Below are 71,370 nucleotides of genomic sequence, written 5' to 3' on the forward strand. Positions count from 1 at the left end.
AAACGGATTAGTCTATACATCAATAAAATGGAAAACTCTGCACTGGCCATTTTTATTTGGTTTCGAATTCCCATATAGAGCAGCGAAATAAGGCACCCCCCCATAATTTCTGGAATTTTCTTTGATGGTGGCAGTGTTTGCCTGCAGAAATACTGTGGCAACAGTGACAGTAAGGTTCACTATGAGTGAGGTTTATATTCAGCAGGGCTGACAGCAATCAAGCCTGGCTGCATTCAATCAGCTGAATCTAATCATCAATTATATTTGGTTCATTTGTAGACTAAGTAACTAAGAGGGCAATTACATTTGTTACGTGTGGTGTGTGATATGGGTGTTTGATTACTTTTTCTCAGTACATAAATGAAAACCATTTAAATGTGTTCTCATGTTTCCCTTTGGCCAATTACATTTGGTCTAAAGATCTGAAACCATTCAGAGTGAATAACATGCAATCAGAAAGGGGGCAAATGCTTTTTCCTGGACTGCAACTTCATAGCTGAATCTTACCTTGGTGGAGTATTCTTTTGGACAGCCCATGTTCACGTCAATGGCAGCTACGTCATTCTCGCTGATCACAAAACGGCAAAATAAGAGAATTAGTCACAGAAAACGAAGCGCCCTCAGGGACAGAGAATAAACCAATGGCCTTAGTGGCTCCAGGGCCACCTTGGTTCAACAGAGTTGACTGCTCTTTACAGAGTTGACTGCTCTTTACAGAGTTGACTGCTCTTTACAGAGTTTACTGCTCGAGGTACAAACCCCATTCTGTGATGGTGATGCAGAGTAACCGGGTCTCTTCAGAGAAACTGCCATTGAAGGAGCACTGTCACTGTCAGCTGAGCTTATTTGGATCAAATGCTTTAATTATGTGTCGGCATTTTTTTAAATCACCGTCAGTGTAGCCGTTTACTAAATATGGGGCAAAACGTCTCAAAACAAACTGGACGTGTTTGGCTGGAGATTCAAGCCAAACACGTCCAGTGATGTCATCGGACGTGTTTGTTTGGAGAAGTTTTGGCCCATATTTAGGAGAGAGAAACTGTGTTGGTGTACGTTACTCGACCTGCGCAGGGCACGAGGTGGAACAGATCCAGTTTAGACTGCCTCGGGTAGTCATCCCGAATTCATAAAACCATCGTCCGTAACTCCCGTTTTACTGAGTGTTCACCATGGGAAAGCAGAGAAGAGGTCAACACGTACTTACCGAAGGTGAAGTAAACGGAGCGTAAGGCAGAAAGTAAGGGGGAAAGTAAGGGGTAAGGTAAGGTAAAGATGAGGGCAGGGGAAAGGGATGGAGAGAGGCGGTGAGAGCAGGAGGGGTCTGAGGGAGGAATGAGAGAGAGCAATGCAGACTCACACGAGCTGGGCGACGGTCAGCGCTCGCTGAGGGTCAGCGGTGCCCTGTACAAAACACATAAACATTTATTTATTTATTTTTTAAACACCCAGATGAATTGAAACCAAGACAGGCAGTAACACAAAAAAGGCAACTACCATGCTAAAGCGAACACAGGCAACTTCACAGCACGCCGTGCATACACGCAGTATGTTAGCAGGAGCAGGAGCGAATGTGACCACAATGTCTTCTGAGACTATGAGGAGCCAGCACGGCTTCTGATTGAGAGGTCTGACAGCCCTCTGCTGAAACACAGCCAAATTCACCAGCTGTGGCCAGAAGCCTCGAGCGGGGCATAACTGATCATTATCATCACGCAGGGACGGCGGTTTGCAGGTGGCAGGACAGCCCTGCCTCATAACAAGGCAGTAAACCCCTCCACCAGCTGTGGTCAGATATGTGTCTGCACTGCGCAAGAATTATTGTGAATGCACATCATACATTCTATTATTATTATTATTATTATTATTATTATTATTCACAGAAAACAGATGGCACCAGCAGTTACAATGATTAAGTTGGTGAATCACTGCACTCAAACACGTTTTCAACAAGCATTGTAAATCAATGACCGTAGACCATTAAGCAACTAAACATACCAATTGTAATCAAAGCTTAGAACCTTTAATTTTGACTGTGGACAACATTCACCACTCACCTCTTCCGCAAACTAGCTTTCGTTAACGCTGACCTAACTATTTCGGTGCAAGCAATGTTGCAGAAATGCTCGCATTTTGAATGAAAGCCTCACTGCTTGAAACCGAAATAAACATCCCCAGCATGACATTTCAAAACGCTCCGTGGCCCTAAATAATTGGAATGGACGTAATGCGCAAATGCCACTTCACAACGACATTACTGCAAAACTTAATCTGCGCTTCATTAGTGGTAACTGCAACATCGATGCGGATAACTGGAGTGTTGTACTCCTTATGGGCAAGACAAGAAGGCTATGGCTCTCTGGTTGGTGGAGGGTGAATTCAGGTACAGGTACAGAAGACTGGGACAAACTGCCGGCCCTCGCAACCAACACGGTCATCCCAGGCAGCTGAAACCCTCCATCCATCGAACGTGAAAACAAATTATTCTTCACCCATTCAGGCTACCTGCCACAGAACGATTACTGCTCCTGATTACCATGGGATCGCATACTGGAACACTATCTAAATGTGATGAGCCAGCCAGCAGACAATGGCGTTTTCATTATCATTACCATTTTAAATCGTAGTCTAACCGATAACAACTGCCCCAGGAAACTGATAAGAAAATGAGCGAAAACCACACAGATATTCGCAGTGGAAGACAGTTGATTCACAGTTGATTCGGGGTTCAAAATAGACAGTTGATGGCCCGACACTCTGTACTAAAACACTGTGTAGCTGTACAATAATTCAAGTTAATTGGTTGAAAATTGGTTCTAGTTGCCCCAGCCAATGGTTTCAATGTCAGCGGGTTCACAGAGAAGGGGGAGGGATAAACAGTGTTGTGGTTTTAAGGTGTTTGTTGCTGCTATTCCTCTCTTGGCCATTAGAAGTCCAAAATGACCTATTGTACCTTTGTTTGAAAATGCTGCTAAATTTAAAAGTACCACAGTTTTTATTTTTTATTTTTATGAATAAGACACAGCCCCTAGTGGTCATAAGCAGTATCGGTTACACGGTTAACTGTTTTAAAAATGGAATGGTAAACGTTTACAAAAACTGACGATTTGTCACATCCCTACATACAACAACATCAGACAACAGCTTCAACAACTCCGGTCAGTGTAAATCATTAAAATAAAGGGCTCTAATCAGACAGCCTCTTCTGGAGAGAAGCTGTTAAGAGACCCGTTATTTTCCCTATCTGCAAAGCTGGGTCACGTCCATGGTCCATGGCACATCCATTTCCCATCATAGCTGCAGATATGCTTCAATGGGTCAGAGTAGCCAAGACAACCAGGAAGTCATAAGATAGCATTTAGACACACATCACATCACATCACCACCTTCTCAGTCAGTCATGCTTCAGAAACCCAAAGCCAAGTTTAGTTTTTATGACATCCCCATCTCTCCATGTCAACAACAGCAATGACGATGACTAATTCTCACCATTGCAAACACCATAGCTGAAGAGAAATTGTTAATAATACACCCACATCTTCACATTAAATCCATGCTCCCCTACAGAAATAACTTATGTTTACTTTAAAGCGCCAGCCTAGCAATGCAAGTGCACTGTTCAAGGAGGAGGAGGAATTGAACAAAATGTCCAAGGGGGGGGGGGGGTAAGCATCAAGAAAGGGAAGGTGTGTTTGGCTTCGTCAATGATAACATGCTTCTACGACTTGGGTCTTGTTGGATTGGCTCGTATCGCTGCATTCTGTCAGCCAGTAGACACCAATTCCCTCGCCCGGGGCCGAAGAGGGGGACGGCCCGTTGCGGCCAGGGGCCGTAGAGGCCGGGGCCCAGGGGCTAGCCTCACCATCTGAAAGACGACACGATCCTTCTCCCTCTGGCAGGTACGGAACATCACTCTGTCATCCGGAGCCACAAAGTCCACTGTCTCCAGAACGTCTGGACAGATGGAAAAAATAAAACATCAAGGCATGTATTAAGCGCAAGATTCATCGATTCGGTAAGCATTTAACTTTCAGGCCTTCCGCGTCGGTTTAAGCAAAGGAAGAGCCTCAACGGCACTTCAATTTCAATGCGATTATCGGAAGAAAGACAAGACGTGGGAAATATTAACAGACCTTTGTATACGTCGACTACGTGGACAGAGACTTAATCCAAATCATTCAGCCTCTAATTAAACCATTTTAAAGATAGACTTAGTGAACATCTGTAAGGATGGGATGTTGCCAAGTGCTACATGTAGAGGGCAAATGTGACGCTTCTTTCATTTTCCCACAATTTACTGGCTTTTCAGAGGGCGATCATCCTGTTATTAGAGTTAATGAATGGCAACTATTTTTAGAAATTACACTTCCTCTATAAATTGACCCTCTGTGAGCACAGGTCTGTGGTTTTCCAGTTTCCTCCAATGAATTGCTTCCCTACACAGTTGCAACAGTTGGCCCATCCCACCCTCCATCAGGTCAGAGTGGTAGAAAGGCTGCCTTACCCAGCCTTAGACGAGACATTTGATTTCATTTTCATTTCGGTGCGTTCACTGGCTCAGTTTCCATGTTAGCATAACGTGTTAGCTTAGCATAAAGACTTGAACCCTGTAGGAGTCAGTAGGCTACCTCCTCCACAGTGAAGAAAGACACCTTACAGCAAATCCACAGCTGTGTAATTTACACAAGATATCATGTGTACTTTTTTAATTGTGTGTGCTATAGCTGGGAACAAGGCACTCTGTCTAGGGCATACAGAACTGGAAGGATATGCTAAATTATGCTAACATGGCAACTGAGCCAGTGAATGGACAACAATGAAAATTAAATCAAACATCTCGTCTAAATCTGGGCAAGTCGGGGAAAAAAAGGTATATTTCCCAAAACGCTGGTGTATTCCTTTAAATGAATTCAGCGATGCCACGGGCAGAGCACAGACACCTGTGAGTGGGGAGGCCTGGTTACCAAGCTCCCAGACTGTGGACACCCAGTGGACCAATGTCATCATAACCTGACTGGCTGAGCACAAGCGATGACATTCACTCCGGAGGCGAGAACGGTCGTCTGGCGGTTGGGAGAGTTGCCGGATTCGATCCCCGCCCCGCTTTGTGTAGCCCTACTCGCTGGGAAAAGCGCTAAATAAACGCAGTCCGTTCACCAGTCCAACACTGACTGGACTGGCCAGCAAGTAGAGCGTATACATATTAATTTAATGCAGTGAGAGGATATGCAAATAATATGTAAATGAGAACACTAGCGATGCAGACCTGGAGAATGAGAAGAAAAATCCACACTTGCTTGTATGCTAAAATCTGAAAGTTATATATGACAAAGAACCCTTATGTATGAGGTATGGTTTATAATTAGTCCTTATTTACCATTCAGGACCCTTATATATGAGGTACAGTGTATAATTAGTTCTTATTTACCATTCAGGACCCTTGTGCACTGTGCCATTTTGATGTCAATCAGCTCCTGGAGAGGAGGGGGGGAGGGGGGGGATAAGGAAAAATAAATAAATAAAAACTCCATCAGGACTTTGACAAGATATTTGTTTTTGGAACCGAAATTACAGTTCTCTCGGATTGTAAATCTGGGAGACAAGGGCCAAATTTGCACTAATTCACGTGACATATGACTTTAACCCCATCTCCATTACTAGCATAGAGAAATGGTTCTTATAACACTTTATAAATCTATCTTTTACAGATATTTTAAAATGGATGACATTTTCACCAAAATTAGGTTATAATGTCAACACCACCTCAAATCAAAGACCAGCCCTGGTAATTACAGCTACTGATTGGCAAGTAAAGGGATAGTGGGAAATCACTGTAACGTAACATTGGCGAAAATTAAATCAATTTTAATTTCTTTTCTTTTTTTTTTTTTAAGATTAAGATTCTCACTCATAACTTTCATTTTGGGGTGAACATAATATTCCTGTAAAATATAGAGCAGTACAGTATTGGATGTAGGGCATTAGTCAAACCTTGTTAGCCCGTATCTACCAGATTAGCAATCCGAGAGGGCAATTTTGATTCCAGGGGTTTCTTAAGAGCGTGCCAAATGTCATTAAAAATCAGCGTGTCAAATGTCATTAAAATCTGTGACGATGCAGTCCAAAAGTGTGTTATACTGACGTGGAATCACCCGGTCCTCCATTTCAATGCCTTCCCAAGTGCCATTGTGCAGGAGGCCTATCCATACACACAGCAGTTCACTGCTTACTTTGAGAGTCAATAACACATCTAAATTCTTCGTGCAGACTGAACCATGTGAGTAATTGTTGTTTAGATCTGGATTGGTTTAAAAGGAGAGCTCTTAGCATTCACCGTGGGACCACAGACTGAACGGCCAGGCGGAGGGCAGTCGGTTTAAGAGAAAACCTTTCAATTTTTCAGAGGGCTTTGGGCTTTCAGAGACACAGCTGAACCCACACAGGCGACGGGAATCACAGCTTAATAAGCACAAGCTTCTTAGAAATCCGTTACCAAGGCCGTACACCTTCCACGTGGAGACAAAGGCAGGCGCAAAATGTCACTTAGTCAGACGGAGCCTTAAGGAGCTTTCATTCACAGACGGACGGAAAGACTTTGCCTGCGTACAGAGAAGCACTTGAAAGAAAGCTGTATTCTCTGTCAGCATACATCCTTCCAACCATGGCCCCATATACGTTTTGATGAATTATGTATCCATAATTCCCCCAAAAAATAAACAGCAATTCATCCACAGGTGTACTGCTGCTATAAATGACTGGCATAACAATGAACATGCACTCATAATGATTTCAAATTGCCCCATTCATCGCTGTGGGCTATATTTCTGTTGAGATGCAGCCATTTCAGACAGAAAATAACACCACAAATTGCCATCTCTCTGTGCAGAGAGAGACAATTAGGTTAGTTTTCCTCAGACATGAATCAGCCATTACAGTCACTTCTCTGGGGAGTTAATCACAAGAAATAATCAAGATTCACACAAAGCACACATTAATGTGCCATTCTGACTCTCATAATAATGTTGCAGACACTTGGGTCATTACGTTCTTCATTAATTCAACCACGGAAATAAACACTGCTTTATTCCTCTTTCTTTCAGGCTTCACATAATAAACAACATGGAAAAATGATCTTTATGTTATGTTCAAACATATGGATACTTTGAACATATGGAACTATATACTTTTATTTCAATACATTTGATCTCATGTTTGAATGTTTTTTTTATTTAGCTATCATCTTTTCCTAAAACCAACATTGTGCCAACATCATTGGCGCCCCAAACAAATCAAATCAAATTGGCAATAGTGTTTTACTTCATTTAATCATTTTCAGTCTAAAAGACCTATATTCTGTCATTCCACCACTTCCTATTTCACTGGAGTATAAAAACGAGGTAACAAGCATGTAAAATCACTTTGTCAACCATCGGCATGGGAAGAGCCAAAGGACTGTCAATTCAGAAGACACAGATGGTAATTGACCATCATAAGTTTGGTAATGGGTACAAAAAAATTTGGAATAGTGGAAAACTTGCCAGGAAGAGGATGCAAGTGCATATTAGCCAAAGCATTCATCAGTGGGGAAAAAGTGGACCCAATCCACTCAAACCCAATCGAGCTCACTTGCTGAAGGGGGAGACTATAAACAGAAACCCCCCAAAAAAACAGCTCAACTGAAGGGGCTGCAGTGAAGGCCTGGAAAGGCATTTTGAAAGAAGATGTCAAATGAACAATATGCTACCAAATATTCAACTTTTGTTCCTTTGATTTGGTTCCTCCTTACTCTTTCACAGCTTAGGACTTAAAGTCTAAAATGTGTTTCTCTAAAATGTTAAAACACATACATGTAAATACCATGAAATAAAATGTATTTTATTTCATGGTATTATCTGAAGTTTATCTGTAGTTTCCTCTGACATTCATCTGATCTCAAAACCAAATGCCTTAAGTAAATAGCAAAAACAATTCACTTTGTTTCAATACTTTTACAGGACACTTTATTTAATCTATTATACCACCATTGTATAGCACTGTATATGGTAGTCAGGTACTGTATGGCAAAAGAGCAAGAAGGGGCATTACTGATTTAAACTCATTTGAAATGTCCAGTGTTAACAATAACTACAGTAATGTTTCACAATAAATTAGGAACAATGGTCACCTTTGCACTTTACCCACCTCCTTGTTGACCGTTTGCTTACAACAGACTGGGAAAATAACTGTGTCCAATTTGCAGCCCAAAACCACAACACTTAAGAGCAATTTAAGCTTGATGAAAAATGTCACTGATCAATGATTCTGGATTGGTGCACTGGTTGATACTCCACCCAAATGGCATAACCCACGCTGCAAATCGAATGCACACACTAGCCTCCTGTAGGCCAAAAGCCGAGGAGCACACGCCCAGGAACTCACGCCTGGAACCGAAGTGCTTGCGCTATAGTTTTTGTTGCATTTCCACTGAGGTTCAGCCGGGTGCACCCCAGCTGTATCCATGGCAACAAAGCAGAACATCGGTTTCACTCAAAGCCAAAACAATAACAATGGAGCTGAGAGGATTTGGATTTTACTTTGCTTCTTCTAACCCTGTGGGAGATTCTAGAAGCCAAGAAGAGGCTAGAGGATGAGGCCACTACTACGTGGGGGGCGGCATCGGCTCAGGCGGTAAGAGCAGTCGTCTGGCAGTCGGAGGGTTGCTGGTTCGATTCCATTCTGGGTGTGTCAAAGTGTCCCTGACCAAGACACCTAAGCCCCAAATGCTCCTGGCAAGCTGGCTGGTGCCTTGCATGGCAGCCAATCACCATTGCAGTGTGAGTGTATGAATGGGTGAATGAGAAGCATCAATTGTACAGCGCTTAGGATAAAGGCGCTATATAAATTCCAACCATTTACATTTACCTGCACAGGTGCTTCATAGTTGACACAGTTGTAAGCATTGATGAGCTTGACAGTTAATTGCCACTGACGAAAGGTTCTTATTTAGGAATACCGTCTGCCCAGTAATTACAGAGAGCGATGTCTGTAATCTAACAGGGAAGTAGCAGATAAACTCTTCTTTAAAGTTTGGGAATGTGCATTTACATCAAAGCCAAGTGTAGAAATGTATTTTGGATCGCTCACAAGTATTAGGAACGTATGTATTTAACAGACCGTCATATTCACAAGACCGAGTGCATTTCCCCACAATGACCCCATGGTTTCCGCCTTTCATTATTGAAAATGAGCTCTTAAAGTTCAGCACTGGGGAATATGCTCACCTCACAGTACACAAGGTCAGCCCCATAGTCCAAGGCCAGAAGCCTCATGGGTAACGTGCCGACCCGGACCATCGGCGCCAGCGCCGTTTTGTTGCAGAAACACAGCCTGCCCACTGCCTGGGTCATCCTAGCTTCTTCTGTGGTTTGCCGAGAGAAAGGAGGAGCCTTCAGCACAGGCTCAGAGGCTTCCTGAGTCTCCGCCAGTCGTTCTTCATCCTGAGTGACACACAGGCCGAATTTGACCAGTGAGAATCAGTGACACTGCATGCTCACTCATTTCCATACTGACACTAAATGGGCGGGCAATGGAAAAAAGACATAACTTGTGATTGTGAATATCCCTGACTCTTAAAGTGCCTGGCTGGAAATAGTTGAAATAACCATAAATGATCAGAGGGATTTATCCACTTTTACATGTCTACCAAATATCTATTCAAAGTAAATGTAATGTAAATAATTATAATAACACACATTTCAATTCAGACATCTGAAAACAACGTCAGGATTGTATTTCACTTCCTCGCGACCCTTCTCAACTCCTACCAAAATCTAGTTTTCAGTATCAAACCTATCCTAATCTCCACTGTTTGAAATACCGAAAAACAACATTTGATCTAGAATTGGATTACAAAATCCTTATGCCATCCAGATCACAGCTTCTAGTTTTGAAATACCCAATTTTGAGATTTAATCCTATTCGAAATTTTGAAATACTGGGCCCAGCTGCGAAGGTAGTCGGATTCAGATCCATCTCACGTTAGCTACATGGGACAAGTCCGATTTCGCGTGTTTTGCACACGCCCTGTAACGTCACGTTGCTGCGGTTGCTCTTATTAGCCAACGTGTCAACTTACAATTTCCCTCCAACAAATTCCTGGCTATTTCACCAGTTCTGCAAATTTGTTAATTCAGCAAACGTACTCTATAGAAAGCCAGTGTTGCACAATGTTGGAATGTTGCTAGCATCAGAGGCAACGCAGCAATGTAACAGAATAAATGTTTTTAAGTATAAAGATCACAAGATGATACGAACTCACTAGCTAGTTATGTGGCTATGTCCACTTAACAGGAAACACTTAACTGCAGTTCAGCCATCTCACCAAGGATCAAAGAGAGTATCTTCGTTTTCTTCACCGGTGTGTTGTGCGACAGAAACATGTGTGGAGTTCAACTTTCCTATGCGACGAAATTCTACGTCATCAAACATCGCCGGGTTGTCACATGTCAAGGACCGCACGTGAACGCTACCCTTGACTTTTGTTACTGGTGTCTAGTAGTGTCTACTAGTACACGGATCGTATTTTAAACGACTGGTTTAATTGCCAGTTAGCTAGCGATTTAGGTAACATTATTTCTTGTCTCGAAACAGCTTGGCTATACCATGGTTACTGACCAAGAGCTAATTACCAATCGAAGACGGACGCAGCACGGTTTTCTTTAAAGACGTAACCAAGCCAACCAAACTAACGGATCGGATTAGGAAACGAACGACTCTTAAAAATGCAGTTTTTGAGGATTGTGTATAATTCCGTGAGCAACTCCAGAAAAAGTCATTCGCCCCGTTATGTTAGAGACTCCGTGTGTTCTCTTTTTACTTTTCAGTTTGCTACCTTAAGCCACATGTCAAGCTCTACAGAGCCAGTGGTTATCAGGATACCCCGAAGAATCCAAGAACGCATTGAAAATGTTAAACAGATGAAAGGCAAAGCGGGTGAAAAAGTCAATACAGTCAAACCCGGGAAACTTCTAATAAAGAGCAAGAACCCTCAGCTCAACCAGTCTGCTGGCTACACACTTGGCAATTTTGAACAACCGACCCTTGCCTCAAAAGGATGGAACCACAGTAAGTCATTTGGGGATTACTTCACGATTAATAAAATACGAGATGTTCCACCTTGTCTTAGAGAAGACCAACAGGAAGAGGGTGAGAAGACCACAGACAAAACGATAACATTTAAATCTTTACACATCTGTCCAGATATCGTGGAAATCCTGAGCCGTGATAATATAATTTACCCGACGTCTGTGCAGTTGCAAACCATCCCCAAACTTGTCCGTGGTTACAATGTCCTTTGTGCAGCTGAGACCGGGAGTGGAAAAACACTAACTTACCTGCTTCCCATTATTAATAAACTGAAGGGGGAAATTGGGCAGGAGGACTCCATAGTGGATGCACCACACGCAAGCTGTGTGGTCCTGGTGCCATCCAGGGAGTTAGCAGAGCAGGTGACATCTGTAGCAAAGGCCTTGTGTAATCCGTTTGGCATGAAGGTGAGAGTGGTGGGGGGCGGTAAGGGTGTGGGTAATATAAAGCTTGCGTTTGCCAGCGGTCCACCAGACATCTTAGTCGCCACTCCCGGCGCACTGGTCAAAGCTCTCCGCCGACGCTGGCTGAGTATGACCGAGCTTAGCTTCTTTGTAATCGACGAGGCCGACACCTTGTTTGACCCGAGCTTCGCAGACATGGTGCAGGACATTTTATCCCACACCCAAATAGCGTCCAGCCCTGCAGAGACGCAAGGCCCGATCCGCAAAGCCCAGCTGGTGGTGGTGGGGGCGACGTTCCCGGGGGGTGTGGGCGACGTGCTGAGCCAGGTGACCGACGTGGGTAGCATCGTCACTGTCAAGAGCCGGATGCTCCACTTCCTGATGCCCCACGTGAAGCAGACGTTTCTGAAAATCAAGGGCGAGGACAAAGTTCTGGAGCTCCACCATGCCTTAAAGGCTGCAGAGCAGGACCGGTCGCCGGTGCTGGTGTTCTGCAACAGCGCGTCGACGGTGAACTGGCTCGGGTACATGCTGGACGACTACGGAGTCAGTCACGCGCGCATTCAGGGCGAGCTGCCGGCGAAGGTGAGGGCTGGGATCTTCCGTTCCTTCCAGAAGGGCCTGGTGGACGTCCTGATCTGCACGGACATCGCCTCTCGAGGCCTGGACACGCAGAGGGTGAAGCTGGTCATCAACTACGACTTCCCCGAGTCCCACACGGACTACATCCACCGGGCCGGTCGGGTGGGTCGGGCGGGCCCGTTGGGGGGCGCCGGTGAGGCGGCCGTCCTCAGTTTCGTCACTCACCCGTGGAACGTAGAGCTGGTGCAGACGATCGAGACCGCGGCCAGGAGAAGGAGCGTCCTGCCCGGGATGGAGTCGGCCATCCGCCAGTCGGCCCCGAAAGCAGACACTGGCGGCAGCCCTTAAAGCTGAGCTGATTTCTATATGAATGAACTGTCCCCCTTGCCAGGTTTTGTAATTCAATAGCATTGCCAATTTGCCATGCACAAGCGTACAGTAAAGAAAAAAAAAAGAAAAGCTTCCTTGGTGTTTTGTTGATCGCTGTGATGCCAAGTTAGAGGTCACTGATTACTTTACTCTGATCAGGGTTGTGGTCCATCCAGATTAAGTGCAGTCAATTCATTACACCAATAATGTCCAGAAACCATCAGTTCAACTGACAACTCTTTCCAGACCTGACTGAAGGACCTGGCCCAGATACAGCAATGTTTTTCGACAAGTGATGCGCATGTTATAACTGGACAAGGCGTAACTGAATTAGATGTTAAAATGTCTTGTTTGTCTGTTGATGTTACACCTGATTAAACTGAATCCATTTTCAAAGGCCAGGTTTCAAGTGCTGCATCCTACCCATTCTCCTGCTGTGTGGAGGCCTTCCAGTTTCAGATAAAAGATAAAATTAACTGCTTAAGTTCAGTTCCACAGTCGCAGAACCTTTAAGTGAAGCGCAAAGCGAGGACCCAAATTAAACTCTACTCTAAAGGACATGCACTGTCCATCACATTACATTACATTACATTAATGGCATTTGGCAGACGCTCTTATCCAGAGCGACGTACAGTTGATTAGACTAAGCAGGAGATAATCCTCCCCTGGAGCAATGCAGGGTTAAGGGCCTTGCTCAACGGCTGTGCGGATGTTATTGTGGCCACACCAGGGATTGAACCGCCAACCTTGCGGGTCCCAGTCATGTACCTGATAATTTCAAGCGATCTGTCACATGAAATTAAATCAAAACAATAAAGCCCAATAAAAGGCTTTGAGGTTATCTGAAAAACCTAACATCAATATATAGACACAGTAGAGTACGCTCAGCACAGCACGGGTGTAATACATATTTTAAGTGCATTTTGTGTATTGTTTTCACTGGTTCGTTCTGGCTTTTAGTCGCATGGTGTGCCTTGAAAAAAAACAAATCCACCTCTTAAGACCTTGGCAATTGTTGACATGTAAACTCATTGGCTGATGTGTCAGTGTACAGCAATGCTAGAATAACTAAAATAAAGGATACCGTATATCTAGTGCAACAGATGACACAACACGAAATATCAAGTTTACACTTAAATTACTCTGCTTCATTTTTGTACAAAAGTTGACTTTTTTTTTACATTGTTACAACATTTTACATTACATACAATTAACCTATTGAATTCACAAAATAGCATGTGGTATTAGCATGACAATGAATATTGTACACTAATTATTTTATGCAATTTCTGTAATGGGAAAATCTGTACAATGCTATTGGTAATAATAGGTGTTTTGATTCAGATGGGTCAAAATGTATATTATACGCTCACTGAGCACTTTATTAATCAGCCAATCGTGTGGCAGCAGTGCAATGCATACACGGATATGGATCAGGAGCTAAATGTGATCTAAGACACTTTGACCATGGGATGAATGTTGGTGGCAAACAGGGTGTTTTGAGTATCTCAGAAACTGCTGATCTCCTGGGATTGTCACACACTAGTCTCTAGAGTTTGCAAAGAACGCCTTGTTAATGAGAAATGCCTTGTTAATGAGAGATGTCAGAGGAGAAGGGCCAGACTGGTCAAAGCTGACAGGAAGGTGTCAGTAACACAAATAACCACACATTACAACAGTAGTATGCAGAAGAGCATCTCTGAACACACAATGCATCATAACTCTTAAGTGGATAGGCTACAGCAGGAGAAGTCTAAAAAATAATAATAAATACCTAATAAAGTGCTCACTGACTGTATAATATAATTTAAGCCTGTTATTAATACCACCGTGTGATGTAAAGAGCAGAATATGACATACCCACCATGTGATGTGAAGAGTAGAATGGAATGGTCTGAGAAAAAAGTGTGAGATGGTTGAAACGGTCAGTCTCTGAAACTCTACCTGAGTCAACTCTAAAACAATACTGCATAACAAACACAGGATTCATAGCAACACTGACAAGGTCTTCATTTGGCAAAGTGCACAAGCCGTGTAATACTTGTGTAGCATGAAGAGAAGTGCAGTGATTTAGCCAAAGCTTGAACAGTGCAGTGTGCCTTTAATTCTAATACAGAAATAATTAGCCTTGCATGCATTTGTGTTGCAAACGTTTTATTTTAAATCTCACAAAGACGAAATGAATTGTGCTATATTCAGTGACTCTGGCAGGTTATTAGATCCATTGGCCATTTAAATTATATTTAAAGTAATTCTAAACAGGTTTTCATATGCAGCTTTAATGGAAACATTTTTGTTAAGACATTGTAATGTGTGTGAGACAGTGTATAATCTGGAGTGTGTTCAGAATTTTGTGCTTTATTTTCAGGTTTAATAAGTTGACATGTTCTGTGCTTTTCCACTTGTGTAACAATGGGTATATTATGGCATGGATGAGAAGCAGATTCAATTCAATGCAAGCATGAAAGGGTTAAAACAGCTTTGAAGCGATAGCTGAACACCAGTTGCTGTTCACTGGTTTCCTTCATTTATTTCCCCGTCATCTTCCTAGACATTGGACTGATGTGAGAACAAAAGTTTGGCAAGTGGCAGCTCATTATAAAATATATTACTCATGTTTTTCAGAAAATCTTATACATATGACCACATGCAGGCAGAGTATTTCTACCCATGGAAACACGCAGAGTAGTGTGACTTAAGTTCATAATAATACATTGAATTTATTATGTGCCTTTCATGTAAAATAAAATCTCAACGTGCTCGGTATCTTCAAAATGCTCAGGGTAGGGGGTTTGAGCTCCTAAAAGACACGACACTCATCTATTAAAGCCTGTCTTTTATACTTCTGTTTGACTCGACACATAATAAGGTAGTATGTAGCCTTTATAAGACATCTGTGATTTCCAGCCAAGACAAAACAAATAGTAATTTTCAGAGCGCAAGAACAAATACTTTTTAATTTAGATAGACAATTAGTACTGCTCAGTTAGTGTTTGCGTGTGTTAGCCTATAATATCAGGGAACTATCTCTTAAGTACTGCAGACCTGTACTTTTTCTATCGTGCAGATTTAGCTGTCCGTAGGACGTCTTTATTCATAAACACAGCTTGAAAGCTCATGGCTAGCTATGCAGGTTAGATCTGTGATGAAATCACAATTAAAATATAGTCTATCAACGAAGCAAGCGCTACTGGAGCTGCACAGGCGAGCATCTTTTGACAGCGATGTTCATCATACAGCTTTAACCCAGTCGTCTCTAAACTTGAGGTCTTTCAGAAAACTCTGAAAGCTACCACTCGGATCTGTATCGTTCTTGGCGTGCCCGAGGCGGCTACAAGCTGCACAATGAGGCATCTGTACAGCTGTAAGCCCCTTAGTGCTGTACGTGCACTGGCCAATCAACGCTGTCACACATTCCACATCGACTCCTGGATCACCGGGTGCATCACTGCCCAACCGGCCAGCGCTTCACCTGGGAACATTAAAGAGAAATTTGGAGTACAGCAAAAATTCGGCAGATTCATTAGGCTGGAACACTTCAGCCTGTAATGGCAGGTTTATACCCGTTGGCATGGCAATGCTGAAACCCTTCAGCACAAAACTAAAAGCTCAGGCAACACATTCTTTTGTAATCTCTCAAGTAAACGAAATGAAAACATCATCTGGAAGAGGAGTCCACACAATAGTGTGACTTGACTTCTGTTCTGGGCCGATCTGTTTCATTAAGAGCAACTTCTACTCTTAATTATTTAATTAGCACAATTGTTTCTAAGTCTGATATGTGCATAAATGCCAGCAACAGTCACAGACTGCAGGTGTATCCTAAAGATTTTACTGGTCCAGTACAGCAGTGAACCAGTGTAGTTTAAAGAAAACTAAAATTAAGGTAACTGGTTGGACCAAAAACTGCTGACTAAATGTATGGTTGTACTCTGTACTGGCAGACACTGCCATGGAGCTCATGAAGTCAGATAAAAGAACATCACCAATGTTTAGATGCTGATGACGGGTGCAAAGAAATGAAAAATGTGCTTTTGCAAAAAGTGAGCAAAAGACGGAATCTAGGGGCCTGTGAATCTTGGACTGAGAGACGTTCAGGTGAAAACGTATTCGGCATTAGGTTCAATAACGAAAAGGTTTCTAGCTGACTAGGACGGACCCAGGCTACATCCAGGTGAAATCTGAGCGATATCGGGGCTAAATCTGTTCGTGTCAAAACATCTCTCAGTCCCAGATTTACAGCCCTCTCCACGTCTAGATTCGATGGGGGGGACGAAGTCTTCCCGCTCGCTTGGTCCACGGCTGCGCTACACGTTGGTGGTGGAGTGGGTGGTGGAGAAGTTCTCCAGGCGGATGCGGACGACCTTCTCCACGGGCGGGGGAGGGAAGAGGAGGCCGCAGGCGAAGGCCTGTCGGCAGGCCTTGCGGAAGTTCTCGGACAGGAAGGCGTAGAGGATGGGGTTCACGCAGGAGTTTCCGTAGGCCAGGCAGTGCGAGACGATGCGGAAGGCGAAGGAGGCGTCGTTCAGGGGGAAGGCGCCAAACTCCACCCACATGGCGATGACGTGATGGGGCATCCAGCAGATGAGGAAGGCAGCCACCACCAGCAACACAGTCTGAGCCGTCTGAGGAGCACAGAGGGGAGAGACAGTAATCAGCACAGTCTGAGGGGCACAGAGGGGAGAGACAGTAATCAGCACAGTCTGAGGGGCACAGAGGGGAGAGACAGTAATCAGCACAGTCTGAGGGGCACAGAGGCGAGAGACAGTAATCAGCACAGTCTGAGGGGCACACAGGGAGAGACAGTAATCAGCACAGTCTGAGCCATCTGAGGGGCATAGAGGGAGAGACAGTAATCAGCACAGTCTGAGGGGCACAGAGGGAGAGACAGTAATCAGCACAGTCTGAGCCGTCTGAGGGGCACAGAGGGGAGAGACAGTAATCAGCACAGTCTGAGGGGCACAGAGGGAGAGACAGTAATCAGCACAGTCTGAGGGGCACAGAGGGAGAGACAGTAATCAGCACAGTCTAAGGGGGGCACAGGGAGAGACAGTAATCAGCACAGTCTGAGGGGCACAGGGAGAGACAGTAATCAGCACAGTCTGAGGGGCACACAAGGAGAGACAGTAATCAGCACAGTCTGAGGGCCACACAGGGAGAGACAGTAATCAGCACTGTCTGAGCATCACAGGGAGAGAGTATTCAGCACAGTCTGAGGGTTACATAGGGAGAGACAGTAATCAGCACAGTCTGAGGGGCACACAGGGAGAGACAGTAATCAGCACAGTCTGAGGGCCACACAGGGAGACAGTCATCAGCACAGTCTGAGAGTCACAGGGAGAGACAGTAATCAGTACAGTCTGAGGGCCACACAGGGAGAGACAGTAATCAGCACAGTCTGAGGGGCACACAGGGAGACAGTAATCAGCACAGTCTGAGGGGCACACAGGGAGAGACAGTAATCAGCACAGTCTGAGGGGCACACAGGGAGAGACAGTAATCAGCACAGTCTGAAGGGCACAGAGCACGTTGGAGGGCTGTTTCATGTATTTTGTGTCTTATGTGCCTGTTCATTTGTTTACCTGTGTCTCTGCCCTCCACTCCACTCCAAGAACAAGAGCTGACTGTGATCCACTGCGTGATGTGGGAGGTATGCGTTGATCAACTGTGTGATGTGGGAGGTATGCGTTGATCAACTGTGTGATGTGGGAGGTATGCGTTGATCCACTGTGTGATGTGAGAGGTATGCATTGATCCACTGTGTGATGTGAGAGGTATGCGTTGATCCACTGTGTGATGTGGGAGGTATGCGTTGATCAACTGTGTGATGTGGGAGGTATGCGTTGATCCATTGTGTGATGTGTGAGGTATGCGTTGATCCACTGTGTGATGTGGGAGGTATGCGTTGATCCACTGTGTGATATTTACACTAGATGAGTAACCTTAGATTAGAGGAAAAAACTTTCTGAATGACATTATTCACCGATATGGAAAATGTTTGTAAAAATGGTCTACACTCAGCAATCACTTTTATTAGTTAGACCTGTACACCAGCTTGTTAGTGCTGTTTTTCAGAATGGGGAAGAAATGTGATCAAAGTGACTTTGACTGTGGATTGGCATAGATAATTGGATAGGCTATAGCAGCAGAAGACTTAAATCTAATAGACTCTGTTTTAGTATGTTACGTGATATCCCATTGGAGAATTTCATGGAGTAATTTAGATAGACAATTAGTACTGCTCAGTTAGTGTTTGCGTGTGTTAGCCTATAATATCAGGGAACTATCTCTTAAGTACTGCAGACCTGTACTTTTTCTATCGTGCAGATTTAGCTGTCCGTAGGACGTCTTTATTCATAAACACAGCTTGAAAGCTCATGGCTAGCTATGCAGGTTAGATCTGTGATGAAATCACAATTAAAATATAGTCTATCAACGAAGCAAGCGCTACTGGAGCTGCACAGGCGAGCATCTTTTGACAGCGATGTTCATCATACAGCTTTAACCCAGTCGTCTCTAAACTTGAGGTCTTTCAGAAAACTCTGAAAGCTACCACTCGGATCTGTATCGTTCTTGGCGTGCCCGAGGCGGCTACAAGCTGCACAATGAGGCATCTGTACAGCTGTAAGCCCCTTAGTGCTGTACGTGCACTGGCCAATCAACGCTGTCACACATTCCACATCGACTCCTGGATCACCGGGTGCATCACTGCCCAACCGGCCAGCGCTTCACCTGGGAACATTAAAGAGAAATTTGGAGTACAGCAAAAATTCGGCAGATTCATTAGGCTGGAACACTTCAGCCTGTAATGGCAGGTTTATACCCGTTGGCATGGCAATGCTGAAACCCTTCAGCACAAAACTAAAAGCTCAGGCAACACATTCTTTTGTAATCTCTCAAGTAAACGAAATGAAAACATCATCTGGAAGAGGAGTCCACACAATAGTGTGACTTGACTTCTGTTCTGGGCCGATCTGTTTCATTAAGAGCAACTTCTACTCTTAATTATTTAATTAGCACAATTGTTTCTAAGTCTGATATGTGCATAAATGCCAGCAACAGTCACAGACTGCAGGTGTATCCTAAAGATTTTACTGGTCCAGTACAGCAGTGAACCAGTGTAGTTTAAAGAAAACTAAAATTAAGGTAACTGGTTGGACCAAAAACCAGCATGTAGAGTAGCCCTCCAGGACTGGAGTTCCAAACACTTCTCTTGTTACATTACATTAATGACATTTGGCAGACGCTCTTATCCAGAGCGACATACAGTTGGTTAGACTAAGCAGGAGACAATCCACCCCTAGAGCAATGCAGGGTTAAGGGCCTTGCTCTGTATGTGCTACACCAGGGATCGAACCACCGACCTTGCGGATCCCAGTCACACACCTTAACCGCATGACTGGGTCCCGCAAGGTACCAAAACCAAAACATCGTATTGCTGTACAATAATTAAAGCTCATTGGTTGAAAATTGGTTCTAATTGCCACAGCCAATGGCATTTCAACGTCAGCACGTTCACAGAGAAGGGGTGGGATAAACAGTGTTATGGTTTGAGGGTGTTTGTTGCTGCAATTCCTCTCTTGACCGTTAGAAGTCCGAAATTACCTATTGTACCTTTAAGTATTTTCAGGTGAGAGTAGTCGTGGCGATTACAGACAATTAAGGAGTTCTCCGCCAAAACAGTTGACATCAAAGTTCAGGAATCTCAAGAGGGCTCTTGGCAGTTTGGCGCCACCTGCTGGACGGGCAAAGTGTTGCAGTTATCCTTACTTTGTCTGCTTTCATGACCATGCCCTGCTCATAAGGCCCAACCCCAGATACTTCCGACTGATGTTCTGCATTTGTGTTCCTGAGTAACAGTGGAGCCAGTACAAGCCTACCCTTTAGAGAGGGTATCTAGGCATGCCCTGAAAGGGAAGTTCTTGGGGAAAGATGAGGGCATATTATTTATTGGAAAAGAGGCCATGGGCAAAGGAAAACATTAAGGTTTCAGAAACATGAAAAGGAGAACAGATTGCCAGTATCATGCCTCTTATCAGAGTGTGTATATAAATGATAAATGTTTGCATTTATATAGCACCTTTATCCAAAGCACTGTACAATTCATGCTTTTCATTCACACCCACCAACACCGATTGTCTGCCATGCAAGGCACCAACCAGCTTGTACAGTGGGGCAAAAAAGTATTTAGTCAGCCACCAATTGTGCAAGTTCTCCCACTTAAAAAGATGAGAGGCCTGTAATTTTCATCATAGGTATACCTCAACTATGAGAGACAAAATGAGAAAAAAAAAAATCCAGAAAATCACATTGTCTGATTTTTAAATAATTTATTTGCAAATTATGGTGGAAAATAAGAATTTGGTCAATAACAAAAGTTCATTTGAATACTTTGTTATAGAGCCTTTGTTGGCAATGACAGAGGTCAAACGTTTTCTGTAAGTCTTCACAAGGTTTTCACACACTGTTGCTGGTATTTTGGCCCATTCCTCCATGCAGATCTCCTCTAGAGCAGTGATGTTTTGGGGCTGTCGCTGGGCAACACGGACTTTCAACTCCCTCCAAAGATTTTCTATGGGGTTGAGATCTGGAGACTGGCTAGGCCACTCCAGGACCTTGAAATGCTTCTTACGAAGCCACTCCTTCGTTGCCCGGGCGGTGTGTTTGGGATCATTGTCATGCTGAAAGACCCAGCCACGTTTCATCTTCAATGCCCTTGCTGATGGAAGGAGGTTTTCACTCAAAATCTCACGATACATGGCCCCATTCATTCTTTCCTTTACACGGATCAGTCGTCCTGGTCCCTTTGCAGAAAAACAGCCCCAAAGCATGATGTTTCCACCCCCATGCTTCACAGTAGGTATGGTGTTCTTTGGATGCAACTCAGCATTCTTTCTCCTCCAAACATGACAAGTTGAGTTTTTACCAAAAAGTTCTATTTTGGTTTCATCTGACCATATGACATTCTCCCAATCCTCTTCTGGATCATCCAAATGCTCTCTAGCAAACTTCAGACGGGCCTGGGCATGTACTGGCTTAAGCAGAGGGACACGTCTGGCACTGCAGGATTTGAGTCCCTGGCGGCGTAGTGTGTTACTGATGGTAGCCTTTGTTACTTTGGTCCCAGCTCTCTGAAGGTCATTCACTAGGTCCCCCCGTGTGGTTCTGGGATTTTTGCTCACCATTCTTGTGATCATTTTGACCCCACGGGGTGAGATCTTGTGTGGAGCCCCAGATCGAGGGAGATTATCAGTGGTCTTGTATGTCTTCCATTTTCTAATAATTGCTCCCACAGTTGATTTCTTCACACCAAGCTGCTTACCTATTGCAGATTCAGGCTTCCCAGCCTGGTGCAGGTCTACAATTTTGTTTCTGGTGTCCTTTGACAGCTCTTTGGTCTTGGCCATAGTGGAGTTTGGAATGTGACTGTTTAAGGTTGTGGACAGGTGTCTTTTATACTGATAACGAGTTCAAACAGGTGCCATGAATACAGGTAACGAGTGGAGGACAGAGGAGCCTCTTCAAGAAGAAGTTACAGGTCTGTGAGAGCCAGAAATCTTGCTTGTTTGTAGGTGACCAAATACTTATTTTACCGAGGAATTTACCAATTAATTTATTAAAAATCCTACAATGTGATTTCCTGGATTCTTTCCCCCCATTCTGTCTCTCATAGTTGAAGTGTACCTATGAACCTATGATGAAAATTACAGGCCTCTCTCATCTTTTTAAGTGGGAGAACTTCCACAATTGGTGGCTGACTAAATACTTTTTTGCCCCACTGTATATAGCGATCCCAATCCACTTTAAAGTTCATCTTCAGACAGAGTCGCTTGGCACAGTGATCACTTAATGGGAAAAACTGAGGTATTCTGGGTAAAGGACTTTGAATCAACACAAAATTGTTATACTACAGGATTTCACAATGTGCTCTTTTCGTTTTGGAGGGACTGTTTTCATTACTGGCCACAGGAATCAGAACGATTTTCAACCGTTTGACAGTGAAATGGTAAATGACTCCATGACATGACCCCAGCCAGCTGCTTCATCCTTTCAATGACAATCTGTCAAAATGAGGACCGAGGCAGGCGTGGGTCACGCCTATTAGCAGTGGAATGGGGGGCAGTAAATATCCAGAGTCATTTAGGAATAAAAAAACCTGATTCATTTCTATTAGAAAGGTTTTTTTTTTAATCCACTTTTGAGCAGAATAAACAAACAATCACGGTGAACAATGGTTAACTCCTGAATACGTTTTAATTTTAAATTTTAACATTTGAATGTTCGCAAAGACATGTCAGTCATATAGTGATATCAAAGTGCAGGCTGCACAGCATTTTAAAGCAAAGTTCTTTCATCTTTTTTTGGCCATCTTTTTAAATTGCCTGAAATTTTATTCTGTGGTCCTAATAAGGTATTTTAGGGGTGTCGATTTATGCTAATCAGAAGTCCTGTGCACGCACTTTTCGTTTACGATTGATTGGTGTCTATCAACATACACACGGATATGAAAAAAAGCTGTGCCTACACATGTAGGCAGAATTTGTTAGTTCAGTTCCGTTCACACGTAAATTTACACAAAAGATTCATGCATGAGACCCTATGTATGCGTGTACACACATGCTCGTGTGTGTATGCTGTATGTGTATGTCTGGGTTATTATTCATAATTCACTACACAGACAAGAACATGAAGCAAAAGGGAGAGAATGGCACTAGGATAAGTGAACAGCAACTTGCACACCATCCAGCCAGCTGTTCACAGTTAGCCATACTTAACCCTGTGCACCCTCACTCTTCAGCTCTCTGCAAGTAAAATAAGGATAAGCAAGGTGATTTTGAATTTAATTAATTGCCGGCTCTGTCCTGCCCTTCAGCATTGATTTCTTGGAAGAAGTCAAGCCAGCCAGGCCATTTCTTGTATTAATATAATTGGATTTATGCATAATTCCCAAAATGGAGCAGCCCTGGGCACCAGGGCACTACCACGAAAGCAGGCCTCCTACCTTTCTCTTTGAGCGTTCAGATTTCTTGGACATGTTTTTTATCTTTTTATGGAGATGCTGCAGAACCTGAAAGTAGAGAAAAGAGAAAAATGTACACATTGTGAAGAGAATCAATTTCCTTATGATTTACCTCGTCCCATTTATTATAACAGCAGAGTATGTCAGTTCTTGCCTTCCTGGAATGACACATGTCACCTGAGTCAGGGAAACCCTTTCATCAGGACAAACTTAGATTGAGTTTAGATTACAAAAATAGCTTCCGCTACTCCACAAAAATTAATCAGTTTAAATAATGGCCTTGCTTTCCCATATTTATTCTAGCAGGACAAAGATACAGAACAGGGCTGTTTTTCATGTCCTAGCTCCTAAATAACCTGTTACAGTGAGCTCCATATGTCTTGGGGCAAAGGCATATTTTTATCTCGATTCGGTTCTGCAGCTTTTATTAAAGGGTATTATTATACATTTTGGTTTCACCATGTACAAATTACTTTTTGTACATTGTCGCCCCATTTGAAGCAAAGTGATGGGATGAGCCAGGTTTAGAGACCAAAAGATCCAAAGCACTCCTCTCATCTGTGAAGCTGGAGGTCTTATAGTTTGGGCATGTACAGTATGGCTGCCACAGATACTGGCCCACTTGTCTTCACTGATGACGCAACTGCTGATCGCATTCGCAGAATGAGTTCTGAAGTACACAGATAGTATCTTATCCGCTTACGTTCAACAAAAATGCCTCCGACCAGATACTGAAAGCTTACAGAGGATTCAGTCAATCTTGGTCTCATCTGTCAACAACAAACCTTTTTTCCAGAATTGTGCAGGCTCTTTTATGTACTACTTAGCAAACTGTAACCTGCCCATCCTTTTCTTCAGCTAACTAGTGCTTTGCATCTTGTAGTGTGGCCTCTGTATATCTGTTTGCGAAGTTGTCAGTGGGGAGTATTCATTGACACATCCACGCCTGCCTCCTGAAGAGTGTCTCTGATCTATCAGACAGGTGTTTGGGGTCTTTGGCCTACCAGCCCCATTGCAATAACTGAGCCCACCTCATTCTACTTTATAAACAAATTAATATTTCGAAACAAAATATATTTTTTATATTTCGATAAGCCCATCTATTCTATACTTTTCAGCCTCATAATGGCTTCCCTGACTGTGACTGACTCTGGTCTTCATGTTGGCGGCCCTGCCAAAGGCTGAGTTTGGTCGGCTCACGTGGAGCGGCATGATTGGCTCGCCGCTCTGAAGGAGAGGGAGGACTCAGCAGGGGGAGGCTCGCCGCTCTGAAGGAGAGGGAGGACTCAGCAGGGGGAGGCTCGCTGCTCTGAAGGAGAGGGAGGACTCAGCAGGGGGAGGCTCGCTGCTCTGAAGGAGAGGGAGGACTCAGCAGGGGGAGGCTCGCCGCAAACAACAGCAGCGCCCCGATCGCCACGGAGTCACAGTCGGAGACAGTGAGGCTTGGAGAAGGCGTGTCGCTCTCCATTCGTGCAGCCCGGGGATGTGGTTGTATGTATGTGGTGTATCCTAGATAACATGAGTAATTGGTATAGATAGGGTACTATTTGCAACCAAGTTAGGAGAAAAATGGAAAAATTGGAAATGCTTTTTTTTTTTTAAGACTACATGCTGAAAACTTCCTTATACCTGCACTACGGAATCGACTGAATACACCTGACCAATCAGAAACCACTGAAAAGCCAACTGTCCAATAACTTTCGCTCCCCTAATATGGGGGTGACTATGTATAAACACGGATATAAATACCTCCAAATTAAAGGTGACAGTCTTTAACCTCATATTAATTGTTTTATTTCATATCCAATGTGCTGGAGTACATAGCCAAAAGAACAGAAATTGTACCACTGTCCAAATACTTATGGAATGCATATTTTCAGGGTTTCCCTGCGTGTAGGCATACCCAAAACTACAATGTCCTCAAAATGTGTACTACTGAGGATATGTAGTATCAAGTACTGCAGTACTGCAGACTATTCAACATGCTCTATGCTATTTTCCAATGGCTTTGGTAGAAATACAAGTTTGCTTTGCAAATTATTTGATACAGACATATTTATGGAAACAAATATCCCAACTGGTTATGAAAGCTACCACTGTTTTCTGACTAAAGTAATCGTAATCTGTTCAGCCATTTTTGAGAAAACTATATTTTTTCTGGGACTATACCTAAGCAAATGCCATCTTGAACTACTTCTTATTGTTGCATAAATGCATTGCTAGGTCTTTTCAGTACCAAACTAATATAAAATATGGCAAGCTTCTTGCACAGGGTTTCTTACCCTTTCCGACAAGGTATAATGTGGCATAATCAGGTGAAGGTTCATTTACTTTACATTTTGTATCAGAAAATCTGTTTTAATTGAAAAATAGGGATTATGTAAAATGTGTTTAAAACAGCAATTCCTAAATCCAGCAGTTTTAACAGTCAACACCCTCATTTAAATACCACACACAAGTGTGTTTTGGATCTGCCTTTTGTTAATAAAGCCTGCCTTTACGTCATCCCTGAGTCTACTCTTGGTTCCTCTCTCCCGTGCCCTGACAACCACAGATTTTATTTTTAATGCATACTTATAATGACATATCACGTATTAATTGAACCTCCTGAAAAGTTAATCACAAAAAACAATGTTTTAAGTGAAATGTTTGCATTTGCTGAAAGCCTCAAAAGACAGGAAATTAAACTCATCAGCCCTAACACTAACATCAGTCTGCTCTCCATCAAGGTGTGTCAGTACAGATCTTTGACAACGTGCTACAGCCCTGTAGTTTATATTCAGTTTGTGCAGAACAAGAGTCTCATTTATACCCAATAATTTTCATAGCATTAATATGGCAGCATGTTATTATTTTGATCAATTCAACAGATACAAAATAAAATATATATATTACACACATTATACATTATAAAACATTATAACATTTATTCCCACAGTGAGAATCAAAGTGTTTAGTGGGTGATACTATCACTGAGTGACTGTGAATGCACAGCAGTTAGCCATGACCTGGTCAATTACTTTTGGACAGATATGAATAATTATGTATAGGCTCACAGTAAACTACATACTGTAACCTATCTGCTTCTACATTTTTATCCAGAACTACATATAATTGGCCTATATGAATGAGATCATAGCATTACATACTCTACACCCTACAAAATACACTTTAATGCAGGATCTATCAATGAATCATACCAGTTTAAAAACTACGCTCAGTACTGATGCACTTTATGGACAAGCTATGTTGAAAGCTCGATACAAGATATGTGGTCCCCATTAGGACACATGGGCATGTTGGAAATAAAGCATGCGTCAGAAAAGTGCAAAATAGTTATATTGCCTCTGACTAATATGCAAAATTGCCAATACACTTTACAATGCAGTACGACTATTAGGGAGGTTTGAATCTTAAACAATATGCCCAGTGGGGAGCACATTTTGTTTGACGTACAACAGACATTATACACTCACTGAGAACTTTATTAGGTATTTATTAGACTTTTTTTTTTACTTATCGGTCTTCTGCTGCTGTAGCCTATCCACTTAAGAGATTTGGTGCATTGTGTGTTCAGAGATTTTCTTCTGCATATCACTGTTGTAATGTTGTTTAGTTACTTGCTTTACTGTCACCTTCCTGTCAGCTTCAGCCAGTCTGGCCATTCTCCTCTGACGTCTCATGTTTTTGCCCCCAGAACTGCTGCTCACTGAATGTTTTTTGCATCATTCTCTGCAAACTCTAGATTCTGGCACGAATAATCATTCCATGGTCAAAGTCACTGAGATCACATTTTTTCCCCCCATTCTGACATTTGGTCTGAAAAACAGCTGAAGCTCTTGTCCACTTCTGCATGCTTGTATACATTTAGTTGCTGCCACATGATTGGCTGATTAAATATTTGCATTAACAAGCTGGTGTACAGGTCTACCTAATAAAGTGCCCACTGAGTGTACATGGCTGTAGATGTACACAGAGATCTGTGCTGATTCACCTTTATGCAGAGCAGTCTGATGTTAGTGCTAGGGCTGATCTATTTATTTTCCTGTATTTGAGGTTTTCAGCAAATGCAAACATTCAGCTTAAAACTTATTTTTATGATTAATTATATCATGGATGGGGTTAACACACGTCATACTGTAACTATATGGCGTCGGCTAAAACGTTATATAACCACCCAGATTATAGGAATCCAATCACATAAATTGGGACCTTGTTATTCAGGTATGGTCATTTTGCGTAGGAACTCGACAGATATGACTAATTTTACAGCATTTTTTTTCCAAAGATTACAATAATATTTTCACTCTTAAATGAATGCCCATTCGTCTGAAATTCTACCTCAATACTCAACCCCTCAATGAGGCCAAACAGCGTCCATATGACTAGTGTTCTTCTCACGTCACCAATTCACGTCACACACCTTTAATCTCATTATCCATTTATAGTCATACTTGAAATTTCACAAACAACTTTAAACAGGCGACAATATAGGCTACTGACTACAAATGCCATATTTCTAAACCATTACATTATAGTAATTTAATATTAGCATCGCCATTTAACAACATTGCACGCTCATTTCGTGCTCATTTCGTTAAAACGAAAATAAAATTGAGCTCCCATCAGAAGTAACATTTAGAAACGAACGATAATTTAAATTTTCATTATAATAGTGCATCCCAATGTATATGGACCCATACTGCACCAATTCGTTTAAATATTTGGGAATGATGGACCGCAAAGGTTGGACTGATTATTTAATTAGCTACATCTCACTTAATATTTATTTCACGCTGTTGGTGCGGTTGGGGGAACCTTATTTTTGCGTATATGCCAAATATCCATTCCATTCTAAAATGAATAATATCCAGCATGTCATTTTCCACGATTGTTTTGTCATTCAAAGCTGTGGCGAACTATCTAATTGCGCTCACTTGCAATGCGCTCGCTAAAAGCCACCAGGTGAACATTTTGACGGGTTCTCCGTATAGCGGAAACGAAGTGCTGTTTCCTTACCTTTGTATAACAGCATGTGATCAAAACCAAAGGTAGAAAATAACCAATTATCAATATTGTCACTTTGTAAGTATGTTTGGACACCTTCTCGGACCATACCTCCCAGCAAAACGAACTGTTGGGAGCGCCTTGGTGTTCAAGTAACGTCTGATGTTGAGCCACAGGCACAGCAAACACAAACGACAGCAACCAAATAACGCAGACTCCGACGAACGCGTTCTTCTTACTGCGAATCCACGGGGACTTTTTTGAGTGAACTACAGCGATGTAGCGGTCCACCGACATGGCCACGAGGGTGAAGATGCTCACGAGCATGCTCACCGTCACAAAGTAGTGCACGAATTTGCACAGAAAGGCACCGAACACCCACTCAGGGAGGGAGTAAATAGTGGCTTGGAAAGGGACACAGAAAATAAGAAACGACAAGTCCGCTATACTGAGATTGAGAATAAAGACATTGGTGGTACTTCTGGAGCGCCTGGACTTGATTCTCCCGATAACGACCATAACCAGAGTGTTGCCTATGATACCCAAGAGAAATATAAATCCAAAAATGACAGGGACAATAATAACCTCCGGACCCCCGTGACTTTGGCTTGCTGTTTGATTCTCAGTCGAAATGAATGTGTCGTTTCTATTCATCATCATGATTTCATCCATCGTGGCAAACAGGCAATAATCACATATTACTAGCGCATCTACTGCTTGAAACAGAAAGAAATGTCAAATATTTCCAGAGTCTCGCATAATTTTCGTAGATATCCCACGCCTGCACACTCTATGTGGCAAAATGCCGTCCGTTAAATTGTGGACAGCCTCACCCAGGTTTGAGGGATACCGCGTTTAGGTTTTCACTCCTGAAGTTTATAGGTAGAGCCGCACACGATGAATAGGTGTAGATCGCTCGGTTCTTGAACACACAGCCTACCCAGTTTGTTCTTAAAGTGGTATACGCGTACTTCAAGCGCACGCTTAATATGAAACTTTTTTTCTTCCGGTGTAGTCGAGTCCTTGACTTAAAATTAAGTTTAAATATCCGTGACAATGTAATCAGGATGTAATCAATATTGTTCTTAACAATTGTCTTGATTCTAATCTGTTTGTCCACACAGTTCCCACGTGTTCAAAAACCACATAATGTCCAAAAACCATGAGAACACCCAACATGTGGCGCACGTGTATATGCGCACGAGTACACATGTAACAATAAAAATAATGGAAAATTAAATCTTAAGTCATAGGTTCTGTTTTCACATGGAGTTTGGAGAGTTTTGGCCTCCTTATCCTTTAACATAAAAAGGTTACAGTACGTTGATTTTATTAGTATAGCTTAGATTATTTGTATTTGCTTGGTGATTAGGTCATGCCCAATGGTTTTTATAAAAACAGACAATATAATTTGAATGAAATGTGCTGCTATATACCATCAGGTAACCTCTAGATACAATAGTCTAAAATAAAGTATCACATTTTCAAATGATTTACGAAGTTTGTAAAACTAAATGTAATGTAATGGTGTGATTTTCTTATTCCACACTGGTGCAATCATAGAAAGGCTTTATTACAATCCTCATTTATTATAATCATCAAATACAGTAACATCTCACTGGAAAGGATGCATTGAAATGTACACTCAGTGAGCACTTTATTAGGTATTTATTAGACATATTCCTTTAGACTTCTGGTCTTTTGGTCTTCTGCTGCTGTAGCCTATCCACTTTAGAGGTTTGATGTGCTGTGTGTTCAGAGATGTTCTTCTGCATACCACTGTTGTAATGTTACTTACGTTACTGTCACCTTCCTGTCAGCTTTGACCAGTCTGGCCCTTCTCCACTGACCGCTCTCATTAACAAGGTGTTTTTGCCTGCAGAACTGCTGCTCATTGGATCTTTTTTGTTTTTTGCACCATTCTCTGCAAACTCTCAGACATTCTGTGTGTGAAACCCCCAGGAGATCAGCAGTTTCTGGCAACAACAATCATTCCCCGGCCAAAGCCACTAAGATCACATTTCTTCCCCATTCTGACATTTGGTCTGAAAAAAAAGGAACCTCTTGACCATGTCTGCATGCTTTTATGCATTTTGTTGCTGCCGCATGATTGGCTGATTAGATATTTACATTAACAAGCTGGTGTTAATAAAGTGCTCAGTGAGTGTAAATCTTCAATGACAGCACTGGTTTAAAAAGAAAATCACTTTCTTGTCGAAACAGTCTCTACATTTAATTCTGCAGGACTGTCAATAGTCAAATGCACAATTTATTTCTTCTACGGAGCAGCAAGTACTGGGTTGTGAACCGGCACTGTGAAATTATGGCACTGCAGAGAATGGATTTCTTAGGTCAGGTTTCCTAGTTCTGATAATTCATCTGCCCTCTCTCCAACAGGCTATCTATTCTGTTCTGTTCCCTGGTCTCAGACTCCTACTGTGGGAGAGAGCTCATATGTAGCAGCCTGGACCAACTCATCATGCAGCCCAGGTGTGTATCTGCTTAACCAGGAGGTGTGGTTGACTTGGCGTGGCCCGTAATTTGGTACTTTGTAGAGGCCCCTTAGGCAGCAATTACAGCTTTGACTCTTCTTGGGTAAGTCTCTAGAAGCTTTGCACACCTGGATTTTGGGCAGTTTATCGCATTCTTTCTGGCAGATCCTCTCAAGCTCGGTCAGATTGGATGGGAGGCATCAGTAAACTTCCATCTTCAGGTCCCTCCACAGATGTTCTATGGGGTTTAGGTCTGGGCTTTGGCTGGGCCACTCAAGGACAGTCAGAGGCTTGTCCCGAAACCACTCCAACGTTGTCTTGGCTGAATGCTTTGGATCACTGTCATGCTGAAGGGTGAACTGTCACTCCAGTCGCATGTACTTTGGAGCAAGGACCTCTCTGTATTTGGCTGCATTCATGCATCCCTCTATTCTGACCAGACTCCCTGTCCCTGCTGCTGAGAAGCAACTCCATGGCATGATGCTGCCACCACCATGCTTCACCTTAAGGATGGTATTCGCCAGGTGATGAGCAGTGCCTGGTTACATTTTTGTCTCAGCAGACCAGATAATCCTTTTCCTCACGCTCTCAGGGTCCTTTAAATGCCTTGAAGGCTGTCATATGCGTTTTACTCAGGAGTGGCTTCTGTCTAGCCACTCTACCATAGAGGCCTGTTTGATGGAGTGCTGCTGAGATGGTCGTCCTTCCGGCAGGTTCTCCCATCTCTGCAGAGGACTTCTGAAGCTCTGTTAGAGTCACTGTTGGGTTCTTGGCCTGACCAAGGCCCTTCTTGTCCAGTTGCTCAGTTTGGGTGGATGGGCAACTCTAAGAAGAGTCCTGGTGGTTCCAAAATTCTTCCATTTCACATTTATTGAGGCCACTGTACTCCTGGGAACACTCAACGTTTTACTTTTATACCCTGTCCTGATCTATGCCTCGCCACAGTTCCTTGGCTTGGATTTCATGGCTTGGTTTTTGTCCTGACATGCACTGTGAATATGTGAATGGCCTTTCTGAACCAAATCAATTCAATTTGCCACTGGTGGACTACACTCAAGGTCTAGGCACATTTCAAGGATAATTAAAGCAAACCGGATGCACCTGACCACAATCTGGAGTGCCACAGCAAAGGGTCTGAATACTTACGTAAATGAGAGATTCCAATTTTAGATTTTTAATAAACGTGCAAAAATGTCTGAAAACATGTTTTCATTTTTTTCCTTATGGGTTATTGAGTGTAGTTGGGCAAAATCTTCAATTTTACAAAAATTTACAACACAATGAAGTGTGCAAAAAGGGAAGGGATCTGGCTACTTTCTGAATCATCTGTATATCTGTAAATATAAAGAACTAAACAAAATTATTGAAATAGCAGATGTATTCAAAATATGGAGATACAAAAGAACACTGCAACAATGCAAAAATAGAAATTGTCCCATGAAAACAAATTTAAAAAAGATTTATATTTACAATGAATCCACTTCTGTTTTCTCAGCTCTGTCCTATTTTGATTCAGAAGAAATTCTTAATTCATGTTACATTGTAATAATTAATGCTGTAGTGGTCGGCTGTGGGATGCAATGAAAGCAGGGCACATCTGTAAGGTTGAAACCACCATGACTACTACGTGCTACAGAGAGTTTGTGTGACTCTCCTGTCTGGCATTAAAGCCTGTGGCATATCTTTCCCAGTGTTACAGAATAATGTCTACCATGTGCATAAGCTGTTGGGGTTACACAGATTTCATGAATCCCACGTAGATTTTTAATATGATTGTTTCATATGAACAAAAGTAAGAAGAATTTAAGAAAAGTTTAGTGAATGAGGCCCATTGTGTCTTACTGTGCAGAGCAAAATCCTTTGATTGGATCAAACAATTCAATGATTAATGACACTGACATAGGCATCCGAATTAATGCAAACCTTTTAAAATAAAAATAATTGAACATTTATTTATTAAAACAATTAGTTAGTTACTGATTGATTGACCAATTAGTTATGTAAAACTACTGAGAAAATGTGGTAAAAATGCTCCCATGTTTGTTGGTGCAGCACACATATTTCCACTTCTCACATTTTGCTTATCTGTATATTGTCCAGAAGATGGCAGCGTAGTTGCTATTACAGTTTATTTTTTTGGCTTTTTTTGTATAATGTTTTTTTTTTTACAATTGCTAACAAGCATTTTTCAAAAATCTTAAATTCATTTCTCACTCAACCACCAAAAATCTTTTTGCATACACTATTTATCATACACTCAAGTTCAATACCTACTGTAACATATAGGCTAAAATTCAAGCAATTTGCTAAGCCACAATTACTATATTCAAATGCATTCAAAATCCTAAAATGTTTTTTATAATAGTTATGGAAACAAACTGCTGCTTGAAGCTGCTGTATTCAATGCAGATTGTGCTGTTGATTATGAATTGATTATGTGCTGGTTATCGAATAGACCAATCACAGCTCATTCAGTTGGATACCCACCCAGGTGTTGAGGGGGTTCCAATTGCATGACCATCCACAAAAAAGGGTTACATCCTTGGACTGATTTTGTTGAAGACGTACCCAGGAGAAAAATAGAAAGGTTGGTGAAAGAGGAAGACAAATGGCTGGATGATGTAGGGGGAGAGGGAGAGGAGTGCAGTCGCGTGTTGCCATGCAACGTAAAGGATGGCTGCTGGATGCCAGGGTATCAGTATCAGTGATGATTGGCAGGGCTGGATCAGGCATGCACAGAGGCTGTTTCTCCAGTGTATAGCAAGAGAGGACGTAAGGCCTGATCTTGACGAGAATATGTGCCCAAATTCAGTAGATGGGCTAGACCCAGTAAGACTTCCAGTATTTTTTTCCACAGAAAACTATATCAATTTTACTGTATTCAAGTATTGCAATTTTTGTTTCTCATTTTTATGTGTAATTTCTGTATGTCAATAAAACCTTTACTGCAGCTTTTCTATAACTAGTCCCTGTTGCATATACTGTGGCACATTCCATAGAGTAAAGCCATGTCATTCTGCCATTCTGTTTTGTAATGGAAAGTTCTACAATTTAAAAAATAATAATAATTCATTGTTTAAACTATCAACCAAAGAACAAAGTAATGCTTAAGCTAATTACAATACAAAATAGAGCACAAATGCTGTTCTACTTCAAAGATTAACGTACATTTATGCACCGACTGCAATGCCACCTGTCTTTATTGCTTTTAGATCATTGTGCTATGATTGATGAAGTATTATTTTTTTGAAGAAAACCAGTGCTGATAATTTGGTAGAATGATTTTATGTTTGTGTTTGTCCCTTTGGTGCACTTTGAGGATGAAATGAACTCTTGTGCCAAGCTGCTTGTTGGTGCAGAGAGCGGTTTTATTGGGTTCAGATTCGGTGACCGGGAAGGCCACTGAAGACCATTGAACTCATTGTCATTTTCAGGAACCCAGTTTGAGGGGAGTTGCTCCAGGGGAGGATTGTCTCCTGATTAGTCTAATCAACTGTACGTCGCTCTGGATAAGAGCATCTGCCTAATGCCGTTAATGTAATGTAATTGTTATGTATGGTCCAGGGAACCCAGACGCAGACCACAGGATAATCCAAAAGAGTAGTTTTAATGTCAGTAGTCACAAGCCAAGAGATCCAAAACACAGCCAAAAACTAAAAAGCAAAAGAATAGTCGAAAAAACAAGCGAGAGGTCAAAATCCAGAAAATCACAGGGCGAAGGTACAGCAGGGCAAAAGCAAAGTCGAAGTCAAGGCAAAGGGGTGTCTTTCAAGAATCTCTATAACAAGGCTTACAAACAATCGGCACTTATCAAGATCAACGTTCTGACAACGAAGCATACTGAGACTGAGGTTTAAATACAAGAGGGAAGGTGACAATCTAGGCGGGGCAGAGGAAAAGGTGGGCTAAACAAATGGACAACAGGTGGGGAAACACAATAGGGTAATAACATAATAACGGGAGGGAGACGAAAACGCGGACTGGATGCACGAAACAAAACATGCAAAACATACGGCTCCGGATTAGGGAGTAGACATTTGCATAGTTAGAAGACGTAGTGATAGTTAGAGACAGGTGCGAACACTTCGCTGAAATTAAACAAGTAATCAGGGATAGCATAGGGAGGCGGAGTTATAGAACAGTGCAGAAATACTAAGAGATAGCGTTAGTGAGTTAGTTTCGTGAATATTTCTAAACTATTGATGTTAGTTAGTTAGTTAGACAGACAGTAAGTGTATTAATCGGATTAGTACTGTACAAAACCTAGATTAGTAGTAGTTAGTAAGAATCGTGCTTTACAACATTTAACTATCAAGAAAAAGCAGGAAGTAAGAATCGTGAGTTTTAGAAAAAATGTTGAACCCCGAAAAACTACCGTAACCACCCGAATAGTGGGGCACGCAGACAGGGGAGTGACTAGACTGATAAACATTCAGACGTAGACATAACAGGGGAGGACAATAGAGAACTGTAATGGGAAAACATAAACCAGGTACTATGGGAAATGAATCATAAACAAGAATAAACATGAAAACATACAGAACAAATACAGAAACATTACAGTACCCCCCCCCCCTAAGAAACGCCTCTTGGCGTTTTAACAGGTGGCACCGGGTGAGTACGGTGAAAGTCTCTCAATAAGTCCTTATCCAGAACAAATCTGGATGGTATCCAGCTTCTGTCCTCGGGGCCATAGCCCTCCCAGTCGACCAGGTACTGAAGGCCCCTACCCCGACGGCGAACGTCCATAAGTCGCTGAACGGTGTAGGCTTCGCCTCCATCGATAAGTCGGGGGGGAGGGGGGGGTTCAGGGGTGGGACAGAGAGGGTGGGTAACAGCCGGCTTGATTCTGGAAACATGGAATGTAGGGTGAATCCGGCGCATGGTGGATGGAAGTCTGAGTCGCACTGCTGTGAGACTGAGGATCTTGGTGATGGGAAAGGGACCAATGTATCTGGGCGCCAGCTTACGTGTCTCGACGCGTAGAGGGATGTCTCTGGTGGTCAGGAAAACCTTTTGTCCAATACGGTAGGTGGGTGCCTTGGACCGATGCCGGTCGGCTGTTGCCTTCATCCGGGTACTGGCGCGCTGCAGGTTGATGCGGGTAGCTTTCCAGGTCCTGATGCAGCGCCGGATGAAGGCTTCAGCCGACGGGACTCCCACCTCCTCCTCTTGGGCAGGGAACAACGGGGGTTGATAACCTAGGCAGCACTCAAAAGGAGAAAACTTAGAAGCAGAGGAGGTGTGGGAGTTAATGGCGTATTTGGCCCAGGGCAGCATCTCACTCCACGAAGCAGCGTTACGCTCACAAAGGCACCTAAGCACTGTCTCGATCACCTGGTTGGCCCGCTCGGTCTGACCGTTGGTCTGAGGGTGAAAACCTGAAGATAAACTGGATGAAGAACCAATGAGTGTACAGAAAGCTTTCCAAAAACGTGCCGTGAATTGGGGACCTCTATCGGTGACAATGTTGGAGGGAATGCCGTGAAGACGGATGACATGTTGGGTAAGTAAGTTGGCTGTCTCTTTAGCTGAGGGGAGTTTAGGGGAACAAAATGCACAGCTTTGGAGAATCTATCTACTATAGTGAGTATGGTGGTGAAAGTGTTGGAGGGGGGCAACCCAGTGACAAAATCTAGTGCTATGTGAGACCAAGGGCGGTGAGGAATGGGAAGGGGTTGTAACAGACCTGATGGGGGTGAGTGAGATGGTTTACCTCGGGCACAGACCGAGCAGGCAGAAACAAAGTCCAGCACATCCTTCTTGAGACCTGACCACCAGAATCTTCTTTGGATGAAAGTAGTGGTACGTGAGATCCCAGGGTGGCATGAGAGGAGAGAAGAGTGTCCCCATTGTAACACCTGCATCCTGGCTGCCGGAGGTACATATAGGCGGTCAACCGGACAGTTACTCGGGCCTGCTTCACCATTCTGGGCCGTGCGGACAATGTCCTCGATCTCTAACTGTACCGCGTTGATGAAGCAGTTCGTGGGAAGGATGGTGTCCGGCCTCTCCTCCTTGCTGGAGGGTTCGAATCGTCTGGATAGGGCATCGGGCTTGACGTTTTTAGATCCTGGACGGTAGGCAAGGGTGAAATTAAACCTTGATTAGTAGTAGTTAGTAAGAATCGTGCTTTACAACATTTAACTATCAAGAAAAAGCAGGAAGTAAGAATCGCGAGTTTTAGAAAAAATGTCGAACCCCGAAAAACTACCGTAACCACCCGAATAGTGGGGCACGCAGACAGGGGAGTGACTAGACTGATAAACATTCAGACGTAGACATAACAGGGGAGGACAATAGAGAACTGTAATGGGAAAACATAAACCAGGTACTATGGGAAATGAATCATAAACAAGAATAAACATGAAAACATACAGAACAAATACAGAAACATTACAGTAATGTAATGTAATAGACTCTATCTTTATTTATTATTCTTTTTTCAATCTAAAGAAGCCCACCATGATATTTAAGGATGACGAGGTAAACCTAAGCTTTTGCATTTCAGTCTAATTTCTTCATCTTGTTATATTATGGTTGAAAGATTATGTTATTACTGATATGTTTATATACATTTAAAATGCGCTTGACTCTTTTAGCTCTAAAAGGGAGCTGTAGTGTCCCTGGTGTAGTAACCACGCAATGTTTGGATTTGTGCTATTTCTTGTACTTATTATTAATTATTACTTGATTTTCTTGCTTTTCAGTTGGAAAGGCAGTGGAGAGTGGAGGGTGGGGGGGTGGGTGGTATTATTTTTGTTCTGTTTTGTTGTCTGTGTTTTATTCATCTCTTTACGAAGCTGCTTGTTAGAAATCATATTTGATGTCAATACAATTAATGATAGCAACAGGACTAGGTAGCTATGACATCTTTCTGTGCTAATGGGGAAAGCCGAGTGCGATATACCAGCTGGGTTACGAAGGGCCTTAATAATGCCGTGAAGCGCGGAAGAGTCTTGACTTGTTTGAAAAAGCTCAATGCTGAAATTGCATTTATATGGAAGACACACTTGAGAAACCAAGAGCATTTTTGGTTGCGAAAGGGGCGGGTTGGCCAATTGTTCCATTCAAATTTCCATTATAAATCAAGGGGAACTGCAATTTTAATAAATAAGAACAATCCTTTCATCTCATCTCATGTTACCTCTGATCCACTTGGTAGGTGGTTACTGGGAACCTGTATAACACTCCTCTAACTTTATCTAATCTCTACGACCCAAACTGTGATGATGAGCTTTTCTTTTCAACATTTTTTGCATGCCTTTTTGAACAAAAATGCCAGAACATGGCGCTTTAATAATCTTTTAAGTCCTTCACAGATTATATAACATCTCAGATTGAATTCTTTCTGACAACAAAGAACACAGGAGGAGTATCAAAGAGCACTTTGTGGGAAGCTCTAAAAGCCTACCTCCGTGGCCAACTAATTTCTAACAAGTGCTGCGGCGAATATTCTGCGATCGGAACGCATCACCAATCAGATCTTAGAGTCAGACCGTCTTTGCTCCGTATCTCCCACTCCTGACCTGTACAAAGAAAGATTAGCACTTCAAACAGAATTCAACCTTCCATCGACAAATGAAAAGGCACAGCCGTTATTGGCAGCCTGTCACAGGTCTTATGAACATGGTGAGAAAGCTGGGAAGCTTCTGGCTTTACAATCAGACAATCTGCCACTTCAAGGATGATAACCGATATGCGATTGTCTGGACAGACAACTGTTGACCAACGGAATATCAATAAGGACAATTTGAACAATTCTACACTCGGCAAATTGAATATCCCAATGTTATTTGCAGAAGATAAAGCACAACTTGAAGAACCCCTGTCTCTTGAGGAATTGAATCATTCTATAAAGATCAAGCAAAGTTCTAAAGCTCCAGGACCTGACGGTTTTAGTTTGGAGTTCAATAAAGCTTTTTCAGTGTTGATTTCCCCATCTACTGCATGATGTTTTTAACAAATCATTTAATACCAATACACTTGCCCCGCCTTTTTACCGGGCCTGCATCTCTCTTTTCCTTAAGCGGGATGAAGACCCACTCAGGCTCCTGTAGAGCCCTTACTCTTTTGGATGTAGATACAAAATTATTAGCTAAAACACTGGCCACCAGTCGAGAAAAAGTCTTTCCCACAGTTATTTTGCAAGATCAAACTGGCTTCATGAAGAATAGACTTTTATTTTCAAACCTTCGCAGACTTTTGAATATTATTTACTCTTCGAGTCCAAACCCCCGGTACTCAGAGGGGCTCATTTCCCTAGATGCTGAAAAAGCGGGCTGAGTGTGATCTTTTTTCTGCCTTGGAGAGGTTCAGGTTTGGTGGAAAATTCTTCAGTTAATGAAAATGCAAATAAACAGACACAAAAAGTGAAATAAGATAAGAAGTGAAATAAACAATGGGCAGGCTTTAGAGATTGGCAATACATATCTTGCTCAACAAATATGATGGGAGGGGAAAAACTCCACTGTGAAAATGAAGAGTTGAAACTTGTTTGAATGATTACTATTACTATTTAAAAACTTTAAAGTCATTAAACAGTCTAAAAAGCGGTAAGGCAATAGAATGCCCGATTGAATATCTTTGTTCAAAAACCCTCAACTGACAGGCTCTTCATACAAAAAGAGGTCAAAGTGCATGTTTAATGTAACAATGTGTTTAAATGGGTTCTATGAATGAATGGTTTTTCTTTTAAAGAATACCATTATCATGAGAATAATGTCTTCAATACAGTATTCTCTGAGGAAGGACAATGTTTTGCATTTAAGCATAATAACTCTGAGTGAATTCTGATAAGCACGTTTTTCCATCCTTACAATTCCAGTTGGGCCTGTTGCATATACTTCTGCTGCAGAGGGGGGAGTCCTATCTCACCTGACCTGCCTTTATTGAAATCCAACCGTACGTCATGCAGCCTATTTACAATGCTAATTTCACAGTCCATCTGTGACGCTTGACAATGTGGGTGGATAACACAAGCTCATTAATAGATCAGAAAGGGAGTGTGGCTTAGAAATCTGAACAGGCAGGGCTGACGCGTGGTACAAACACAAATAGGTTATGCCAAACAATCAAGTCAAATTTGGGAATTTTGAAGTACAGAACGTGAAATTCCTTTTAATTAGTGTTTCCATGATGAACTACATTCCGGATGCAATACCATTTTCAGGCAAATAAATACGCTGATAAACACCTGCTTCATATGTTAGACACAATAGTGAATGGTGATGCACTGTCCCAAATGTAGACTAGCACGATTAGGAGAAAAACAAGAACCCAAAATGATTGAAATAACATGTGCGACTGTAGCAACAGTTACAAATGCTTTCAGTTAAAAAAACAATTCAGTGTGAGACGTCAACCTGGGTCTGAATTTCAGAGACTTTGTTTCCTGCATTCTTGTGACTTTTACAGTATGAAAGGAATGCTTCTTTTTGGGGTTTTTTCTCTCATTCTCCATTTTTTAAAAACTGTAACCCATTATCTCCCATGTGCCTGTTTGTAATTAACTAGCTGTATATCTCTCACACATTATCTCTCTTGTGTCTGTGCATATCTAACGAGCTGTATATCTCTCACACATTATCTCTCTTGTGTCTGTACATATCTAACTAGCTGAGGCTGTCACTCCCTCTCGCCATCAGTCTCTGGTTGTGATGATTTTGCAGAGGGTGGGGTATTCCTCAGAGTCTTCTCTTTCTCCGGAGCGCACCCTGCTCCGTCTCCATGGTGTATGATCAGGGAGGTACGGTCCTGCACTTCACAGTCCCTGTGGCCGTCCAACCCTTCTTTTTGTCCGTTTTCTCCAGCACAGGGTACGCTGTGTACAGCAGTCAGTCTGACTCCATGTCAATATTTTGTCAATTCATTCATTCATTCATCATCCTAACCCGCTTATCCTGAACAGGGTCGCAGGGGGGCTGGAGCCTATCCCAGCATACATTGGGCGAAAGGCAGGAATATACACCTTGGACAGGTTGCCAGTCCATCGCAGGGCACACACACCATTCACTCACACACATACCTACAGACAATTTAGACACTCCAATCAGTTTTTTTAATGGTCACGAATGAGAGAGCTCATTGTGTGTGTGTATATGTGTGACTGTGTATGTATGACAGGACCGAATTTAAGTAGTTTGAATTCCCGGTTACCCAGTAAGCTTCCCGTAACCAACCATAATAAATAGTCTAATGAATGGATGAAGACGTGAGGTTCAGTAGATACAAAAATATAATTATTTATTTATTTTCTCTTCCAGATAAAATATACAGGCCATAAGCAGTAACAATGTAACAATGTTTTACCTCATACAGTATGTAGCCTATTGCTAGCCAGGCTAACTTAGTTTACTAGGACAAATGCCCTGACCTCCTGGGTGATAGGATTTTACGCAGCAAACCAAAATGTTTTACAAAGCAAACCAAAAAAAAGTAAACTTAACCAAACTAAAGAAAATAACACAGCACACCCATGCAAGTCAGAGAAATAAAACACCACTAGAGCAGAGGGAAGCCAGCAAGCAAAAAGGCCACCAACAATTACATACAGTCGGGGTGTCTCGGTGGTGCAGCCTGTAGAGCACTGACCGCATGCTCATTGTGAGCCGCGATGTCGGCGGTTCGAATCCGACCGTCCGACATTTGTCGCATGTCTTCCCCTCTCTCTCGCTCCCATTCTTCCTGTCTCTCTATACTATATACTGTCCAATAAAGCTGAAAAAGGCCTAAAAAATATCTTTAAAAAAAAACCCAATTACATACAGTCAAGCACTAATAAACAAAAGAACATAGCGATGGCTAGTAGCAACTTCCAGCTATCCGAGTTATGGCTAACAGGCAGGAAAGGGGAGATGCAACCTCTAGCCAGTGAGGAGAGCAGGGCGCACAGCGGACCATAGGAACAGAACAGCAACAGCCACAACCGCCACACAGACCCGTGCGACAGCTAGAGAGACGGAGCACCCTGCGTACGAATACTGAATGCAAGATTGTCGAGCACCAAGCAACAAGCTGACGAACACGAAAGTAACGAGGCAATCCAGCAATAAGATCCCGGAAATGCAGCATGCCACGGCGGCTGTAACCCGATGGCAACCGGTACGGAAGATTGAAAAGAGGGGCGAGAGGCCGCGACAAAGTCGTCCCGGAAAAAGGCGGATGTCTCCCGTGCAACCCTGCGCCCTATTTATGGAATAGGCGGGGCAGGGAAGAGAGATTCAACCGACTGGTTCAGGTGAGAACTCTTCCTGTTACATATGCAAGGCTCAAGCTGAGGTAGGCTAATGACTCTGTTTAAGTTTCGCGTAGCCTGCCTGCTTGTGAAATTAACGGTGCTGCTGACAAATGATAACTGCCGGGAAGTGATGAACAATGCACAAAATAAAACAATGTGTGATTTAGATAGATGGCATGACAAGATATGACTTAACCCCTTAAGTATTTCCCTATTTCTTCACACAAATTTAAAAAGAGTCAGAATTACTCCAAATATTACAAAAATAACATTACAGAAACTGAAACACAGTGAAAGTTCACAGTTAATGGAATTAAAATAACTATATTAAAAAACACAAATGTCTTATGGATATCGGGACCTAAAAACTCTGGAAAGGTGTACAATATGGGACCGTTGAAACAAATCAAAGGGGCTTCATTGAACAAGTGCTCAGGCACCCGGACCCACGCCCTCTGCACGTGGCTGTTGTGGTGGACACATAGCACTACAGTGTGACAAACAAACAAACAAACACACTGACTGTCCCCGGGGGACAACTACTAAGAGAAATTAAGATTAATATGCCCCAAACATTATGGTGCCCTTACATGGTGGGGTATGTATAACAGTGCTGCAATTTCTCGGTGGTGAAACCAAAACTCCTTTTGTAAAAGCTGAGAATGGACACTTTAACCCCATGTGAATTGTTTTATTACAAACCTAAAATTGTGAGGAAAATATGCTGTTACCCCAAGCATTAAGGAACTCTCTGTACGTGCTATGCTGTACGTGCTAAGTCTAGATGGCTGATAAACTGCAGTCTGTAACAGAAGAAACTTCTTGGAATTATTAAGCAACCGTGCCATTGAATGGTTTTTCCATTATCCGCAATATGGAGATCCTCCTGGGGTTGTCGTGCTGGACTGGAACATTTGCAATGCGATACTGAGAAGCTCTTACCTTAAACTAGATGAGTGGGGGCAAGGGAGATACAAGAGGACAGGAGTTCTTGTTTATCACATGACTTTGGCACTCTGTCGAAAGAGGGACACACTTCAAGCTCAGTGCTTTCAAGGCTAATTGAGATGGAAAGACAAAGTGCTTGCAACGAAAAGTAAGAGGTACTGTGAATGTCAATCAGTAGCAGTAAAATGTGACCTTGCCGTAATGAAGTAGAGAACAGCGGAAGCCTGGCATTCTTTTAAAGCACCCTGATGCTTGTGTTTACTCCGTTTAAATGTCAAGATAAGAGCTACTTAAAACAACGAAGGATTGATCCGTGAAAAATAGTTCAGTTATTTTCAAATAATCTTGATGCAGGACATACAGAGATAATTATAAAGCAAATTATTCTTTGATTGCAAAAATCAATGTTTGCCCAGTTGTTTGCCTGGCTGATATAATTAAATATGACCTTTCCTAGGGTGGACAACCAAAAATTTTATTTCCGGAAAGCAACATGAATATTGTGATTCAAATATCAGTTCAACCCTAAATTAAATTAAATTCAGTTCTTCTGCAAGTGGCACCGCCACAAGATGGCTGCCATGGCTCGGAAATAGAATTACTGATGTGCCTGCTGTTCTTTTTTTTAAATTATTATCTAAACTCATCGTACTCGCTCCAGTGTGAATTACAGCCCCAACGCTCACATTCCACAGACTACTGCAAGAAAGAGAACAGCCTATTTCCAATGCTGTTTGTTTTCTCATTGTGATTCTGGGTCAGATAAAAGACAAGCTTGACATCATAATAAACAACCTCATGTCATGAAAGAGTCTGAAGGTCTTGCCAGTCTGCATGGTATTGCTCCAGGCATGTGACTAAGCACTACAAAAGGCCTATTACATGCCACCCTGTATGGCTGCTGATCGCTTCACATCAATAACCAACGTGCTCTTTACAGATAGTCTGCATTGACAGGGTGAGGGACAGATGAACCAGGAGTAAGAGGAACGAGGCATACTGTAATATCTCTAGTCCGAACAGGCGAAGGCACAAATCGTAATCCAGAATCAAGAAACCAAAGTCCTGGCAGAGAGATACACAGGGGATCCAAAACCAAACAGAATCGATACAGACAGGGAACTGGGGAGCAAAAGGCTTAGAACAATACAGAGAACCAGACTGGGCAGAAACTAAGTGCGAACTAGCAACAAGAGTAGAAAAGGACCGGCTTAAATACACTAACAAATGAGTAAACGATAAACAGCTGTGCAAAGAGATAAGCAGGAAACAGGACTCAGGTGAAATGAAAACAATACAAGGCATAACAGAACAGACTACGGACAGCGAAGTGGGACGCAAGACACAAACACCGGACAAGAAACAGAAAATGCCAAAACAGAGATAAACTCGGAGAGAAGTACAGACATTGTGGAGGAATTAGGCGATGTCCAGGACATTTGTCAGTCTGTGAATTACATTTGTTCTCAGTCTCAAAACAGCAGATTTGCCTTTCTTTCGACAGAAGAGGATGCTCACAGTTGAAGTGTCATGTTGCATTAATGGTTTCCCCACGTTCAGCCTTTGAGGTAAGAAAGTGCATTAAAGTATGCATGCGCACAGCTGCTCTGGCTGAAAGCTGGTTGCTTGTGATGGCCTTTGGGATGTGAAGTTTCAAAGTACATTAAAAAGAATGCCTGATGGATGCTTGGTTTTTTATGTTGCATAAGCTTAAGAGAATATTGCATCCAATATTGCATGCAACTGGGAGTCAGGAGCTGGGGGCTGGGATAGGGATGGGTGTTCAGTTCCACCCCCCCGCTCCCCAGTCATTTCTCCCTCAAAGGCTGCTTTAAAATTCTGATTTATGACAGACATCCTCATAGGGCTGTCAAAGCACCGATTCAATAATTACATATACAGTGCAGGGGTGGCCTCTTAACGCTAAGAACCTCTTTAATAGCATCGATCCCTCTTAAAATAACGCAGGTTTCCCGAACAGATTCATAAAGAAAGTATCTCTTTCGTTCCCTCATCAAGATCACAAGAAAGAGCCTCTTTAAGATAAGTGTATGTGTATTAATGTCACATTGATAACTTGACTACTTTTAGTCCAATTGAATGCCACTAGCAAGAAAATGCTCACTTCATTGTGTTTCATTAATAAAACAAATTTCTGTGCCTCTATACTTGTATAAATAAGGCCAAAACATTACCATCCCTGCAATGTGGAGAAAAGGCTAAATTGTACCTCAGGAAACCCAGCGCCTGAAAGGTGCATAAGAATACATAAAGAACGCAGTAAAATTGCGATACTTAACATAATAATCAGGGTACATTTTAAACCACGAGACCACTTCACAGGAATTTTTCCATAACATTATGTCTATTATTCATGGAGTCTTGGAATTTTATTTTTGTACTTGTACCTGTTTGGTTGCATTTTCATTTTGCTTTGATTATTTTAATTGATCTATTTGTTCTGATGCATTGAACAAAAACCAGGGGAAATGAATAAATACTGTATGTACATCAAATTCCAGTAATTATTAAAATGGCCGAGTGAATGAATGAGAAATCCGGAGAATCGCTTACACACCTTAAACAAATTCAGCACGTCTTAAATTAGATCTTAAATTAACATGCTGAATGTTTAGGCTCTTTTATAATGCCACTGTGATGCAATGATTTGATGTGACACAGCAACCTACATTGTGCTTTCTCTTATTCATGAACTACAGGCTTTACCTGCAAGATGTATTCCAGCTATTTATGCAGTGGGGAGAAATAGCACAATAACCAACGGGAAAAAAGATTGCAAAGATAGCAGTTTTCATTAGTGGCTTGTTCCTCCTCACAATGTCTGCCCTGAAGCACTCTGAGCGATAAGCCAACCATACATTTTCCTCAGAGGGATAGGGATGTTGCTATGGTGATTCATCTTGTGGACAAATTAGTTTCATATGAGTAGAGGTTCCTGGGGTTTAAAATAGTCACCAACATACAGCTATGATCTCAGCCTGTCTTTATTTTTTGCGTGTAAAATGTACCTGTGCTTATGTTGGATTGATTGGCTGCCCCTTACAACATGTGGGAGTAAATCAACAAGCTTCAATAATATGTTTCCAGCTTACAGCATTATTTACTAATATACTGAAATATCACCAGGACTGTTGTTTGTACCTTTTCATTTGCAGTCCAGATTGTATGGCTTATGTTTCTTATGTTAATTATTATATAATAAGAAACCTTATGAATATCCATTATACATTATATACATTATATATTAGACAGTGCAGCAGGACTTCTCAAGAGGGTAGTAGTTCTGCCCCGCATTTAACAAACAAAGACAATTCATTTCAAATAAAGCAGGTTCTACGTGTTTCATATTTAAATCAAATGTCACCTATTTAAGATGCGTCACTTTTTTCACCTCTTGAGAAAAGCAGACATTTAGCCGGTGAAATGCCCAGACACTTTTTCATGTTTTGCGGGAGACTAGCTCCCCCTTCCACTACTTGTGAATCATCATCCCAGGTCCATGACGGTAAAAGCCGAGCAGCAATGTGCACTCGCCGTGGAGTTAGACGTCTCAGTCACTCACAGACAACGGGCCGATTGTATTTAATGTATTTAATGCTTATATCGAGTATCCGAGCATCTTGTATAGCTAATGGTCTTAGTGAGTTTTCTGTACAAAGGCGAGCTGTGGTGGAGCTCCTCAGTTGGCCGCGAGGATCTGGTCAGCCCAGGCGCGCAGGGCCGTGACGCGGGCGTAGACAGCGGGGATGGTGGTCGAGCAGCGGCTGCTGCCCCACGACACGATGCCCACCAGGTTCCAGGCACCATCCTTCTCACACACCAGGGGGCCTCCAGAATCACCCTGCAGCAGAGAGAGGGGGGGAGTTGGGGGGGCTGTTGATTTGGAAAACACTGCCGAGTGGCAAAGCTGAAAATAACTGTGAAACCCGAATGCCTTCGAGCGCACAGTTACAGGATCTATCTTTCAATCTAGAAGAGTATTACTGCGTGAGTGCAAGGGAAAATGTTCAGTGTTAAATCGACGTAGATAGACAATACTTTGATCTGACACAGGATATGAAATCCCTACTGTGTAGCAATGGAGGTGAGTGATATTAGATAATCCAGGATAGGCTTGCGTTTTCAGATTTAAAAAAAGATATTACTTAAAGGAGTAACATGGTGGTTGAATGTGACACTTGCCTCTTTTTAATTTAAATGTATTTTACCATAGCAATTTCCCTCTTCGGAGACAGGATAGCTAACTTAGTATATGAACTATCGATAGCTAAGGTAAGGACACTGAGTTATCTAATGATAATGTTTGCTAGCTAGCTAGCCATGTTAAGATAAAAGCACAACTGTAATGTCCTTATGAAAACGTTATTGCTAACGTTTATTGATAACGTCACCTTATGAAAGCAAACAAGCTAGCTGGATTTGTGTGTGAAGTGCTGGCAGTGAGGAGTTCTAAGGGCAGCATGTGATGAGCAGGAGTCGACAAGAAGGACGTGGAGAGTTGGGTGCAAAAGTAAACGGACTACTATGGGACACAAACGAGTGAGAAGTTCAGGCGATGAGCAGCTAGACGTGAGGTCCTGGACCACCCACCATGCAAGAGGTAGCACCGTCACCTCCAGCGCAGATCATCACATCAGAGATGTTTTCCCCCCAGAAGGCCATGCACTCCTCATTGGACAGCAGGGGCAGGGCAGTCTGCTGGAGTTTGTTGGGAGTGAACATAGCTGGGGAGAATTGAGACCATCCATCACACAAGTCCTGAGGAAGTTCTGAGAATTTATTGCTCCTGATGCAGCGCCACGTTCTCATTTACGGTCCTTTCTTTTGCACAAGCTTATTGGAATTCATTGCTGACAGGCTGCCCTAAATCAGCTGTTTCAGGAAGACTAGGGACATTAGGAACCACAGAACCTGGAGCTAGAGTGCTAACTGCTGAATTTGGAGGGTGATGCAGTCAAATTACAAAATGGTTTGGTGTTTTATTTTTCCTTGTGTAGGTTTGTTACATTTGTTGTCCTGCTCTGATATGAAATTCTTGTAACGTGGCACAAACAAATAACAGATTCTTCTTCTATGAAAAATGTTAACTTCAGTGCCTGAACCCACCCTCCGTCGCCCCCTGGTGGAGACGCTGGACTCACCGTTGTGACGGGTCAGGCCCCAGCCAGAGGTGACACACTGCATGCCCGGGCTGTACACATCGGAGGAGGCAGCCATGCACACAGGCGACACATAGAGGTTCATGGTGACCGGGGCGGTCAGCTTGATCAGGGTAATGTCATTGTTGATGGTGCTAGGGTTCCACTCGGGGTGAGTGAAGACCTAAATCAGGACAGAGAGTCATGTATTTTTAAAAAAAGCCCACGTCCATTCATTCAGTATCATTCATTCAGATTGTTCATCCTAACAATCCCGATTTAAGCCTTTTGAGGACTTGTCAGTGGGCAGTAAGTCCAGTCCCACAAGTAGATATTAGTTTGGTTTTGCTAAATGGACAATGCTGTACACACAAGATAACAATGATATTTTCCTCCATTCAAATAATGAGAAAATGGCGAAACTGAATGGAAAATAACAGGCTAGTCAGCATTACAATTTGCAATGAATTAACAGAAAGTTTTTAGCGCCTGTGAGGGAGGGTAGGCCTATTTTATCTTCTGGCATAAAATGAGGATGAAATTGGCATCACGATCTCCTTGCCCTTGCCCACATCCTCTGCAGTGAGGTGTCTGATGAAAATGAGACTAGCATGTGAGAGGCACAAGATGGCTCCAGCGCTCTACCTGTGCCACCCTCATGGTCTGAATATTTTCAATGGTGCTCTTCTTGTCATGCTCCCCAACAATGACGCGATGGCTGGTCCTAGGCCATGAAAGAAATGAGGGAAATTAGAAATAAAGATTTGATCCGTCTCACTCGTCCGTTTGAGATTCCACCCGAACATAAGCCTTATTCCTTCTTCTCTCGTCGATTGTGTGAACTTTATTGTGTGAAATGGACCGGTGTAAACATATTTTGTCACACAATTTGTCAAGTTTGTTCCTTATAATGTGTGAACGAATTAAACTATTAATTCATTCATTCATTCACGTATTCATTCAACATTATCAAAATCCTTAGGGCGACATTATTAATTATTTAAAGCATAATTATGTAATTATGCAATTATGAATACTGCTGTACTGCTGTACAAAGACTTACCGGACACCACAGTGGGCAGCTGTCACCACCCAGTACTCACTGATGAGTGATCCTCCACAGAAGTGGAAACCAGTGTAGTCCTGCAGCCCAAGACCAGCACACAACCATGAACAACCACACAACCATGAGCAACCACACAACCATGAGCAACCACACAACCATCAACAAACACACAGCCATGAAAAACCACACAACCATGAGCAACCACACAGCCATGAACGACCACACAATCATGAGTAACCACACAATCATGAACAACCACAGAACCATGAACAACCACACAACCATCAACAACCACACAGCCATGAACAACGACACAACCATGAGCAACCACACAGCCATGAGCAACCACACAGCCATAAACAACCACACAACCATGAGCAACCACACAGCCATGAACAACCACAGAACCACGAACAGCCACACAAACATTAAGTGTGCATGTAAAGTGTAATGACAGATATTGATTGATATTGAGTTCAGTACATCTTTGTTGTCGCAGCGATGACACAGTACCTGCAGAGACACCTGCCAGGGCCAGGAATGGGGCACGGCCTCCTCACCGCTCACGATGCGGGCATAGCCGCTCACCACCGGGGGGATGGCGGGAGTTCCACAGCCTGCAGGGGGCGCCAGAGAGAGAGACACATTAGGGGGCAACATTACCTCAGGCACTAAGCGTCGTCTGGCAGTGGGAAGGTTGCCGGTTTGATCCCCCGCCCCAGGTGTGTCGAAGTGCGCCTGAGCAAGACCCCTCACCCCTCGCCTGCTCTCTTTCTAACTGATTGGTACCATAAATGACAGCCTACCACCATTGGTGTGCGAGTCTGTGTGTGTGTGTGTGAATGGGTGAATGAGAGGCATCAATTATAAAGCACTTCCGATAAAAGCGCTGTATGAATGCAGTCCACTTACCATTTACCAGAGAGAGAGGTCATGGCTGAATGGCCTGCAACCAAGGTTTCATACCAGCAGTACTATGCTGACTCAAAGACAAAAGGGAATCTTGCACCAAATTCCCGATAATACTTTCCTTTAAATGATGTCACTTGCCCATCTGTTTGCCATGAATATAAAGGCATTTAAAATGATTCATGTGTCATCACATATGCTGGCAGCATGCTGTCCTAGAAAAAATACTTCACAGTTTTGGCTGCACCAAAGCCATTACTCAAGCAACCTGCTCCCAGAAGCCAGTCCATCTTTCGTGTTGTGCTCGCGACAAGCTAAGGAATGTCACATAGTAGATGACACTAATGTTTTTTGTGATCTCTTATTTTAATCACGATATGTAGTGTATCTCACCACAGCTCTTAACTTCCCTAAGTAGAACATGAAGGTGATTTTCAAAGCTGAAGTGAAGTATTGAAGACACCACAGATGTAAAAAGTGCTTCATAAATTCTCTGCAGTTTTGCGCTCTCAAGCCATTTCTCACCACTCTTCTTCCTGTGTTGCATTGCACACATACCGTATTCAAGGCAAACAAATGCTATTTACCATAAGCAGCGCCAAGGACGGCAAAGCAGGACAGCAACCACAGGAAAGCCATTGTTCAGAATGTGTGATTTTGGAGGCATGTGCGGCTTTTATAACGCCTATGCAATCTTCATTTTTGAACCTGAGATGACCAATAGGAGCTAAGTTCATCTCCCCCCCCCCCCCCACCCCCTGTCACAGACAAACAGGTCACACTGATAGACGGGAGCATCTGTTTATCATCACTGGGCAATCGTACAGTTCCCAAACCCTGTCCAAGTGACATTCTGACATTGTTCATATCGCGGACCTGGGGCTGGACGCCCACGTGGTCAGAGATGAAAATAGCACTGGGTTCTTCTCACTTTTATCGTCCCAAGGGTACAGTGATCATGCGTTTGCTGCTACCGAAGGCATGTTCCGTCACCTGTTCACACAGGCACCTTGCTACCACGACAGCAAAAGCTATCGCTAAAGTCACACGCACATGTTGCATTACAATTAGGACCTTTGCATTCAACAAGCACCCTGAAAATCACTAATAGCATTGAATGTATTCTTCTGTAATGCATGTGCCTTACAGATCGGTGTCAAATGCATTCAAACTTAAGTTAATTTATTTATACTAATGTGAGTTCACTTGAGGAATCTCCATATGTGAAAGTTTAATGTTTTTTTTTTCCATCATTCACAATATCTTTGAAAGACATGTTCAGCTAACATTGCTGGTTATGCAGTTAAAAAGATACACATAATTATTTTATTTGTATAGGTTTGCTAGTAGAAGCTAACCATATGTACATTTAGTAAGCCTCTATAGGCAGTAATAATTGGCAATATCTGAAATTACTGCTATAAATTCTGCGGAGTATTTAAAAAAGACATAAGTCTCCACTTGCAGGTTGGTATTTTGTTAAACATGATGCAGCCTGAAGTTGTTGGTACCCTGCTTGACACATAACATACACTTACTGAGAAATACTGTTCCTGAGAAATACTTTTTTATAGATTAAAGCTCAACATATGCCTGTCTGGGCCCTATGGGACTGTCAATGTGCACCCATAGTTAATGTTTACAAAGTCAATGATTAAGATGATATTCTTATAATGATCAAAATGACCATAAGTTCATAGGTTTATGGAAATTATGAAAAGGGCTGGCCAGCCCTATGATAACCTTGTGTGATGTAGCACACAGCACCCACGCTGAGCCAGATACTGTATCTCCTGTCCTCTATCTGCACTGAACACCTGTGTCCTTTCTCATTTTCCCCACTGCCTTATCCATGATTCTTCTTCTAGTTTCATTGATATCTATTTATTTTTTTGCAGTTCATTAAATATAAATGATAGCCACCAATATTGTACAGTATATTTCCACTGAAAAATCAAAGCAAATGTTTATAGCCGTAGCACAGAATATGAGTTCCCATAATTTTATGTATTTCTTAGGCACTTTTGCATATCTACAACATGTATTTACATATATGTACATACACACATTAATACATATATATTAAATACATGTTGCTAATTTCTTTCTTTCATACATACACTCAGTGAGCACTTTATTAGGTATTTATTAGACTTCTTTTTTAGAGTCTTCTGCTGCTGTAACCTATCCACTTAGAGCAGTGGTTCCATAACTCGGTTCTGTGTATGCTGTTCTTCGTTTAAACTAATAACCACAATCCAATCATTTTAACAAGCTGTTGATTTTAATGAATTACATGATTTTCACATTTAGATGGATTACTTACCCTCTTAAACCACATTTTGTAAAATGATATAATTCTATAAAATTGAACATGCAAATTTTATTCTTCATGCCATTATTCATGGCATAATGTGATTTAAGATACATATGAAAAGCTCCTAATTAAGAAGGATTAACTGCTTATTCGATAGCAATTAAGGTTGCAACAAAAACCAGCCCTTCTCCACTGATGTCTCTCATTAACAAGGCGTTTTTGACCACAGAACTGCTGCTCACTGGATGTTTTTTTGTTTTTCACACCATTCTCTGCAAACTCTAAATCCCTGGAGATCAGCAGTTTCTGAGATACTCAAACCACCCTGTCTGGCACCAACAATCATTCCACGGTAAAAGTCACATAGATCACATTTCTTCCCCATTCTTACATTTAGTCTGAAAAACAGCTGAACCTCTTGACCACATGCATGCTTTTATGCATTAAGTTGCTGTGTATATTAGGCAATATATTGAAATAGATTTCCTGCCATATTTCATAATGGGTAATGCCAGAATAACAAATTTGTCCTTAATGTTGATTACATAGTATTTGGACAATAAATTCATATGTAAGGCTTGGATATTTCAGAAATCACCTAAATAAACTTGTGAGACTTTTGACAAAAGAAGGAAACTGTTGCAAATAATTGTGATTTTAATTTTAACCTAATTTTGGATGCCTATTTTATTATTTCTAAAACTTGGACATTGGCTTCGACATTCATATGAACATCATAGCTTTCCTGACCCATATAAAAATGTTTAATACCACAGGTTATCCACAGAGCTTAACAGATAGCGTGCGAAAAAAATTCTTGATATCATAAGAGTAACAGGTGAACTTCTCCCAAATTGCATGAGATATGCAAATCAGAGCTTCAGTGAATGTGTATAAAAAGCAAATGGTTTATCCGATTGAGCAAGCTGAAAACATGGCCTTCCTGTGGATCCTCTCCTGCCTAGCCTTTGTGGGTGCTGCCTATGGTAAGGGACAGACCAAAAACCTTTCATTTTTCAAAAAATGCCCTGTATCTTTAACTTTATTCAGACAGATGGAATGCAGAGAGACTAACAGACAGAGATTGGATCACAGCTGTGTTATAGCACTTAATTCAGTCAGGTGGAATGCAGAGAGAATAACAGACAGAGCTGGGATCACAGTTGTGTTATAGCACTTCATTCAGACAGGAGGAAAACTTAGTTGTTGGTTGGATATGGTTTAGTTCTGTTTCAAACTGTGTTTCTGGTGTTTCATGATATGAATCTGAAATGAATTCTGATCACTGAACTACGGTAAAAAATATATATTGTAGTTACTTAAGCCCAAAAGATCTGCAGGGGTGTTTGTAAATCTACCAGCACACTTTTACATTATTACATTATATGTGATTTGGCTGACGCTTTTATCCAAAGCGACTTGCAGTTGATTAGACTAAGCGGGAGACAATCCTCCCCTGGAGCAATGCAGGGTTAAGGGCCTTGCTCAAGGGCCCAACGGCTGTGCGGATCTTATTGTGGCCACACCAGGGATCGAATCATCGACCTTGCAGGTCCCAGTCATGTACCTTAACCACTATGCTACAGGCCACCCATACTAAAAGTAGGTTTGGTGTGTATATGCAGAGGCAGCTGTATCGTATGTGCCAAGAGTACAGAATCCATAGAGGAGGGTACTCTGTCTTTGACCTTTGACCTCTGACCTCCGTGTGTTAAGGCTGTGGAACTCCCGCCATCCCCCCGGTGGTGAGCGGCTATTCCCGCATTGTGAATGGGGAGGAGGCCGTGCCCCATTCCTGGCCCTGGCAGGTGTCTCTACAGGTAAACCCTTGTCCTTAAAATATCATTATATATTAATAAGCCAATCCCCGCTTAATGAAAATTGGGATGCCTCGAGTAAGAATGTATGCCTCAGAATGAAAAACGGTATGATAAAACAGTGCTGGGGCACATGAAATTGGCTACAAATTGTTAGAGCTACTCTTGAAGTCACCTCTGGTAACAAGGCAGCTGGCCCGCTTTGATGGCCAATAATCTTTCTGGGCATGGTAGCTGTCACCTGAACACAGGAGAGTATAAATGACCGTGTGACAGCACGGAGGGAGCCAGCTCGCAATTAAATCAGTGGATTTCTTCCAGGACTACACCGGATTCCACTTCTGTGGCGCGTCCCTGATCAGCGAGTTCTGGGTTGTCACAGCTGCTCACTGCGGCGTGAGGTGAGGCTAATGGCGGAAAGGTCCAGAGAATAAAAAAATCAGTCCCTCGGTTATTACAATCACCTTGCCTACTAAAGACTTGGCCAAATATGATTGTTTATTTGATATTTCGGCTTTATGTCGGATATTTATGTAGTGCAAAGAAATTATCTACACTAGCAATGTTGATTTGGATTATATTATCACACATAACGACCAGCAGTGATTTAAACGAGCTGCGCTTTTAAAATTAGGCATACCACAGGACAAAATTGTATACTCAAACATTAAACATAGCATTGGCTGCCCAGTGGAAAATATTTTTCATCCGTGTGGTTTCAGAACTTCTCACCGTGTCATCCTCGGGGAACACGATCGCTCCTCCAACGCCGAGAGCATCCAGACCATGAGGATCGCCAAGGTGGGAACACGGGGCGATTCACTGCCTCTCCAGCAGGAGTGCTGCAGTCCTGAGGATCGCTCTATGGGTTTCTGAGGAGGTCAAATGTTGTGTCAAATGGCGTGACAGCCAACAAACAGTCCATGTGTTGACGTAAAGTGAGCTTTCCTTAAGTGATTGAAGTAATTCGTCCAGTGTTTTGGCTATGGCCCTATTTTGTTTCTAAGAGCACCAGGCACTGCTACGATAATCCGTATCCACTGAAAAACTGAAAATCTTTTTCAGTGAGAAAGAAATCTTCCACTTCCACTGTGTTTAAGCTTCTGTAACTTTGATTTAGTAATTCTGGAAAACAACCCCCAAATGGTTACCTTTCACCAGGATAATGCCTGTAGTCAAAAGGGTTCAAGAATAGTAGCCCTTTTATTTTGAGTATGTAATTTTCAAGCTTGTCAAAGAGGAGGCGATGCTTAAGGTGTTAAACTTGGCCCACATTATTCCAGGTCTTCAAGCACCCCCGCTACAATGGCTACACCATCAACAACGATATCACCCTGATCAAGCTGTCCAGCCCTGCTCAGTTGACCCCCCGTGTGTCTCCTGTGTGTTTGGCTGAGACCGGTGACATCTTTCCCGGTGGCATGATGTGTGTCACCTCTGGCTGGGGCCTGACCAGGCACAACGGTAAATACCATACCCAGCGTCTGCATGGTACACTGGGCTGTGCTGAGAGTTAAAGAGTTTACATTGCATTCTCTCTCAGATCTTTCTCAAAAACAATGATTCAAATGGCTCTTTGGTGTGCGGCTGTTCAGTAGATTAATCTCCTGAAATTACCTTTGAGAAACATGTTAACCTAACATACAGTAGCATGCTATGAGATGGAACTTTAAAATTCTAGTTTGATATCTCAGGACTATACCATTTGCCGATGAAACCCTATAATTCTGAGCTCATGCCTGAGAGTCCCAAGTAATATTTACTTTAATACTAAGTACTAACCTAATTTTGGAGTACTTTCAGATCCGTGTTTTAGATTGTGTTGTGTTGACCCGGGACAAGTGGCCGGTGTGGTGATGTGAGTGAAAGCCGCTTTCTCGTTTATTTTCAGCGGCCGACACCCCTGCCCTGCTGCAGCAGGCTGCCCTGCCCCTGCTGACCAACACCGACTGCAAGCGCTACTGGGGAAACAAGATCACCGACCTGATGGTCTGCGCTGGAGCCTCTGGAGCTTCCTCCTGCATGGTACAACCGGCGAGCTTCACTGAGCATGTTCACCACCCATTACATTACATTACATTACATTACACTACATTAGGTTAGATTACATTACACTACATTACTGTCATTTGGCAGATGCTCTTATCCAGAGTGACGTATAACAAAAGCGCAAAGTGCGTACCCATAACCAGGAACGAGTGCGCTGAAGGACCCAAGAGGAAGGAACAGTTTCAAGTGCTAAGACAACAAAGACTAGGACTAGGGCCTATTTGATAAATCTGACAATGGATTATATCTAAAACTATTTCCGTACAACACAATAGAATAATAAACAGTTTACATAGCCAGACTAGCAAACTAGCAAAAATATAATTCTAACGAACAAGTTACATAAGTAGTAACACTAATGAGAACCGGAAAACACATATTCAGAAATCAGAGCTATCATGAAGTCATGCTCACGCTGATCAGAGCCATCACTGATTCACTCACCGATACGTTCACCAATTCCAAATGGCATGCCGTCATGTCGTGACGCCCTTTGTGCTTTGATTCATTTCAGGGTGACTCTGGTGGGCCTCTGGTCTGTCAGAGGTCAGGTGCCTGGACCCTGGTCGGTATTGTGTCCTGGGGCAGTGGCACCTGCTCTCCTAGCTCTCCCGGGGTGTATGCCCGTGTCACTGAGCTCCGTGCTTGGGTGGACCAGACCATCGCTGCCAATTAAAGTGGCCACTGGTTGTGTTCAGTTTCCTGGTCATCAATAAAGAAAGAAATAAAAGTCCATTATGTGCATTTTAGTAATTGGAAGCAAAAATGCATGGTACAGTAACACCAGGGGACCGGAGATTGACAGTCCCACAGAGGCTCGTTACCAGTGGTTTTGTAGTTTATTGCAGCAAGACACTTGTACCATTTACAGTACTACAGTAACTAATCTACAGTTTATTTTCATAATTTAGGTATGAAGTGCTAAAAATACAAAATAAAGTTGGCGATAATGCAAAAATTAAGTTGTTCTCCTTAATTTTGGAATTAAATACTGAGAATCACAGAACTAAAACAGGTAAACCTATACATTCTGAATCGTAAACACAATGACCACAATTGTACAAAATCTGAGGGTGATAGGCAGAACTACTGAAGATCTACAAAGCTAAATGTAAGCCTGGTGTCCCTTAGTGTCTCCAAATCTATCCAAAATCTATCCAAATCTATACAAATGACAAATCAACTGTTTTGACTCATGAAACTCACTTCTGCATCATTTCCAAGTGGAAATGACTATATTGTCTAAAGGGTGTTTAAAGGTACAATATTTTTGTCTTAAAACATTGTTACAAGACCATTGTAAATCCCTTTCTATCATTGAAAAAGGCTCACTAACATGTTGACTCACCCTCTGCCTGCGTCCCCTTAAATTCAAGTTTCAAAATATGCAGTTGACGAGCCGGCACTCAGTACCAAAACATCGTAAAGCTGTACAATAATTCAAGCTCATTGGTTGAAAATTGGTTCTAATTGGCACAGACAATGGCATTTCAACGTCAGCGTGTTCACAGAGAAGGGGGAGGGATAAACAGTGTTGTGGCTTCAAGGTGATTGTTGCTGCAATTCCTCTCTTGACCGTTAGAAGCCCAAAATAACGTATTGTACCTTTAACTTCTCTAAAAAAGAATAAAAACATTTTGTCCAAAGCATATAGGTTTTCCCCTTATGGTGGTTTAAGATAAACTGTGACACACGGTTACACATGTATAAACATGAAATCATTCACTGTGTAGTACTGTGAAATATATCATTTTTTTATCTTTCAACACTCAGTTTCATTGTGAGTAGGGATGTGTATCTTTAGGATTTTATTGATACCGATACCAATACCGATACTCCTTATCGGTGCCAGTATTTATCGATACTCTTATCGATACCACGGCGTGTAATTTAGTGTATAAAATAAAGAAGTTACAAGATGGTAAAAGATTCAATCGTTTTTTATTCCCACAAGGGGGGTAACACCAGCAACATCATTAAACAATTTCAGCACCTGCCTTTTAAGCCCTTAGCTAGTCAACATGTGCAGTGCAAGGTATGTCAAAAAAACGAGCAGGCAGCTCCATACAGCCTTAAAGGTAACTGTCAATGTGATAATGCTTCAACAGAACAGAAGCTTAACTTAAAATTACAAATGCTTCTCAGAATAGAAATAAAGCTTTACTGGCAGTCTTAAACCTTTAAGGATGTATATATTGGGAATCAATCTTGTAAATTATGCCAACTTAATCTAGTATTTCACTTCCCCTTTAATGATTCATACACTCACCGTGACTTGATGAAGAAGCACTGTCGGAGTCTGCCTGCACAGAGGAGGGCACGGTGTTGTTAGCGTCTGCCGGGTTGCTAACTTTAGATGCGTCATTTAACACGCCGCACTCCTTCAGCTTTATGCTATGGGTAGACTGCAAGTGTTTCATGATGTTGCAGGTGTTACCCCCCTTTGACGCAACTACTTTCTTGCATATATTGCATTGAGCCGAGGATTCATTGAGTTTGATGAAGTGAGCCCATACCTTGGAGCGCTTAGCTCTTACGGCCGACATATTGACTACTAGAGAAAACAATGGGGCGCTGCGTCATAATTACGCGACGGTTAGGTAGACTCTTGAAAAATACCGAAAACAGTATCGTTTGTCCAGAATCTTTAGCGGTACTCTGGTACCGACCAATTAGGAACCGGTACCAAAAAATACCGGCTCTCGGTACACATCCCTAATTGTGAGTGGTATGAATTCCAACAAAGCATTCCACTATGAGCCAGTACGAGGTAACTTCAGCAGAGTTCACCGGGAGTGGAGATATCTGCTGCTTCATAGATCCAGTCCCAACGTGTCAAAGGCCTTCTGAGGGAGAAAGCAAACCTGCGTCTGCGAACTGGCACAGCTGACGAACAAGAGAACAAAACTATTTTGCCTCAGAATTGACTCTGTTGGTGTATTTGAGCACAACATTGAGTCAAACATTTAGAAAACAATGTTTTGTTTCTTATGTAGTTCTCATTGAAGTTGAACAGAGGTTGGGTATTCCATCAAGACAACGATCCCGAGCATACCTAAAAATAAACCATGAAGTACCTCCAGAAAGACGGATGAAGGTTTCGGAATGGCCACCACTGTCCCCAGACTTGAATATTATTGAATATTGGAGAGATCTGAAACATGCCATACATGCAAGGAGGTCAAAGAATATTTCTGAGCTTGAGGTGTTCTGCCAGGAAGAATGGGGGAAAATTCCAAAATTATTATTACTGACTTTTAAAACGCTCTGAGACATTATGTTTGAAACATCTCCCAACGCAAAGTGTAGCGAAAGTGTAGCCTCAATGAGGCCTACAGTATCATTTTTGTAACCAGGTCGACTGTAACCGGACTGCTTGCATGAATTCTAAATGCATTGCATTGTACTGTATGTTGCGCGCATTGATATTTGTTGGATATTTTTGCGTGGAAAAAATTCTGCACACCTATTCGATCTGTTTTTTCGTTAGCAAGGTTATATGAAAATAATGCACACCCACGTGACACGTCTCGGCCAATCAGAATGTTGTGTTTGCCCTAGGTGTTCGGTTCCTTTTTTGCCGTGGTATAAACTTAAAGGGACAACAGGTAAGATTTTTTGTGTTAAAACATTGTTACATGACCATTGTAAATCCCTTCCTTTATGGACTCACCCTCTGCCTGTATTTACAGTCCTTAAATTCTGGTTTCAAAATATACAGTTCACTCTGTACAAAAACATTGCACAGCTGTACAATAATTCAAACTCATTGGTTGAAAATTGGTTCTAATTGCCACAGCCAATGGCGTGGCGGCTTCGTGTGTAGCTTCCCAAATTGTACTCCAGACAAGCTATCACTGAAACTCTGTATACTATTGCTTATTATCCAAGCAAAGACTACATATCTAGTTATAAAACAATACCTGTTCGCTATTGATAGCAACAAGCAAATTAGCCATAATTAGCTTGATGAATTTACAAATATGCAATAGGCAATACGAACATAGTAGCAAGCGTTGCAAGCATAGTTGCACAAGTGTTCTGTCTCAGGTGGATATTTGTAAATTTGGCAAGCTAACTAATAGCTAATTTGGTTGTTGCTACCAATAACAAACTGGTATCATTTTATAACTAAATAAGTATTCTTCGCTTGGATAATAAGCAATAGTATACAGAGTTTCAGTGATCGCTTGTCTGGAGTGCAATTTGGGCCACTACATGTTCCTTTTATCTCTTTACACGTTGAATCATGCGTGTTTAGCTAAACCTTTATTTGTCTGAAACTGTAAGTTGCAGTTGCATTGTTTGTGGTACAATATCATATCTTAGTTATATAGCCAGCTAGTTCCATAGCCAAATAAGTTCCTACCGCATAATATAGTTGGTTAGCTAAAGTGAAAACTTCACAAAGACAAAACATATAAATAGTGTTGTGCAGCACACTAAAATCAATAGATTAGAATAGAATAGATGGCAGGCTCTGTCACGTTTGTCACTGTGAACTTTAAAAAACAGTGCATGTTGTGGTTTGAGGGTGTTTGTTGCAGCAATTCCTCTCTTGAACGTTAGGAGTCTGAAATTACCGATTGTACCTTTAACTATTCACGGCTCAGGCGTGGGGAGAAGGAACAAGGGTATTCAGATATTGGGAGACACACGTCCCACTTACGTCTAGGGATCATATGGAGATAAAATGCCATTTTGAGGAAAACTAAAGCTCTTGTAATAAACAGACTTCTTATGCTGAATACACTTCCAGAATAAATGGTTCCACGAGGCACATCTGTGTCTTCATAGAGGAACTCTGTCTTATTCAATGGTTATTATCTGGAAGTTCTCACACTGTACCCTACAGGGTTCCACAAAGAGCAAAAAGGGTTCCCCTTATATGGAGATAAGCCAAATAACTGAGCGTGTAATCATTGTATGCTAATTATCTTGATGGAGAGCATGTCTACAATTTCCTTTCTGATTTTACACAACAAATGTAAATGCACTACATTTATGTAGCAAGTTTATCCAAAGTGCTTTACAATTGATGCCTCTCATTCACTCACACATATTCACACAAACACAGACAAACACACACAAACACACACACACACACACACACACTCACACACGCACACACACATGCACACACACTCACACGCGCACACATACTCACACACCAACGGCGACAGGCTGACATGCAAGGCACCAACCAGCCCATCGGGCACCATCGGGGGTTAGGTGTTTTTCTCTTATTACCTCACCACCTCACCACCTCACCACTCTTACCACTCTTACCACCTCACCATTCTTACCACCACACCACCACACCACTCTTACCACCTTACCACTCTTACCACCTCACCACTCTTACCACCTCACCACTCTCTTACCACCTCATCACCACACCACTCTTACCACCTTACCACTCTTAACACCTCACCACTCTCTTACCACCTCACCACTCTTACCACCTCACCACCTCACCACTCTTACCACCTCACCATTCTTACCACCACACCACTCTTACCACCTCACAACCTCACCACCTCACCACTCTTACCACCTTACCACTCTTACCACTCCTACCACCTTACCACCTTACCACCTCACCACCTCACCACTCTCTTACCACCTCACCACCTCACCACTCTCACCACCTCACCACTCTTACCACCTTACCACTCTTACCACTCTTACCACCTCACCACTCTCACCACTCTTACCACCTCACCACTCTTAAAACCTCACCACTCTTACCACTCTCACCACCTTACCACCTCACCACTCTCTTACCACCTCACCACTCTTACCACCTTACCACTCTTACCACCTCACCACCTCACCACCTTACCACCTCACCACCTCACCACCTTACCACCTCACCACCTCACCACTCTCACCACCTCACCACTCTTACCACCTTACCACTCTTACCACTCTCACCACCTCACCACTCTCTTACCACCTCACCACTCTTACCACCTTACCATTCTTACCACCTCACCACCTCACCACCTTACCACCTCACCACCTTACCACCTCACCACTCTCTTACCACCTCACCACTCTTACCACTCTTACCACTCTTACCACCTCACCACCTCACCACTCTCTTACCACCTCACCACCTCACCACTCTCTTACCACTTCACCACCCCACCACCTCACCACTCTTACCACCTTACCACTCTTACCACCTCACCACTCTTACCACCTCACCACCTCACCACCTCACCACTCTCTTACCACCTTACCACTCTTACCACCTCACCACTCTTACCACTCTTACCACCTTACCACTCTTACCACCTCACCATCTCACCACTCTTACCACCTTACCACTCTTACCACCTCACCATCTCACCACTCTTACCACCTCACCACTCTTACCACCTTACCACTCTTACCACCTCAACTAATGTTGCTCCAAAAAGAAAATCAGGTATCCAATCTTCAAAAGCAAATTAAGACACCAAGCTGACAGCATAGTTTGCCTTTGCTTTAATCTGAGTCACCAGAGAAGGGATTACTATACCATACATTGGAAAAAGCTAGACAAGTATTTAGTATCAGTGGTTACATGTGTGTATAGATTCAGTCCCCAGATTGCGAAGGCATGAAGGGGAGGCCAAACAGGGCCTGGCAAATCGTGTTTTTGTTGAAACGGTGTACAGTCATGGGGTGGGTCAGGGAAAGGGCGCGCTGAATTTGGCCCGGCCAGATGCGGGGCGGCTAGTGACGGCCGTGCTGGCAGGGCCCCCCTATCCGGCGGCAGTAGCAGATGGCGTTGAAGAAGCGGCAGTAGCAGGAGTCGCAGGGGTCACAGCAGGGCAGCTGGTGGCCCAGGCAGGACTCCTGGTGCCGGAAGCAGCGACGGGGGGTGCGTAGGCCTCGCCTCTGCAGGCGGGCCGAGCCAGACACATCCTGCGGATACAGGGGCAATTATTATTATTGTTATTATGATTATTATTATTTGGCCAGGGCTCCCTTGCAGAAGAGATAACAATCTCAATGGGACTCACCTGGTTAAATAAAGAACAATCAAATAAATAAAGAAATAAATAAATAATAATAATAATAATTATTATTATCATTATTATTTATAAAGGTGTTCCCCAAGGATCAATGTTAGGACCGGTTCTTTTTAACCTTTTAACATTTTTATAAAATGTGTTAATGTAGATTACGTACTAAATGTAATGTATATATAGCATATATGTAAAAACATAGTGAGGGGGAAGGGGAAGAATGTGTGCCAGATCATGAAATCACGTTGATTACAGGGGAAAGGATAATTGACATACAGTTTTTAATCACACTATTGGTTCCCATTTTGCTTCATGCCACAGAAACACAATGACCTCATATGAAAAGTAAAATCATTTTCCTGGAAGCTTTGGTGTGAAAATACACAAGTATTACAATTGAATAAACATCTACCAGGGGCGTCCCTGAATTATTATCAGTGCAATAGTTCCGACAAAATTGTATTACATGTATTAGTAGTTATTACTCTCTCAATTGTTCATGGTGCTTTCTTGGCATGACATGCACTATGTTACCATAGCAAACGTTACAAAGAATATCAATAATTAATATAAATCAATTAAAATAGGTTTATACCTCTGCCCCATTGTTTAATCCACCAACAACATCAAGGTTTTCTCCATTATCAGCAATAAAAGGTGCTGGGAAAAGTGATGAGTATGATCCTTCACCTGAGAGCAAATATATTACAGTTAAATTATAGTCAGATATTATATTATAGTCAGTATCATTGGCATATACAGACAGAATATCTCCAGTAAAACTGTTAACTTTAAATATAACCAATTATTTTATTGTATGAATTCAAAATGACAAAGGACCACCTGTTCAATCAGGATATAAGAACAAGTTCAAGATTAACCTTGATCTTGATGCAGTTTAGAGAAGTATAATAAATAATATTTGTCAAGATTGCTGTTTTGCTTATTTGAGGATATTTGTAAAACAAACATGCTGACCTTTAAATGGAGTGGATATCAAAAGTATAGAATTTCCCTGGTAACTTATTACGTGCTGCGATGTAGAAAGCACGAGACACGAGTACGTCTATGACCTTTGCATGTGATTCTAACTCTAATGTAATCTCACTGGATGTACGCACCTGTGGTATTCCTTGCCGCTTGGTGTTTTGTTGCTGCGTTACCCTGAGCAGCTCAGTGAAGTATATATACTCCCTAAAGAACACCAGCCCATTCTATAGAGTCATGCGTAGTCAAGTCAATTTAAATGTAAATCTCTATTTAGACTATACAACTCCTTCATTAAGGGGGACCAGCACTTTAGAGCGGTGGTCCTCAAACTCGCTCCTGGCCCCTGCAGATGAAAGATTTCCTTCAACCACGATGGAAATCCCAGAGTTTTAACAGTGTATTAACTGTATTTTTCTTCATTTTAGATTTTTCATGGTTTGAGGTATTATCTATCGTCTTAAGACACCATTTCTGACGTGTATTTCTAACAGTTTGCATTGCGTGAAATGGTGTCTGTGCTTGTTCTGGTGCTTTCAAACTGCTTGCACATCCCTGGAATGTAAGAGGCCTACAGAGACCATACACATACGTACCTACTTCATTGTTTAGTGGAAAAGCGTTAATTTAGCTGATTTGTCAACGAATGCAACAAAGTGCTGGTGTCATGATGTGCTGGTAAAGTAATATCGCCTAGTTATCATCTAGTTGCATCATACACTGTAACAGTGAACATGACACACAGTATTTAAAAAAGTGTCCCTCTTAGCTTCTGCTAATTTCTGAGATTTACACTCACCGAGCACTTTGTTAGGACCACCGGTACACCTGCTTATTCATGTGATTATCTAATCAGCCAATCGCGTGGCAGCAGTGCAATGCATATAATCATTCAGATATGGATCAGGAACTTCAGTTAACGTTGACATTAACCGTCAGAATGTGATCTCAATGATTTTGACCATGGAATGATTGTTGGTGCCAGACAGGCTGGTTTGATTATTTCTGTAACTGCTGATCACTGGGGATTTTCATGCACAGCAGTCTCTAGAGTTTGCAGAAAATGGTGTGAAGAACCCAAAAAATATCCAGTAAGCAGCAGTTCTGTGGGTAGTTAATGAGAGAGATCAGAGGAGATCTGGTCAAAGCTGACAGAAAGGTGACAGTAACGCAAATAGCCGCACATTACAACAGTGGTATGCAGGAGAGCATCTTTGAACACACACCGCATCAAACCTCTAAGCAGCAGAAGACTAAATAAGTTTTAAAAAATAGGTCTAATAAACACTGAGTGCATGTATAGCAGATCTACTCACCAAGGTCGGACAGGAAGGATGTCTCCTCTACTCTCTGGAGCTGACTGGGTTGAGTCTCTCCAAACTGGGAATTGGCATGGACTGCACCAGCGGTCCCACGGATTAGATGAAGGGCCAACCAGAACACCATAACTGAGCTCCACATGTTGCTTTCCACAGAGTGTAAGTAGACTACAGAGATGTGATCCCTTGCAAACTCGAACTCTGTCAGCAAGAAAAGAAGGAAAGAACATAAGGGACAAACACACAAAGTGTCACGTTAAGCCAGCCATTCCAGTCATTTTTTTGCTTCACCTGAACTTTGACTTGAGGTTTATTTTTGTTGTTCAGTACATATGGTTTTCAGTTACTGGAGAGCTCTCATTACTGTACATGTTTAATGGTAAAAAGGCAATAGATGAAAACTTTATTGTAAGAATATTTACAAAGAAGGTGCACAGGGCTGCATCAGAAGTGCCTCATCCGATTATTAAATCAGGTGGTGAAAAGCCCAGGCCCTTGTATTTGTCAGCACACACACATATGCACACATCAATGGAAAAACATTTCAATGTAATTATATAATTGTTAAACTGGTACTATATTATGACATAAAAAGCAAAATACAATTTTAAGAATTAAGAATCACAATTTCTCACAAGCAGATGTATTTTTAAATTCAAATTCAGAGTTCACTTCTCCTCTGACCATGGGCACCTTCATTTAAACAATATTCCTTGATCTTATAAAAAGTTACAGCGTTGCATTGTCATAATTAAATAAATGACAAAGAGCTGTAAACATGGATTTGCCCACACTATCACAATAGCAAGATCATGTGCTATCTGCTAACATTTCAGATTCAAAACTGAAAAAGGCAAACAGGCGATGAACAAATCAAACAGGCAATGAACAAATCAAACGGGCACTGAACAAGCGCTCAGTGAGATTGACAGGCGCTGAAAGAGATGGGAAACTGGCCTACCTGCTGTCTTCGCTGGTCTTGTCAAAGTGTCTCTCTCCAGGGGGGACCGAGGTCTTCATTTATAAGGTTTTCATAGGAGAAGGTCAATGGACACATGATCAGTGGGTGGGAGGTGTGGTTTAAGTGTTTTGGTATTTGCTTCAACAAAGGGGTTCCAGCTTGCCAGCCATTCAGTAATGCCATGCAGATCACACGGATATGTACAAATGCCCCTGTAAAGGATTCATTTAACAACTTCCTGTTGTTCAGGCATGTTCTGTTATGTTGTTTTCACCGTCCATGTTACTCCAGACATTTATCTTTGTCTGGTACTGCTTGTCCAGAATATATTTATCAGGTGGGAAATGTACTGGCTGGATCAATTACAGTGAATTTGTTTTTGAATAGTGTAAATAACATTCATAATCTTGACAGCTACAGAATGAAATGCTAGTTCCATTACCGTTGTATGCATGTCTCAAGATAAAGTGAGAAAAAGGGGTTTATTTAAAAAATAAATAAAAAACATTGATGTGTGGTCAGGGGAAGAGGGGTAGAAAGGAGGCAGAGCAGTGGAGCAAAGGCAGAGTGCTTGAATAGACAGGACAGCCAGGTGGCAGAAGGGTAAGAGTGCATGGTGTATTTACCATCTGAAGGTAGGGGCAGTACCATTCACAGCTTGGTATGCCAGTGTGATTGGCTTGAATTGAACATGCGCAGCCACTGTGTGGCTGTATGTACACGGTATGGCTCTACACTTGTAATATACGCCGTGTGTTCAGTACTGTGCTTGATGATGCACAGTGCCACCAAACCCATGGTGTGTGCAGATCTTAATATTTCAACCCCATGCCTGCAGTTCTCACTTAGTGCATTTTACAGAGACCTCCAAATGGGGACATGATGTTCCTTCCTTCTGAAACATGATTACATTACTGCAAAGAATCCATTTTTGCCATTTTTCCCGGAAAAACAAATTGTTGAAAGCCTTGTTATTGCAAACCAGTGATATGATGGGACATAATTGCCGAAGTTGGCGTATTCCCAGATTAAAAAATAAATCAATAAAAACCTGGTCTTTTAATGGCTCCACCTCTATCTCCAAAAAAAAATGCAATTACATTAATTATATTGACATGAACAACCTCCGTCACAGGATGTTTCCTTAATAAATGACAGGGCAGGGAACAGGATGTTAAATGAAAAACACTCATTGATTGAAGCAGTGATGTCTTAAAATGGCTCTCATAAGCAGCCCTGTGCATTTGTTGTTCATGATAGATAATTGAGCATTTTCAAATGGAGAGTACCAGTGACCCATAAGTCCAGAATGAAGATAATATTGATGTGCTCAAGGTTAGAAAACAAGAAGTAAAAAAGACAGTGTTAAAATACTTGCTATTTTGTCTACATACTGGATTTATGTTTACATTTATCTTGAGTTTGCAGTCTTTAGATAAATCATTATATTTCTAAATGATTGAAGCATTTATTAAGGTTATATTAATAATAATTATTAAGGTCTCAGTAAATTCTGTTGCTTATCTTTGATGTACAGCATGCTAAAGCCACTAAGCATGCACTAAGCTCATTAGGGATACTTTTCGGAGTTTTAGATATTAGCTCAAGACAGTACTTGATTGGCACAGTATTTGCAGTCCAAATGACAAGACAGTACTTTCTATACATTTCCGTATAACTAATACAACATTAAAAAAACTGAAAAATATGATTGAGAGGCATGATCAATCAAACCATAAAATGGTACAAATGTGTGACCATTAACCTGTGTTGTTATGTTGTCCCAATTTTCATTAAATTTAAAGAATGTACAGTACTAATTACTTTAGGAATGGTTTGAACAAAAAATGATGTTGTTCAAATTTCTCTGCAACTTGGAGACTGTGGAGCAGTACAAGGGGCTGCTGACTCTCACGCTTTGTACAAATACCCCCTGTGTAGCTGGGGGTTCGCTTGTCTGCCACAGCGATTTCTGTACTTGGTGATTTCTGTACAGGGATCCCATCTCTGTATTTAACCCATTCTGTCTTGCCTGCATGAATAAATTGACAAAAATCGATTCACAAAAAGTATGGGTCTGACTGTACTCCAGTGTATGTTCACATTGGTCAGCTCTCAGATTGAAGCTGAATATCTCTGCCGTTTAAAAACTGATCTCAATGATCTCAATTTTGCAGGTGGACTACAATCACCATGGGCAGGCCAAATACATTATTTTCTATTAAACAACTGTTAGGTCTCAGCAGAAGCCTGTCAGTCACACACTGAATCTATCTGAAGCAAGCAGTCCAGCAATCTAGAGCTGTGTTGTTGTTGTTGTTAAACTATGGTTGCAAGTTTGAATGGAAGAACCGTTGTTAGATGATTCGGTGTTGCTGAAAACCGTAGTTTGGATGTACGGTCACTGACACCATCGCAAATGTGTGTGGCTGGAACTACTGCTCTTGACCTGGAGTTTGAAGCATAGTTCCCTGTTAGTTTGGATTATCAACCCTGCGGTTTGATTCCTAAAATGAAAAAATCCAGTGAGGTTTGTCATTTTTGCAAATAAAGGCCTGTAGTGTAGTGGTTAAGGTACATGACTGGGACCCGCAAGGTCGGTGGTTTGATCCCCGGTGTAGCCACAATATGATCCGCACAGCCATTGGGCCCTTGAGCAAGGCCCTTAACCCTGCATTGCTTCAGGGGAGGATTGTCTCCTGCTTAGTCTAATCAACTGTACGTTGCTCTGGATAAGAGCATCTACCAAATGCCATTGATGTAATGTAGTAATTCACTCCTAGTTTCCTCCACGGGACTTTCACCTTTCGCCTGCTGCCTGGGCTATGTTTCCTGAAGAAGAAAGGGATGGAGAAGTTCTGTCTGCCCTATGATGAAATGTGTTAGCATAGCATTTAGCAGTATACTGGAAATGCAATTCAGCTGCCCATCCGCTTTACCTCCCCATACTGTTTACAGTTGCAACAACAGCTACGTGCAGTTCTTTTTGCGGCAGTGCCCATTGTTGTTCAAAAATTAGGAATGGTAAACTTTATAATGTACACCACCACCAAAATTGCAATGTTTATTTTTAAATATGCCTGTAGTTGCATTTTTAACAGAAGATTGAGGAACATCCAACTCCAAATCAAATCAGAGCACTACTAGGCTACAGTACTTCCATGTTTTAGTCATAGACCGTAGAAAAATAGGGTTTTAGTTTATGTGACAAAAAAATCCAACTTGTGTATCTTGTTATTTTCTCAACCATCTTGGTCAGCAATTGGTCACATGAAGTTGTCATGTGATCGCATTTCCTTGTTCAGCCTGGTATCTTTACGTCTGTCTATTACTGTTACCCATTTGCGGAGCAGTCCTGCCTAATAACAATTTTATTGAATCGGATTTACATATTTTGATAAATAATCATGCCGATATTCCCGGAGTTATATTTTAACGTGGATAATGGCTATTTAGAAGGGCTGGTGAGAGGTTTTAAGGCTGGAATCCTTTCGCAAGGCGACTATCTCAACCTTGTGCAATGCGAAACCTTGGAAGGTGAGTCGGTCTGATGCCCACAGTGTTGCGTTTAAAATACTGCTTGTCTAACATAACATGTATTTTGAAATATAGATAATATTCTGGTCGATTTGTTTGTTAATGTTAGCTATGTTTCTCTATCTCTGGTCAAAGGGGAGTCCTTCTAGCCTAGCTCATTTCGGGCCGCTGGGCCGTGCTAACACGACAGCGTTAGAAAATGTCCATCAGACATGATTTCCTGGATTAACGTTACTAGTAATATAGAGACAATCACAAGTACGAGTCTGTAAAATGTTAGCAAGGTATACGTTGTGGCTTAAACTATTAAGCCAAAGTTAACTTGCGAAAATAGTTGCTTATACGTTATATATATATCACGTTATATTACGCACAAACAACTAGCTAACCTAGTCTAATTATCCATGAAGCTAGCAATCATTTTCACTCTTAGTTTAGACCGTTTAAATCACAAATAACACCTATCGCTAGCTACCGTATGACTGATCGATAACTTGTTATTTGTATACATTGCTAGCTATCCGTGGAATATGTCATTTATTTCTTGATGGATAACTGATTAACAATGACAATTTGCTTTGTTAGGCTAATTAATCCAGAACAATTTGGTCACCCCTGTATTTGTAGTGATCTAGCAATGCTAGCTAGATGGAGTGTAGATAACAGTACATAATTTCGAAATAACATTTTATTACTTTGTTGACTGCTTGCTAGGGGCAGCAAATGTGATCCCTCATGGGATATTGTGTTCAATTAATAATAATCTCTTCCAGGAAAGATAAAGGCATGCATGGCCCTCTCAGTTAACAACCGTCTGCACATTGGCTAACGTGAACTTCGTCACATTATGGAGACGCTGTTTCTATATGGTGGTACGAATCGTGCCTGTCTAATTAGGATTTTGCAAAATGCGTGCTTCGAGATGCTTTGTTGTTATACTTTTGTCACTGACACGTTGCAACTGACATTAATACACAAGCTGCTTCAAATCTAAGGGAAACATAAAATGGAATAAACTGCCACTCAACTATGAAAAGTCTATTCT

At 42.1% G+C, this 71,370-nt stretch overlaps 7 protein-coding genes across 11 annotated transcripts in view; 3 read left to right on the forward strand and 4 right to left on the reverse strand.

The window, feature by feature from the left end:
* The window catches only part of dus2 (dihydrouridine synthase 2), a 27,413-nt gene extending 16,872 nt beyond the window's left edge, over positions 1-10,541 (reverse strand). The window contains exons 1-6 of one of the 5 annotated variants that reach the window (XM_061244934.1): positions 10,338-10,538; positions 9,258-9,473; positions 5,426-5,471; positions 3,860-3,951; positions 1,358-1,401; positions 508-568 (exon numbers count right to left, since the gene is read on the reverse strand). In XM_061244934.1, coding sequence (XP_061100918.1) covers positions 508-568; positions 1,358-1,401; positions 3,860-3,951; positions 5,426-5,471; positions 9,258-9,473; positions 10,338-10,415 — 537 coding nt within the window. In that variant the 5' untranslated portion in view covers positions 10,416-10,538. Of the gene's footprint in view, positions 1-507; positions 569-1,357; positions 1,402-3,859; positions 3,952-5,425; positions 5,472-9,257; positions 9,474-9,728; positions 9,968-10,294; positions 10,314-10,337 lie in introns of those variants that run through there. The other 4 variants (XM_061244936.1, XM_061244937.1, XM_061244938.1 and 1 more) reach the window with 4 other exon arrangements.
* On the forward strand, positions 10,137-12,875 carry ddx28 (DEAD (Asp-Glu-Ala-Asp) box polypeptide 28). The gene has a single exon (XM_061244932.1). The coding sequence runs from the start codon at positions 10,758-10,760 to the stop codon at positions 12,453-12,455; it is 1,698 nt and encodes a 565-aa protein (XP_061100916.1). The 5' UTR covers positions 10,137-10,757; the 3' UTR covers positions 12,456-12,875.
* A 3,531-nt stretch (positions 12,876-16,406) lies between these two features.
* On the reverse strand, positions 16,407-29,175 carry LOC133131251 (galanin receptor type 1-like). Its single transcript, XM_061246517.1, has 3 exons — positions 28,516-29,175; positions 23,479-23,544; positions 16,407-17,101 (listed from the first exon to the last, which is right to left on the reverse strand). Exons 1-3 carry the CDS (start codon positions 29,173-29,175, stop codon positions 16,784-16,786), a joined length of 1,044 nt encoding a protein of 347 aa, XP_061102501.1. The 3' UTR covers positions 16,407-16,783.
* A 17,707-nt stretch (positions 29,176-46,882) lies between these two features.
* Positions 46,883-50,955, reverse strand: LOC133130844 (chymotrypsin B-like). The gene is made up of 7 exons (XM_061245745.1): positions 50,904-50,955; positions 49,921-50,024; positions 49,405-49,484; positions 48,987-49,065; positions 48,345-48,525; positions 47,794-47,927; positions 46,883-47,044 (listed from the first exon to the last, which is right to left on the reverse strand). Exons 1-7 carry the CDS (start codon positions 50,953-50,955, stop codon positions 46,883-46,885), a joined length of 792 nt encoding a protein of 263 aa, XP_061101729.1.
* A 2,612-nt stretch (positions 50,956-53,567) lies between these two features.
* LOC133130767 (chymotrypsin A-like) lies at positions 53,568-57,175 on the forward strand. The gene is made up of 7 exons (XM_061245589.1): positions 53,568-53,619; positions 54,350-54,453; positions 54,772-54,851; positions 55,173-55,251; positions 55,734-55,914; positions 56,342-56,475; positions 57,014-57,175. The coding sequence occupies exons 1-7, from the start codon at positions 53,568-53,570 to the stop codon at positions 57,173-57,175; spliced, it is 792 nt and encodes a 263-aa protein (XP_061101573.1).
* Positions 57,176-63,204: 6,029 nt separating this feature from the next.
* Positions 63,205-66,820, reverse strand: agrp (agouti related neuropeptide). Its single transcript, XM_061244223.1, has 4 exons — positions 66,789-66,820; positions 65,825-66,028; positions 64,117-64,211; positions 63,205-63,417 (listed from the first exon to the last, which is right to left on the reverse strand). The coding sequence occupies exons 2-4, from the start codon at positions 65,967-65,969 to the stop codon at positions 63,226-63,228; spliced, it is 432 nt and encodes a 143-aa protein (XP_061100207.1). The 5' UTR covers positions 65,970-66,028; positions 66,789-66,820; the 3' UTR covers positions 63,205-63,225.
* A 3,261-nt stretch (positions 66,821-70,081) lies between these two features.
* The window catches only part of LOC133130656 (V-type proton ATPase subunit d 1-like), a 9,869-nt gene continuing 8,580 nt past the window's right edge, over positions 70,082-71,370 (forward strand). The window contains exon 1 of the mRNA XM_061245384.1: positions 70,082-70,325. Coding sequence (XP_061101368.1) covers positions 70,196-70,325 — 130 coding nt within the window. The 5' untranslated portion in view covers positions 70,082-70,195. The remainder of the gene's footprint in view (positions 70,326-71,370) is intronic.

Source organism: Conger conger, chromosome 6 (assembly GCF_963514075.1).
Source record: "Conger conger chromosome 6, fConCon1.1, whole genome shotgun sequence".
In the NCBI taxonomy this organism is placed as follows: Eukaryota; Metazoa; Chordata; class Actinopteri; order Anguilliformes; family Congridae; genus Conger; species Conger conger.

Excerpts from the sequence above, each read along its gene's own strand:
- ddx28 (XM_061244932.1), top strand. The coding sequence starts at position 10,758 with ATGCAGTTTTTGAGGATTGTGTATAATTCCGTGAGCAACTCCAGAAAA.
- LOC133131251 (XM_061246517.1), bottom strand. The coding sequence starts at position 29,175 with ATGGATGAAATCATGATGATGAATAGAAACGACACATTCATTTCGACT. Across the intron at positions 23,545-28,515 it reads TCACATGCTGTTATACAAAG|GTTCTGCAGCATCTCCATAA; the intron begins GTAAGGAAACAG and ends CTCTACTTTCAG. Across the intron at positions 17,102-23,478 it reads CTGAACGCTCAAAGAGAAAG|ACGGCTCAGACTGTGTTGCT; the intron begins GTAGGAGGCCTG and ends TGTGCTCCTCAG.
- LOC133130844 (XM_061245745.1), bottom strand. The coding sequence starts at position 50,955 with ATGGCTTTCCTGTGGTTGCTGTCCTGCTTTGCCGTCCTTGGCGCTGCT. Across the intron at positions 49,485-49,920 it reads CCTGGCAGGTGTCTCTGCAG|GACTACACTGGTTTCCACTT; the intron begins GTACTGTGTCAT and ends CTTGGGCTGCAG. Across the intron at positions 47,045-47,793 it reads ACGGTGCTACCTCTTGCATG|GGTGATTCTGGAGGCCCCCT; the intron begins GTGGGTGGTCCA and ends TCTCTGCTGCAG.
- LOC133130767 (XM_061245589.1), top strand. The coding sequence starts at position 53,568 with ATGGCCTTCCTGTGGATCCTCTCCTGCCTAGCCTTTGTGGGTGCTGCC. Across the intron at positions 54,454-54,771 it reads CCTGGCAGGTGTCTCTACAG|GACTACACCGGATTCCACTT; the intron begins GTAAACCCTTGT and ends GATTTCTTCCAG. Across the intron at positions 55,915-56,341 it reads GGGCCTGACCAGGCACAACG|CGGCCGACACCCCTGCCCTG; the intron begins GTAAATACCATA and ends GTTTATTTTCAG.
- agrp (XM_061244223.1), bottom strand. The coding sequence starts at position 65,969 with ATGTGGAGCTCAGTTATGGTGTTCTGGTTGGCCCTTCATCTAATCCGT. Across the intron at positions 64,212-65,824 it reads ATCCTTCCTGTCCGACCTTG|GTGAAGGATCATACTCATCA; the intron begins GTGAGTAGATCT and ends ATTTGCTCTCAG. Across the intron at positions 63,418-64,116 it reads GATTAAACAATGGGGCAGAG|GATGTGTCTGGCTCGGCCCG; the intron begins GTATAAACCTAT and ends CTGTATCCGCAG.